The following is a 72,089-nucleotide window of genomic DNA, read 5'->3' on the forward strand; positions in this document are numbered from 1 at the left end:
CTGAGAAGATGTAGGTTGAAATGTCAGAGGATGGCAGTTTACTGAAGTATTTTGTAATTTTTTGAGGCGAAGAATTACTTTAATAGCACTAACTTTGTCTGTTGTCTAGTCTGTGATATTATCTAGCATGACAATTTTTTTTTCTTTGCTTAAAAACTAGGAGTAGGCCACCACTTAATGAAAAATTTAAAGCATAAAAGCATAAAAAGGTAAATTTCTTAGCTAGTACCTGGCTTGTATTAGTTTATAGTCTAGATACCATTTAATTCTTTCAATTCCTGGAAGTTACTAATACTTTCTTACTTGCTCTTTTCATACAGAAATAAGGCTTAAACAATTGTGTTTGCATGGTACTTCTTAGTTGGTGGCTGAGAGAAAAACAGTTTGAGAAATTAGAAGAGCTCTTGGATTATGGGTGTTTTAGTTAGGGTTTTTTTAAAATTTGATTTGCATTTTCCTCCACTACTCTCCTTCAAAAATAGTGAGTTGGCAAGTGTATCTGCCTCTGTCAGTCAGGCTGTTTAATCCTCTTAATAAGCCTTAGACTTCATGTTTACAGTCTAGCAGTGAGATCCACCATTGACCTGTATTTTTGTTAATACACATTACTTTTTAATGGAGTGGACTTTCCTGCTTCAGAGGAAGGATGGGAAAGATGGTAGTTTACAATGTCAAATTAAACTCAAGTTTCATTGTTGCACTGTAGCATCCTTTGGTCAAGTCACTTAAAACCACAGAGTGTATCTGTACTGGTAGAAGAAAAAGGGCTCAAGTTCTCAACTGATCTGTGATTATCTACAGTGCGCTTTAGCTCTTGCCTCAATTTTGGACTGGCTTTCTCTGAGACAAAGTTCCTCTGAATCTTAATTAACACTAAATGGTACAGATCTGGGCTGATCTGAGTAGGCCATAGGACCAAAGATTAGCTTGCAGTGCTCTCAGTATTGTAATACACGTTTTCCCATTCATTACAGCTTTAAAACAGAGGAAATGAGATTCAGCATTATACAGGAGTGGATTACTTCTGTAATAAATATTACAGGAGTAAATATTAAAACATATACAGATAAATATTAAAACATGCAGGACACTTAAAAGCCATAATAAGATCGTACACTGAAAATAATAGTGAAAAAGGATATTCCTTGGATAAGATTAAATTGCTATTTAAATGCTCTCTTTCAGAGAATATTCTTGTGTTGTGAGGGAGCAATTAGATAAGCTTATTTAATACCATCCATTCTTTTGTATTAATTGTAATCAATTATTAAGAAAGGATGAAATTCAGTTCTTTGGGCTGACTTTTAATTCTCACGTTTAGCTTGAAATCCACTGTGATGTCTTTCCTTCATTTCCAAGTGCTCTCCCAACCAAATGCGTTATTTGGAGGTGACTATGCTGCACATACACTGCAAACTTGGAATGTTTCAGACAATCAGAGCTCCTGAGCCAGCTTTTGTAGCTGTGCTGTGCATCAGTGCTCTGTGGACACTGATGGTGCTGACATCTCCGTTTCCTTACAGACCTTTTCTAGTGTTATTAAAGACTGAGCTTTAGCAAGAGCAGTGCTGTTGTCAGTATGAGAACTATACAGTGAAGAGTAAATGAATTAAATATTTAAGTTGAAATGTAGTTAGAATTTTACTTGATGTCACTTCTTGTTATATACTAACAATCACTAGCAAAAGGATTATTTGAAACCTGTAAAGTATCTTTGCATTAGCCTCACCCAGAAAAAAAAAACCAAATCAATAAACATGGGTCAAAGGGGACTTGTACTGCAGTTGTGCTCACACCAATGAATCATTTACTTCAAGCCTTGAGAAAGGACTTTATACAGGCTTGGGGATACAGGCACAAAAAATCTTAAACCAGTACATTTTGCTCAATAGAAAAGTAAATGGTGATGATAGATTGAACTTGTCTGTCCTTCTCACTCTTCTAAACATTTTCTGTGTTTTAAGAACCTACAATTCTCAAATCAGAGTCCTAAAATTCTCAAATCAGAGTCTTTACTGTTAAATTGGTTTTCATCTTTATACCCTAATTAAAAGGAAAAGTGGATTTTTCAATAGTAAATACAAGTGTTGACACAAAGTGATGTGGTTTGGCTGTCACCCGGTTTTTCTGCTGTAAGGATCCAGCTATATTCACAACCTTGTAAAGAGTTCTTTTCAATTGCTTTTACTCTAATTGTTTGCTGTTGTGCCAGTCAGGAGCATACTTTTAACTTCTAAAGGTGATGTCCTTGGTGGTTAGTAAATACACACTTAGGCCAGTGTTGTTCTTTAGCTTAAAGATGCTGAGCCTCTTGGCAACAAGTGACTGCAGTCAATCAGCAAACTCTCCTCTAGCCCAAAATTTGCTACATGATGGGCAGTGAACCTGGTGGCTTGAGCCACTACTGACCCACTTGCCTAGGCTGCCTTCTCAAGCACCTTTGTTATATTCTGAGCTATGTATCTGTTGTTGTACTGAAACCACACATCTTGACTTGAATGTGAAATTGGATTCTGTAGCATCATAAAAACAGATGCCTCCCAGATTACATGGCACTTCTGTTGTGTGACTGCAGATGCATGTTACCTAAATGCTCTCTGCATTTTCATTATAGAGTGTGGGAGTATAACACAGTATTCTTTACCTCTTTAAAATCTTTTCATGACCTGCACTTCATAAGTTTCTTTGTTTTTGTTGGAGTAGAGGAAGGATATTTTCCAGATTATTTTTTTTTAGTTTGTTGATAGTCTAAAACAAGAAGAGACATTAAGTAAACTTAAATGTAGGTACTATTTCAGGATTTTATTACAGGTTTGGATTTAATTTCTTTTTTCTTTCCAAATAATTATTATTACTGATCTCCTTTCTTCTTTTCACCCATTATATTTTTAGAGACTAATCCAATCTCTTAGCCTTTATTGTATTGCCTTGGTAAGCCAAACCTACACCTTTCTAGGGAAGAGTGATTGATTCATCAGAGAAAAAGCCTGCCCACCTCTTCCTCTTCTGGCACAGCTTCCTTGGATGTCGCTCAGTGTGAATTCTCACCAAAGCTCTGTACCGTGGTATTAATGCTTCTGCCCATGTAATGGATGTATTTTCAGTTTTCCACTTTTGTATTTTACTTACCCCCATGTTTTCTGTGGCTTAATATCATTGTGATTGACACGTCTCCTTTCTTTCATCTCCCTTACTGCAGAGAATCATGGTTTTGCTTGAAAATATCTGCTCTTTAATTTTATAAAGTATCCCATTTTTGTTTGATCGTTTTTCTCTTCTAGTATAATTGCCTGCATTTCCTCTCAAGGCTGCCAGCAAAAAACCCAAACCAAATCCAAATTCATTGGAATTATTTGTATTTCCTGTGTTTGGCCAAGACTGACAATCTGTGTACAGTTAAAACAATGAGTTAACACATTTTAGAATTCAAACAAGCCTACTGGATTCTTTTCCACACTTCAGTTGAAATACATCAGGCGTTTTGAGAAATACATTCTGAAACAGACTTAGAACCTGCAAATTTTTGTACATGTTGGTACTTCCAATTTTTGTCACTAGGGGTGCAAGGATTGTAAAACACCAATTGCCTTTTCTCACTCTATAAACACTGTAAAGGAAATAAGCAATTCCATGTTTTTATTTTGTAAAGCACAGCTTTAACTGTTCAAAGTATATCACAGATTTGTTTGTTGATGTTAGTTGATCAAGATCTAAAACTCTGTTGAGTGCTTTCTCTTAAATTATTCAAATGGAAATGTACTGTTTGTAAGTTCAGCCTTTATTTAAATACACAAAATGGTAACTGAATTTTTTAAAACCTTAGAGATGTTTTGGGGAAAGTTAGATTTTTTAAAATTTATTTGTTTATTCCTCTTGTTTGCTACTGATCTTGAAGATGAGAAATTTAGTATCAGGCATGTCCATGTTCTTCTGATGTTTAATTATTAAGAAATAAATATCTGTGATGTAACTAGTTTTGATAGTTATAGATTCCTTGCTGTCTTGGAATCATGTCAGCTGAATCTGAATGTTATTAGGAGATAACATATCAGACACTGTTCCAAGCAACTAGATAGATTTCTGCTAATACAGGCAGTAGGGTCATCATTAAGATGACATTTTATTCTAAGGTAAACATTGTTTGGCTTTCTCTCTGTATATTCTTATTGATTTTTATTCCAATTTGCAGTAATGGAACAACTGCCAGATCCGGTTATGCAAGAAGATACAAATATTAAAGCCATTAATGAAGAGTACAGGAAAGCCTTTATTTTTATCAATAAAGGACTGAATACAGATGAACTGGGTCAGAAGGAAGAGGCAAGAAGTTACTATAAGCAAGGGCTAGACCACTTGCTCCGGGGAGTTAGCATCCCATCAGAGGGTCCTGCGTGTGTAGGGTCCCAGTGGGAGTCTGCCAGGCAAATGCAACAGAAGATGAGAGAGACCCTGCAAAATGTTCGTGCTCGACTCGGCAGTCTAGAGCAAAACACCCCACCAGTACAAGCATCTCCTGCTATGATGGATACCCCTCCTGGGGTGCCCAAGTTGTACCCCTCCATTCCTTCCAAAGAAAAGCCAGAAAGACCCCCTTCCCCTAATTCTCTGTTTGTTCCACGTCAGTTGCCTGCAGCAGACGGAAGCGTTGCAGCTGTGAGTCAGGGGCAAATTCCAGCTATGAGTCCATCATCTGCAAAACCTCTTTGTCTGCCAAATGAAGCACCTCCTGCCTATACTCCTCAGGCTACCAATGGCCATTTTACTGTGTCCTATGGCACAGACTCTGGGGAGTTTTCTTCTGTCAGTGAGGACTACTACAACAACAAATGTACTCAGCCACCTCCCCTGGAAAACCTGGGAGTGGATGCAGATGAGCTGATCTTGATTCCCCAAGGAGTACAGATATTTTTTGTGACTCCTGATGGGCAGGTTAGTGCTCCTTCATATCCTGGATATCTGCGCATTGTCAAGTTCTTGGATACAGATAGTGAAGCTGCTCGGAATCGTCCACCGGCGTTTCTTCAGGTAACAGGAAAATAATTTTCTCCTTTAATTAAAATTTTGAGAACTGTCATAAATCTCTAACAGGCAATCCTCTTAGGTTCTTGCTCTTGTGAGCCTCAAAATCTGTGTGATAAAACGAAGGATGTTACAGGTGTTGCAGAAATGGTTTTGCAGGTACAGGTGTTGCAGATACACACTTCTACAACTCTTTCTGTGAAAAGCACCTCTGTGTCTTCCACACCAGAAGTGCTCACTGTTCTGGTGAATTCTAGTGTGTAAAGGACTTGACTTAACATGTCTTTCCATTTCATAAAATTGACTTATTTTGTCATGTATAGAAGACATTTTGATTCACCTGTTGTAACAAATCAGGATAAAATGGGGTTAGGTGCTACCTGCTTCGTTGTCAATTAGTGATAAGCTATTGCAGTTACAACTGATAATTTGAAATTTAAGGGTCCATGTTAATCAAGACTCAGAACTACAGATAAAAAAGACACATCATTTTTACTTTTTTAGTCCTTACTTTCTACATGTGGGCATGTTCTGTAATGAACATAATATTTTTGGTCTGGATTCTGGCTTTGGATCTTCTTGTTACAGCTAAAATTGGCTGGTTTTGGGGTCTGCTGGATCCTGATTTGGAGTCTGTGGGTTCAGCTCCACTTGTGTTAGGTGTCTTCAATAATAGGCCAGTGACAGCCATGCATTTCTATTTGTCCTGTCATATAAACCTGTCCCTGAGATCTCCAGAGTGGTCCAGGCACTGTGAATCCTGACTTGTTCGGCAGTTCTTTTCTTTTAGACCTCAAGATGAGACTTCAGTTAAGAGAGTACCAGCCTGAATTCTAGTCCTGTGAAAATTAATATTTTCTCTATATTAGACTGTCAGAACTAATCAAGAATGATAGTTCCAGAATCACATGGGGATTGTTTTTCTTTTTTCTTTTTTTCAAGATGGCATAAGGCTTTTTATTTTTCATCGTAGAATCATAAAACAGTTTGAGTTGGAAAGGACTATAAAGATAATTTAATTCCACCCCCACTGTCATCAGCAGGGAACCTTTCACTAGAAGGTTCCACTAGAAACTTCATGGAAAATCAAGTTTATGGCATGTTTCAGTATGTTCTGCCTATCTTTCTTTTTAAAATCATCCTTTGATTCTATGTACTTTTTTTTCCTAGGTTTGTGACTGGTTGTATCCTCTGATGTGTACCCAGTCTCCTGTTCTGTGCTGCAATACTGGGGTCTACATGTTCCCCGACACGATGTCCCAGATACCAGGGTCCTACGTGGGAGTAGTGCTGTCTTCAGAACTTCCAGCAGCTGACAGAGAGCTGTTTGAGGATCTGTTAAAACAGATGTCTGACCTACGAATCCAGGTAAATTTCTGGGCAGTCTGTTATAAGCGAATAAGGAAAGGTATAAATCATCAATATATCCTCACATTTACATTTAGTTGTGTAAAATGATAGATTTTTGTCTTGATGGTAAGCTCATCTGTAAGAAATAGATAAAGTAGCCATGATAAAGCAGTGTTGTAATGAAACTGTAGGTCCTATGAGATGAGACAACAGAAATTTTAAAATACTAAATTGTAAGCACAGAGTGGAGTTCGAGACCATTTTTTATATTTTCTCTATTTTTCTGAAAGAGAACATAGGACCCAAAATGAAATTACGTGTTCAGGAGAAAGCATGCTTTTCCTTATGTGTACATGCACATAACTCTTGGCATAGTTTTGATGATGGCATTCTTGGAATATAGCGCCCAAACGTGTTTACAGTTCAAAAATGTTAAGCCATTTCAGAGAAGATCTGTGAAAATAGTATGTACCTCAGAAATCTGCCTTCCAGTGGGATCTCAAAGTAGATAAATCTGGTGCCTTATTGCAGTAAGATGTTGACAGGTAGAGAAAAAAAAAATACCCATAGTCTAAAAAATGTGCAATAAAATTCAGTGATTTGTAATAAAGTGGAAAATGTTACTGTAAGAGCCCTGGAGCATAATTTCAGGAAGAGTGGTGATCAATAACTACTTAAAAGATTATAGCATGATTAAATCTTTTCATGCAAGAATTTTCTTGATTCACCAAAAGCTGAATTCATTGATGATGAAAGACCAGTTTGGAGCATCCCATGAGGGTGGAGTTCTGTTAGGGTGTAAATCCTGGTGAGTTCAGCAGGGAATTTCACTAGCACAGGAGGCCACTAACTTTTCTTAAAAGAGGAAAGTACTACAGAATTATGTGATATTCACTCACTGGATAAAATTCTGTCATTTTTCCTGCGTAGAAGTAGTTCAAATTGGATATCTTATTAGTTCTATATTTTCTTAAAACTTTGTGGTTTTGTTAATGTTCCTTGATGCGATGTCACAGGTGCCAGGATCCCATGAGAGAGTAGGGTTACCTTCAGAGCTCCCAGCAACTATAAGAGCACATTTTGAAGATAAGTTTAAACAGAGATCTGGCCACAAAGTCCAGGTAAATCCCAGGACATTCCAAAATATTATACTAAAAAAAAAAAAAAAAAAGTCACAGAAATGCATGTTAGAATTGCTGATTTGATTGACAGCATCTGTGTATGCTGTGTCCTGTGGTTATTTTTTTGTTGGATGGCTTTTTTGTGTTGTTTTTGTTGTTTAGTTTCTTGTCAAACACCAATTCTGTTACTGTAGCTTGCCACATTTCAAATCAGCATATTTCTGAAGTCTTAAAAATTGTGATATAGCACAAGTATTCCAAAGCCTAGTCTGATGGCCATTTAATATGTCTGTTTTACATAGTAATTGTGAGGATCTAATTGACAACTATATTTAATATAATTGCAATACTGAGTCCCCTGTCCTGTTAGAGAATCCATTTTTGCTCCTTAGGGTAGATCTTAGAAGTCTTGTTGACTGGTTTTCTTTATAGTGTCCCAGCCTGTGGCATAACTAAATTACATCTGGAACGTAGTTTGGGTTTTTTAATAGTTTTTTTTTTGTTTTTACCTATAGCTGTTCATTGAGGCTGCTGCTCAGCCCTCAGAGTGTTATGGTCACATGCTGAAGATATTTCTTGAACCCCGAGATTTCACATTGCTCTCAAGCAGGAAATGATGATGTAGTACATGTTGGTGATACATTGTTAACCTTCTGGGTAGCAACCTCCTAAGGTTTCATCTACTCTTTCCTGTTAATGTTGGTTTTACTACATGTCCTGGTTTAGGGCAAATTTGGTAGAGAATCTCCAAAGGGGAGCCCCTCCAGTAAGCAAACCCACACGGCCCCTCCCCCCAACCGGTTTGGGAAGAATTCCTCAGAGAGAAGTGGAAAGAACCTGTTTATTTAACAGGCACAGCCCCTCCAGCACACAGAATGAACAATACCGGATGACACCACTCTGAAAAAGATGACAAATTCAGAAAGTCTCTCTTGGGGGTGGTCGCTCTGTTCTCAGTCCCTCTGGCACAGGGGTAGCTGCTGCAGGCCACAAGGTGCAAACTCTCAGTGTTCCCAGGTCCCAGTTTGGAGCAGGTTCAAGTTGGTCAAAAAAAAAGGAAAGAAGAAACAGTCCAGGAAGAAATTTGGACTGTTTAGCTAAACTAGCTAATGAGCAGAAGCAAAAGCAAGCAGAAGCAAAGCAGAAGCAAGAGCGAGAGAGCAAAGCAAGAAGCAAAAGCAAAAAAGCCAAAGCAGCACCATGTACTGCCCTGTCTCTGTGTCCCGCCAGCCATGGGGGAGTAGCTGATAAGAAAACCTAAACAAAACTTTCACTCTTCAGAGCCAGTCTTAAAGGCACAGAACATAATATCCAGCATAAACAGAACACATGAATGGGGATCATAACACCACTCTAGGACACTACAACATTCAGCATGTGCAATACCGTGCTTTTATATCCAGTAAATATTTCACTGGGATTTAAGAATTACCTGTAATAGCAAATACTGTTCTGTATTGTGTATTCTGAGCCTGTGGGTTTAATCTATAAATGCTCTCATTTACACTCTTCTAGACTAAACAAAAATGTTTTTTCTTTCTGTCATTAACTAGCAGTGCTTTCAATCTTTGAAATGCTTGAGGGGCTTATTTACTTTTACATTGGAAAAGTTCTCTTAACAAAAACTTAAACATATTACATTTTTTTGGGGGTTTCTGTAGTTAAAGTTTAATTATATCTTGTCTGTGAACTGTGTAAAGTGATGTTACACATTTTAGAAGTGTTAAGCAGCCTGTGGTAGTGGTTGCTGTGTTTTAATGATTAACATCTACTCCAGAAACAGTAGAGTTTGACATGAAGTAACAAAGAACCTGGCCACCCAGCCTTAAATAGGGGTCAGTACTGTGCACAGTTTGATGTTTTCCTTGGCTGTGCCAGTCTGAAAAAGCAGCAACAGCACACAGCATGAATAATCTCCTTTATTTTTGAATTTGGGAGGAGAGAATGAGGAACAAAACAACCTCAACAGCTGCATTCCTTTAGTGTAGCTGGATTCTCTAAACAAAGACTGCAGTTCCCATGCTGAATAACAAAAGAGTTGACTTCTGTCTGAGAAGATAAAAATGAGAGATGGGCAGTCTCTTATCTGTTTTGCTGGTGAACTAGTAGTGTAAATTTTCCCTGCTTAGTTATTTGGCCATATGGCTGCATTGGCAAGCAAACCTTTTCATTGTAGCTGGATGAAAAAAGTGTACAAAAAAGCTGACCTGATAAGCTTTTTTGGATGTCTAGAATTTTTGTGGAAAATGTAATTGAGCGTTAAATTTAGCTTGAGTTTCTGTACACTTACCCAAGGCATGCACAACTTTAGTATTATTTGACAGTGGATGTGTATGATCTAAACCAGAAATACTGAGGATATGTTGCAAAGTAGATGCTCAGATGTTTGCTTTCACTTGCCAGCCTTCTGAAGCCTCTAGTGATGCAGTTCACTTGCCTCAGACTGTACATATCCAGCCACAACCTGAAGAAGCAGAAGATCAGAAAGAGTTACCAGAATGGAGTGAGAAAGTTGCCCATGGAATCTTGTCAGGTACAGCTGTAATAAGGGGACTTGTGTTAAACAGAAACTAATGTTAGTGACATTTAAATAGTATTTTCACCTAAATGCATGGGTGCTGATAGAAGCGGAGTGATCAGAAGTAGTTGTTCACTATCCCAGTGTTGATCCTCTAAAGGATGCCTTGATGACCCTTATAAAAAGCATGCAGAATATAAATCCATTGCCAACAGTTTGTTCATTGCAGATGAGTTTGCCTTCTCGTTTGACTCTATTAGAATATCAACTGCTGGGACTCAAACCACTGTGACAGAACAATTTTACCCCTGTATGAACATATATTACAGCAGGCATCTGTTGTGATTTCTGCAGATAAACATGTGGGTTTTTTCCTCTGAGAACCTTTGGAATATACTGATGACCAACAGGTGATTGTACGTGAATCTGCAAGGAGGGCTAGAGGGTTGGGTTTGTATGTTTTCCTGAGTGCTAATAGCATTGAGATGTGCAGTTCTATCAATTCTAACTCAGCTGGTGCTTGCATATCTATGAAAAGACTGAGTATCTGAATTAGGCTGACGTTTGGATGTGGGCTGGCTGTATTAAATAAAATGAATGTAAAAAGTGGTGGTATAGGTGCAGAAATTACTGCAAGACTTCTGTGCTGTCCCATTCAGGGGAGAATATAATTGCAGACTCCAATCAGGAATGTTTCTAAACATTACTGTTTTGCAGAGGCAGAGGAGGGATAGATGAAGCAATTACAGTCCATAATATTGTACATACTAAGAAAAACAATTTTTGCCTTGAAGGTGCATCTTGGGTAAGCTGGGGCCTAATGAAAGGAGCAGAATACACGGGTAAAGCTATTCACAAAGGAGCTTCTAAACTGCGAGAGCACATTCAACCAGAAGAAAAGCCTGTGGAAGTCAACCCAACTGTAGCAAAGGGACTTCACGTAGCAAAACAGGCTACTGGAGGAGCTGTGAAAGTCAGCCAATTCTTAGGTAAAAATTTCCATTTCATAGAATATAATATTTTTGCCTTAAATAATACAAACTTTGTAAAATGCAAGCTGGTTTCTCTAGCCAGTAAACTAGAGGAGTTACTGACTTGATAAAATTCAGAGATCAGTAGTTTGTGCCTCGTTACCACCTGCAAGAGACATGCTTTAAGGCTACTATATATTACTTGGCCTTGAGACATCCTTTTCTTTCCTAAAAGAATAGTCTGTATAGTCTTAAGTTTGACATGCTTTTGAAAGTTTTAGACAGTTAATTCAAAATGTTGTATCTTTTTTTTTTTTTAAAGTTGATGACCATGTTTTTAAAACCTCTACTCTTACTGGTTACTAACATAAGTAACAAGAGAATGCGTGTGTGAATATTTTTAAACATGCACACCTGAAACAAGTCTATCTGACTATATATAAATATCAAAATAGAAATGGCCTGGTATTCAGAGATGCTTGGAAACCCTAACAACTCACAGTAACTTAATTTTGTTATTTATTTGGATATAATGTTTATATTTACTGTCTAGTGACTCATCCAAGTTTAAAAGTAAATGGTGCTGATCTTATAAAACTACTTTGAAGAGTTGGAATGCTTGTAAGAAAGACTTCTACAGAAGACAAGTCAGGAAAGCAACACCTTATTCTCTATCTACAAATTAGAGATAACAAAGCAGTTTGTTGAAATCTGAGTGTGAGATGTGTATATGTGTCTTTTAAGGCACTTTTTATTCACAAGCCAATGTTACTTGTTTCTTAGGATTTGCAGCTATGTAGAACCTGAAAAATAAAGTTGCTTTGTATCAGTCGGGCACTTACATGTGGATTAAAGTCTGTCTTTCATATAAGCATATTTAAATAGAAACATCACTTAAGACTTCAGTGAAACTTCCTGTTAATCATGATTAAAGATTTTTAAAGAAGGATGTTCTATGTTCTCACTAAATAACCTGCATGCTATTGTTTTATGGTAGTTGAAGGGGTGTGTTCTATAGCGAGTTGTGTTGGAAAGGAGCTGGCTCCACACGTGAAGAAACATGGCAGCAAATTAGTTCCAGAATCCCTAAAGAAAGATAAAGATGGCAAATCTACTTTTGATGGTGCTCTGGTTGTAGCAGCAAGTGGAGTTCAAGGTAATAAAAATTCCTTACACTTTTTAAAATTACATATTTTTAATGGTATGAACTCAAATAAGCTGATTGTTTCTACAGGGTTTTCAACAGTGTGGCAAGGTTTAGAAAGTGCAGCGAAGTGCATTGCTAAAAGTGTTTCAACTGAGACTGTAAAAACGGTCAAACACAAGTAAGTTGTGTTTTTATTGTTTTCATTTTCTATAGCACACTGTTATTGTCTCTGAATACTGGCAAAAAAAGCTTATGAAAGTGCAGGGAAGCTAACTGAAATGCCTCCTTTGCTGTAATTATGTAGCACATGATAAGGTGGTAAGCGCACAGTTATGAGGATCTCTTGTATGCAAAAATCTGAAACGAGTAAATTATTGTAGGAAGTATTTTTTTAGTTCTTTATAGAAGTATTACAGCTTCAGACTGTCTTACAAACAATGTGCAGATTCATATCTTTGCTCTATTATATAATATCATTATGAAAAAATTACTGGTTTAAACCTCTGAGCTCTAATCCTGAATTTATGCAAACTTAGCTAAATTTGTGAAAAATTAAAGAACCTTGTCTGTCAGCAGGTTTGGCTAAAGCAAGGCAGTACAAAAATTAAGAAAATTTTGTAAGGAAATCTAAGGCATGTATAGCAATAATAGAACAGCCTCACTTGCAGAATAAAGATGTTCTTAGAAGAAGATAGTGGGGGAAGAGGACAATAACATTTGGGATTAAGATGATATTAAGTTGACGGAAAGATGAAAGCTGTATGCATGTGGAGAATAATGGAATATATTGAAATAACTGAAACATGAAATGCACCCCTCACAAAAAGGGCAGTAGATTTAATAGAAAGTGAAGAGTAAGCAGAAGCAAGCAGTTTAAATGGAATTGGTGATAAGTGTAGCAAAAGAGATATTTAAAAGGATTGCTGAAAGTGCATACAGGCTACAAGCCAATGGTAACAAGATAAACATCAGCATACAGTATTAAGCAGATTGGCATTTGGGATTGTATTGTGATGCATTTCAAATAGGAGGCTAAATAGCAAAGTTCTAGTCAGTTGTGGTTTATTGCTGATTTTTTTTTTTTTGCAGTAGGAGTGACAGGAGAAATTGTACTGGTACTCATTTCACATAAATTCACATTAATGTTTTTGTTTTAGATACAAATATAGGAAATATGGAGATCAGCAGACAACAGACACTAAGAGTGAAAAACAATAAGTAACTACCTGTTGTAGCTAACTGCAATATGATTGAAAATAGTTGATATGGAATCTTTAAAATCTATCCTTATAATTATACTAAAATTTTACATAATCTCCCTTCTGTAAGTTATTTTTTATTTCAATGACAGAGATGTCTGCTGCTCAAAATACCTGTGAAGGAGCTGAATTCCACTTAATGGAAACAAAGCTAAAGGAGCACCATCAGTGTCTCTAAATTAAAAAAAAAAATTAAAATTTAGCTGCAGTACCCTTGTGGATGGAATTTTAAAGAGATGCTCATCATATGCATGTTGATTAGAATGGGTGGGAAAATGTAGCTTCAGAAGTAATGTGTCTGCCAAAGTTCCATGCTACTACCTTTTTAAAACTATTTAAATAAATGCAGTGTATATATCTGCACAATTTTTTAAAAAAGAGTTAAAAATTATGCACTTCAGGCAGGCAAACTAAAAAATCAGTTATCAGACATTAGGAAGTTGTTACTTTTACTGTACTGGATAAGCTACAATTGTACTTTAAATGAGGTTACTTATTTTACTGATGCTGTACTGGCTTATGATGTTCCTGACATGAAAATAATCAAATTGACAAGTTAATCAAACTGACAGATACATCTGCTGTGAGATTAATTCTCTGACCTGCAAATGCAATGTTGATGATTCAAGGCTGTTGCTCTATCAGAGAATTAAAGGCAAAACAAAAAACCCACGAATTCTTTTTATTCGGTCTCATTGTTAGTTCCAACCACATGCTCTGGCTGCTCTACTGATATATTATAGATTTCTTGGATTCTTTGAAATTCTTTGCTTCTCTCTATTTTGAGGTCCTCAAAGAACCTCTTGTCATAACGAGCACAGGGAAAAAGTAACTCTGCTGACTGCTGGGATTCTGATGCTGCCAGGAATACTTCCCTTTGCCCTGGTTTGTCTGACTTCAGTGCTCTCTGGAGAAATGTCTGGCTATCCAGAACAGTTGGAGTTACTCTTGTCCTCCTTCATTGTGCTCTCTGTGCACAACTGAGTCCTTAGTGTGAGACTGCCAATTTGCCCACTAAAGCACAAAGAAGCTGGACTCACAGCCCATGGGATAGACCAAAGGTTTTTATCGCTTCATAATTTTCATTGTGTCCTCAAGACAGTTTTGTTTACCCTTTTGGAGTTCTGTATGATGCAGCATTCCAGGTGGGGGTCTCAGAAGAGAAGAGAGGGGCAGAATCGCCTGCTGGCCATGCTGCTTTGGATGCAGCCCGGGATACAGTTGGCTTTCTATATAGAGAGTGTAGGATTTTTACCTGAGAACTAAGGTGAAAAAGATCCTTTAGTGATTGCACAAAACTTTTCTCCCCTCCCTTCTTATCATTCTATAAATAGGTTTTTAGTCCTCAAAATTAGAGGGAAAAAAGGGAGAAAGACTGGAAGTGTTCTTGAAGAAAAAGAGAAGGAGCATATTGGTATTTTCAAAGAGCAATTGATCTGATAGAGGAGCAGCCTTTATTCAAATGGCTTCATAAATTCTAATTTTATTCTTTAGACATTTGGGCACTGTGCTTATTATTTTTTCTTGGTAATGCCTGCATTTTGCCTTTCAGAAGAATTCCAGTGAAGATTAAAATAGTAAGTATACAAATCTACAAAACTGCTCTCTTTCCTTAGGTATGGAGAGGATGCTGGTGATGCTACAGACAACGCTATGAATTCTGCAATCAATGTTGGTGTTACAGCATTTAACATTGAAAATATTGGTATCAAATCTGTTGTAAAGAGAACTGCAAAGGAAACCGGCCATGCTGTGCTAGATGAATATAAAGTATTGGATAATGAGAAGAAGGGTAAAAAATGAAAGCAATTAAGTACTTCTCAGAGCCTTACATTAGAGATTAAACTTCCTATTTAGAAGTAACTACACTGCTCATCTGACATGGAACATAAGTCACACTGTACTTTTCAAGCAACTGTTACTTAATTTAACAGGAAAATGTAAAAGTAGGAAGAGCATTTGAAAGAGGAAAAATGAAAGTTGTCACCTCCTTGTTCAGTACAGAACAAGGGGTTTAAACAACTGGATCAGGGCTTTAGGCAACTGGAAGTTTGCAGTTCATATACTTGCATCTTTAAGCACTTTTTCAAAATAATATATGGAATAATAGATTAATATAGAAATAATATTGTGAATATTTTTGTAACACTTTATATTTATAAAGAGGGTGGTGATACAGAAAGAGTAGGATGGCTAATTCTGGAATAAGTAAAATTACCAGTTTTGGCTTTATTACTATCCTTAAGAATTAGTTTTACTAATGAAGCCTTGTCTTATTTAATATGCACTACTAATATAAGCATTGTGTTTCATTGTTTCATAGAGAATTTCTCTTTTCACCTACAAAAAAGCTGATCTTACCCAAAGTTCATACTAGGAGAAATGAAAGACGAACCTCAGGTAATTAGGTAGTCATTCCCTTTCAAACTTTTTTTTCCTCATCCAGCATATAAGTAAACCAAAGATACCAAGTATTTTTTCTAAAAGGGGGTATTTACAGTTCTAGAAAAACACATTTTCCAGTTCACTTCATAGGGAATATACAAAGATTCTTTGAAATTCAGGTTTTTATGTAGAGAGAATAAGTATGGTTTTGCATAAATTAAAGTAATTTTCTGTGAAAATATTAGAGGGCACTGGGAAATTCTATGCATTCTGTACTTTTCAGCTGATCCAGAAAGATTTAGATAGTATATCATGACCTCATAATGGAAGACTCCTAATGTTTGAACAAATAGTTCTAATGGTCATCATCATTATTCCATTAAATTGATAGTTGCACAAGGGTGTGAAGTGTTGAAAAAGACAATGAAGACAAACCCTTTAAATTAAGAGTTGTATAGAATAGACACTTCTGTGTAGATTTGTCATCCCATTTGTACCACAGTATAAAATAACTCAAGATGTTAAATCCTTGAGATGCTTTGACACTGCTACTTATTTAACACTTTACTATTGAGTTTTAAAGCTACTTCACATTTTAATATTGGCTGGACCTACAACAGGCAGAATGCCAACAGCTTACAACTTATCTCCATTTCATGTAGATGGAGAAAATAACTATAAATTGTTGTTGGCAAGTGATATTTGTAGTAGATTGAAAAAATACAGTAACAACTACAGTCTGTTAGAATGGTAATAGGTGCATATTTTGTGGTGGCTACTGCAGGTGTGTGCTTAAAGTGAGAAATGTGAAAGAAAGGATCTAACCACTTGAAGTGTAACTTTGATTTATGCAAATAAAGATAAAATCTGTGCTTGACCTTTTTATGATATGAAGCTACTATATGGATCCATAAGTGGAAGAACTAGGACTTCTTCAGAAGTAATAAAATAGCAGTATTGGGGTGTATATATAGTATAAACAAGCTCATCAACTAGAGCTTAAATATTTCAAACTAATAAGTTCCATCCAAAGTACACTGCAACAATTTCTGTTACTATAGTCTGCCACTTGCCAGCTTGTGTAACCAGGTAAAGATTGCTGAAGACTTAACTAGCAAAAGCATTTTTTGTTGCTATGAGTTGTATTTACAGTAGGGATATAGGTATTTGTATCTTCTTTCTCCCTTGCATTTCAAGGTTTTGCATATAGCTCATACCGTTCAGTTTCATCTATAAACCATCAAAGCAAAAAGTTGCATTAAAACAACAGTTAAGATCAAGGTGTTACAGTCTTCAAGAGACCACATTGGAGTACATTGAGGAAAAACAACATTTAAATGCCATCAGTATCAGGTAGTGGTGTCCGGCTTAACCTGCTGTTGTTCTCTTCATGTGTATGTCTTTCAAAATGGATTAAAACTATTTTTTGAATGATGCCTACCCCTTTTTACAGTTTGTAATGTGATATATCCATGATCTTCCCTTTGACGTTGTTCCAAAGTTTAGTTAATTTTTCCAGCTGATAGTATGATGCTTGAACTTACCTCTCTTCACCTGCCACTTCTTAGGCCCAGGGCAGCAACTCCATAGGCTTCTCCTCCATTCTTCCACCATACACAACAGCCTTCTCACATTTACTGCCTTATCTCAGCTCTCCCTTTTATATATTAAGTTCCCAAAGCCTCCTGTCTTAGGTTGGCTTTCTATTCATAGCTTGGTTTTGTTTCTTTGAACATCTTTTGACACATGGAAGTCCTAGAAATTTTACTAAGCCATGTAGTGTATTAGCTACTATGTGATTTCCTAAGGCATTCTTACTTCCAAATTTATTCAAATGCTTTTCTGCTACAATACTGGTCTCAAACCTTGTCTTGAGAGGATTACTTTCAATGATCCCTAAGCCATTCTTATCTATGGCCATCTCTGGAATTTTCATCATTGTGTAGATATAAACCATGGTTCTTATCTCAAATATAAACCCCTGTATTTGAATGGATTCTTCTAGATTCCAAGGGTTGATTGGTTTGTTTAATGGTGGTTTAAAACCAACTTGGAGTAGCCTATTTTTAATGTTCCCTGAATAAATCCATAATCCTTTAAAAAGAATTGGTAAACCTACCTTCCACTACAAAAAAACATGCTGACCAGCTTTGGATAGAATGATGAGGGTTGGGATGGAGCCCCTGGTCTGTAATCCACCTCCTGCTCAAAACAGGTCCAGCCTGGAGCACAGTACTCTGGCCCCAATTCTGTTCATGTTGTGATTATCTCCAAGGATGGAGACTTCACAGCCCTTCTGGGCAACTTTTACCCAACGTGACTCTGCTCAATATTTCCCCTTTATACTGAGCCAAACATTTTTAAATGCAGGTGCATTCTATTGCGTACCCTTCTGCTGGAATCCTTGCCCTAAATCCTGGCCAGAAACGGGCAGCACGCGTCCAGCAGTCCTGGGGGTGGCTAGCAGCAGCAGCGAGCGGCAGCTCCGGCGTGGAGACGGGCTCAGCAAACTAGCCACCTGAGGTCACGACCTCCCGTGTCAAGGCGGTCGGCTTCATGCCTCAACCCTCGGACGAGGGAATAAAGAAGGCCGCCAACGAAGCCAGCGAGTGGATAGAAAGAAGGCAGCAAACAACCTCAGCGGAAAAGCGTTGGTTTATTGACCAACAAGGAAGTGAGCAAACCGGGGAATGGCTGAGAAAGTTTGCCAACGAGAATAAGGTGCAACAGGCTTAAATACAGATTGGGAAGACCCAGGCTAGACAGAAGAGATTGGACACACAGGGAGAGAGGCAGAGCATGGGACCAATGGGGCATGTAGGGAGGAGGGACAAAGGTGTGGCCGGGGCTCAGGGACCAACCACGACCCAGCCAGAGAAGAACCCTCTGGAACATGGGCCGGGTTGGGGGGTGACAGACACTTGTAGAGAGAGGTGGGCATATACGATAGACAAGGGAACTAGAATGCAGATTGGATGACATGGGGAGAGAGAGAGAGCGAGTGACAGGGGGCAGCTTACTCAACCATGGGAGGGACTGGCAAGGAACAAACCAACTTTGAAATAGTATAAAGGGGAGGGGAGTGGAACAAACCATCAAACAGTACATGAAACAAAACCCGTACAATAATTGAAAACCAAAGAAAAACGCATGCACTGCAACACCCTTCCATCGTGCACACTGGAGCAAACTTTGGCTTCGCCATCTTATTTAGACTTTCCAATTACATAGCTAATTACAGCATTAAGCTCTCCTTATGCCTTCTCTTCTCCAGCCTGAACAAAGGCAAGTTCCTGACCTAATGCAGCCTGTGGGACTTGTTTGGGAGTCAAAAGCTAAGCACTTCAGCATGTGTTGAACAGACTGGAAGAACCGTCTCCCTCAGGCTCCTGGCCATGCCCTTGCTATGGCAGCCCAGGAGCCCTTCAGTCTTGTTTGCTCTAAGCTGTTGGCGGCTCATGGCAGCTTCTTCACCAGGAAGGCTGTGTCTTCTACAACATTGCATTATAGACACTACTCCAGCCTTATTGATCCGTGGGCTTTACCCATGCCAGATACTGCGGTTTGTACTTGATTTTTGTTGAATTTCATTGGGTTTCTCCAGGCTGTACACCTACCCATGAATGGTCACCCTTTTCCTCCTGCATACTAACTGCTCCTCCCAACTCATCACCAAATTTGCTGGGCTGGTGCTCAGTCTTCCAGGTTGTCAATCAGGAATTAAGGGTATTGGCTCAGGTACTGATCCCAGAATCAAGCAGTCATACTGCTGATCTCTACACTTCAAGCCTGATGGCTCAGACAATTTTCCAGAAGCCTTATGAACCAGTTATCCAATCTAGAACGCACCAATTCAGCTATAAAAGTACTGTGGGAGACTACATGGAAGTCTTTGGTAAAGTCAAAATATACAACATCCACAGGTTTCCCCTTGCCCACACAGCCATTCATCATACCTTAGTTACTGGTGCTACAGAAATAACTTCTTTGTAGAAATTAATTTATGCTTTCAGCAACTGGGCTACCTTGCTTTTAGGTAACTCTAGGTGTTTCATGCCTTTGCATCTCATAAATACGCATTTAAGTATAAAACTCTGTTTTCAGAACACATTATGTTGTGACCAAGTTTTCTAGCTGTTCTTACTAAAATTTTTGAACTCAACCTATTAAAAGCCTTAAAACAATGATAATGCCTTTAGCAGTATCCATATACCTAATTTTAACCAATTCATTTGGAATAAAGAAATGGAGGAAAATTCTTTAGTGTTGCAAGTGTTATTATGTTACTGCTGTGGTTCTTAGAAATATTGATGGTTTGAAGTTTTACACACTATCTTGGTTTAGGGCAAATTTGGGAGAAAACCTCCAAAGGGATTCCTCTAGAAAGCAGATTCGAGCAGCCCCTCCCCCAACTGGTTTAGGAAAAGGTTTCTGGAAAAATCCTGTTTATTTAACAGGTAAAGCATTCACCAGCACAAAAAATTAACAATATTAAATAATAAAACCTCTTGTTGCTCCAAAGAGATGACAAACTCAGAAAGTCCCCTTCGTGGGCTGTAGGTTGGTTCACTCAGTTTATTATCAGTCTCTAGTGCTGGAAATGCTGCAGTCCAGGCCTGGACCGGTGGGCCACAGGGGCAAGTTCCCAGTGCTTTTAGTCCAGAGCAGGTTCAAACTTCAAAAAGAAAAACCACAGTCCAGGAACTTCTCTGCCTGAACTAGCTAAAAACTAACTAAAAGCCAAAGGAACGCTCTCTCCTGCCATCTGTCCGTGCTGCAGACAACACAGTCCAGGAGAAGGATGTGGGGGAGCAAATGCCATCCCTGATAACAAGCTCCACGCTTCTTCTCTCCCCCCCTTCACTCTTGGAACCAGTCTTTAAAGATGCAAAACTTATATCTGGGCTAAACAGATGAATGGGGATAAAATTCAGCATTATAAAGTCTCTCCAGAACACACACTCACACAAGACCTCAGTCCACAAGACACTTCTCTCACTTCAGTTCCCAAAGCTCGGGTGAAGCACCCAGTTAGACCTGCTGTGCTGTGCCAACCTGGCCAGTGTGGTCTGGGCTCATCCTTATGTGCACAGTGACCTGGTTCCTGAGAGTTTACCTGGTTAGAATACCTAGTAATCCCTGGGTGAGGGTGGAACCTGAAAGTATCTTGGAGAGGAGGTCAAATTAAAGTCTCCTGGGGTAGAAAGAGTATGCTGAGGGCGGGGACACAGCCCTCAGTTCCCCTGTGCCCTCTGTTCTCAGACTTCGGATTCCAGGCCTCTTCCTGGCTTTCTGAATGTGCCCACCCATTGAGAACAATTCATCAGGCTGGTTACATTAATCTTGAAGCAGTTGTTGACAAAAACTTGTAACAACAAAAATGGTTACTGATTAAAACCTTTGCTGTTAATATTCAGTACAGTCGGTGAGTTATGAATGCTAACCTAGGTCCAAGTCATTACTTAAATTACTGGTTTGTTATGAAATGTGTTTTCAATATGAATCTTAAAGAGGCAGCATTCAGTAATACATGAAAGCAAAATGAGCAGCTAAATTTAAATGCAGTTACAGTGCAGCACTTTTCTAAATTTGTTTCTTGATTAAATTATATCAGAAAATTCTGAATTCAACCCACACCAAAGATGGTAATTCACTGATTAGCTGATAGCATCAGTTATAACTTGAGACTCAAAAATCATCTCCTGTTCAAGAGGAGGAGTCTCATATATCAGACAAGTGAAATTAAAATTACTTTTTTTTCTTAGAATTAATCTTCCCACTCTCCATCCTACCATTGTACTCCCATTCATTAGGTCCTGCTGGATTAGTGCCCTGCTGTTGCAGTATCGGTGAGGCATTAGATTGGGTAATTCCAATGTGACACACTACCACTTTAGGATTACAATTCACAACATTTCAGGACTGGTTTATGCTATGTTAAAGTAATGGTAATACATAGCTCATGTTTTAAACTTTTAAATCAGTGCCTCTGTTACCCAGCAAGTGGTAGGGCTATGGCATTTGGCTTGCTACTCATGCAACAGAATTACTTGAAGTGAGAAAAACATACCCTTTCTCATAATATATCAGTAAAGGAAAATTAAAGTTCACCCCCTTCCTGGGAAAGTGAACATATAGTTCCTTTAGTGAGCATTAAGTCTTGTGAAATGGTGAGTTGATCTACGAGTGCACTAATTGCTCCCAGTTTCACCCTGTCCCTTGCATCGTCTGGTGCTTTCCTGTGCAGCTGGTAAGGCACTTCAGATCACCAACCAGCAGAAACTGTGGACATTAAACATTTTCCCTTATGTAAGTTTACAATGTTTCAGAAGCTGTACTGGCTCACTGTAGAGTTGCACAACTGTCAAAAGCTGGCACTGAAGCAGCCAGAGAAGGTGACAGGAAGAACCTGACAGAGTGATACCACTCTTACAGCAAATAATCTGATTAACACATCCCATAAAGATCTACCTTGAGAAACCCATGAACTGATCTGAAATTCCTTGTTTGAAAAATGCAACATCAAACATTTTTAAGCATCGAGACCATGTAAGATAATGAAAGTATTTTCCAATATATATTGACTAACCATTGATTTGATCAGTGATGATGATTAAGGCAGATTATTCTGAACTCTCCTGTCTCAAGTTAGGGTTTTACACACTGATTTGTGAATAGCACAGATCACAATTATCGAGCGTGCTAAAAGATGGGCTGGTCACGCCATAGGCCAGGTTCCACCACACTGTGCCTGCCTTCACATGTGGGTCACAGCGTCTACTTAAAATCGTGCTACTTCCCATCCAGAAAAAGTATTTTTTAAAACCTGCACACATTTGTGTTTCCCTAGGTCATGAAAAGCTCAGCACACAGTTCAACCTACACGGTCAAAACTCTAAACTGGGCCAAAGCTGTATCCTGTTTCCCCCATCCGTTTCTGGTGCTGCCGAGCCACATGCTGAGCATTTCGCTAGACAAGAGGACAGAACAACCCGTCAAACGCGGGCCGTCACAGCAGCGGCGGGCGAGCGCTGCTGCAAACGCGGGCGGACGGGACGGGGCGCCGCCCGTCGGGGCCGGGGCAGGTGCCGGCGGTAGCGCCCGACCCCGTCTCCCCTCTCGGCTTTTTCTGGGCAGCGGGAGAGCCGCGGGGACTGCGGAGTAAAAGGTGCCCGAGCCGGGGCTGGGGTGGCCTCAGCGCGCCGCTCCCTCGGGCTCCGCCGGCCGCTCGCAGCCGTCACCCCGCGCAACGCCGGCCATGCGGGGGATGCGAGCGGGACGGGCGCCGGAGCTGGCGGCAATGGGGGAAGGCGGCGGCCGGCGGGCGGCAGAGCCGGAGCGCTTGGCGCTGGAGCTGGGGCGGGAGAGGCGGAAGCAGTGAGTCCGGCGGGGGACGCGGCGAGGCCGGGCACGGCGGCGGCTCCGGGAACGATCCCGTAGCACCGCCCGCGGGGCGCTCCCGCCGCCTCCCTGCGGCAAAATGGCGGCTGGCTCCGCGTCGAGGGGAGCGGGCTGGGCCCACGGTGTACCCGGAGCCCCTCAGCGCGACCCGGCTGTGGGGGGAGCGCCGCTGGCTCTGCTGGGCGCCAGGAAGGGCTGGCCCGAGGAATGCCAGTGGCACCGGGAGCCCGAAGAAGTGGGATAAAACATGTCAGGCGAAAAGGAAGATTCGGCTGGCTGGCATGGTTAACTGCAGCAGGTAGCTCAGCACCACACAGCCGCTCCCTCCCTCTCCTCCCATTGGGTGGGATGAGGGAGAGAGGGAAGGAGCGGTGAAAGAGAGAAAATTCGCGGGTTGAGACGAAGGCAGTTTAATAACTAAAAAGTAACAACAAGAACAAAAAGGAAACAAACCCAAGAAAAGCAATTGATGCAAAAACCTCCCGGTGGTCACTACCAGTGGGACATTGCCTTTCCCGAGGCAAAGCAGCCCCAGCAAGTCCCAACACCTTAGTTTTTATTTCTGAATGTGGCATGATTTAGTATGGGATATTGCTTTGGTCAGTGGGATCAGCTGTCCCGGCCATGTCCCCTCCCAACACCTTGCGCACCTCCAGCCCTCTCACTCATGGAGTGAGGGGCAGAAAAGGCCTTGACCCAGTGTAAACAATGCTCGATGGTAACCAAAACATCACTGTGCTGTAAGCACAGTTTTCATCACAAATCTGAAACATAGTCTCATACCACCTACTATGGAGTGAATTATATGTGTCCAAGGCAAGCACAGTAGACTGGGCTAGGAAGCCACTTTGGGGGAAAAACAGAGAAGACTTTTACATGGGTGCATGCCTCACTGGGGGAAGACAAATAAAATGGAGAATGAGGTGTCTTTATGGACCCTTCTTTCTACAATGTTGAGTACAAGTGGAAAGCTGGATTTCACTTGTCTCTAGGGTTGGTAAATATCTCTGAGACCTCTAAGTAATGTACAGCATTTCTGCATGTAGATTATAGGGATGAGGATGTGTTTTAGCAGTCAGTCCCCTTGCTAAAGCAGCAATTGTTTCAGTGCTGTGATAATTGTTGATGCTCATGCCTGGTGGGATTGGTTTTTTCCCCAGTTTGCTTAGGAAGCTACCCATTTTTCCCTGTGTTGAACAACATGATTGCCTTTTGAGTGTTAATAAATGGAAACAGGAAATGTCAGAAGCTCCTGTGCTGCCTTAATTCAGACCCTTGATATTTACATTTACATACCTTTTTCAAGCATTCTATTCATACTGATTTTTTGCCTGAACAATGTTTCTTTCAGTGTCTGAGCTGCAGACCTCTTCAAACTAGTCCTGCAGTTGTGCACTTTATAAAACATTCATTCATAAATGGAAAAGGAAAACCCAGGACTAACAGATTCAAAATGGCACTTTATGTATTCAAAATGGCACAAAAAGTAGCTTAGACATGCTTGCACCAATGTGTAAGCAAATGACCTTTAATAAATCTCCTGACTTAGTAGTGCCTCAGGGTAGGTAGATCAGTTATCCTCTGCATGCACCAGTTCTTTTATCTGACACATGGTATTAATGATGATCAGGTAAAAAGTTGAGTTGTGGTGACTTACGTATGGATAAAAGCAAAATATATGTTTAATAAAAATCTTTATGGTGATGGCAGTAAAAAACTTTCAGCTCTAAGTGAAACTATTTTCTTTGTGTGCAAATCAACAGTATTATTATTGTCTGATTCCCAGGAGCTATTTATTCAGCTTAATTGCCAATGACCAGGCTTGTTAGATATCTCCATCTAAACCAGTGGCATGTGTAGTCAATGAATACAGAAAAGCTTTTTGGAGGTGTGGTTCATCTGACCTACTTTGCCTGGCTGTTCTAGCATGAGATGACTCACACCCTAGGAGGTGCCAGTTTTTCTCCCTTGGGTAGAAAGTAAGCTGAGGATGAGTGGCTTGCAGGTAGATGTCTGCATTCCTTCACTGCCATCTCACCCTTGTCTTCTTTTTACTGGCATATCTGATTGTTGTGCCAGTTAGGCAGTTTGCTAACAGCCCACCTACCACTCTCATTTAGCAGTCATGAAGAGATTTCTGCTTCACAGAGTAAATTGAATCATCCATGTCCATAAGGGGTCTGTTCCTAATGTACCTACTGATTCTCGATGATTGTGGATGTGTAGTACTGGGAAATCTTTCAAATTTTTTTCTGACTGTAATGAAAGTCAGCTCAAATCTGACTCTGTATTGTTGTGATCAAGCTTCAGTGCACGTTTTGATTGGGAAATGTCATGGCAAATGTTTCTGGGAGAGAGAGAGAGAGAGAAGGCATATAATACTGCAGTGCACTTCTTATTAGACAAAGAGGTTTTAAAGACATATATTTATGCATGTCAGCTACTTAGTAATGTTGATAGAATTGTATGTTACTTCAGCTTGTGAGATTTCATTTCCTGTGGCTTTCCTTGCCAGGAAAGCTGCAGCATTTTCCCAGCACATTGCTGCCTGCAAGTGTCAGGAGTCCGGAGCTTTCAATACTGAGTGTGCTCTTCCGTGTGGTGCCCCTGCACTGTGCAATATTGTTTCTGCTCTGTTTGTAGATTCTGAAGGCATCTGTGCATTTTATCTTCTACAGGACTCAGTAAAGATCTGCCATGTTATAGAGCTGATGCCCTAGAGCTGATGACTTGCCCATAGCTTCTCCTGATTTTTCTCCTGAGTTTTTCTCTTGACTATAGAAAATTGCTTCAGGCAGCCTTTTGCCTGATACATGTTCCAGATATCCAGACCTGGGTAGCAAAACGTGAAGGAAAATGGTTTTCATCCTAAGTGGCTGCCATTGTCAAGTAAAATAACACCTGTAGACAGCCTTAAAAAGAAATTTAGCATTTTTTTCTCTTTTGTAGTTTCAATCAGAGCCTTCTTATCTGAACTGCATATTTTTTCCTCATTTTCTTTGTAAGAGCTTTTTTGTTATGCTTAGTATGCAAGGATGTGGTTAGGTTCTCATGATAACTTAAATGTGAGGTTTCAGGATTTACAGGCGTTCTTCTGTGATGACTGTAAATTGTCCATTGACATGGAGAAGATTTATAGGCATTGAATAGACTATTTATGTCTATGTGGGTTTGCAGGTAAAAAGTGCAATGCAGTCCCTCTAAGCAAAGACCAAGTCTCTGGGCAGGTAGCCAGCTATGCACAGCTGCATTAAATTCACACTAACAGATACATGCCATGACCTTCACTTCTTGTCACAATTAGAAATAACTCCAGAAATGCAAAATTAACATTAAACCCCAGCAATACTTACCAAGCCACTCAAAGTGATTTATTTCTATGTCCCTTCTCTGTCTGGGCAGGGATTGCATTTTACTGAATACACACCGCCTAAAATAGAGTGGTTTCACCCTGGGTGCATTCTGGGTGCTACTAGACTATTAAATGTTGAATAACAATTATATTTAAAAAAAAAAAACAAAAAACTGGTTTCTGTTGCCACATGGAAAAAAGACTTTCTGTCAGTTTAGCAATTGCAGTGTGACACCTGATAATTTTACACTTTCGTACATATATTCATCAGAGCAAAATATAATTGGAATTTGGCTTCTAGTTTTGTTAATGGTGCAGAAAGGATAATAAAATCTAATGAAAGAAATTTTGTATCTAGTCTTGGAATGGTAACAGAAATTGAAAACTGGAAACACTGGATTTAAAGAGCTTATTCTTCCTGTGTTTTCCCTCTGCATCTGAGCACTTAGTTAAGATTTCTTTGAAAACAAAAACAATTTCATTTTGATACAGCTCAGCTCTGGTTACAGCTCTGACTGTTTCTAATTTTCAGTATTATTGCCTTTAAAAAATGACTCCCATTTTAGCACTCACTGTCATCATAATTTCTTCTTCTCCAAGCTCTGGGAAGTTGATAGAAATTTGCTTTGCAGAAACCTTATCTATTTGTGTTGAAATGATAGCAGCAATGTAGTAAGATTTTGTCTTCTTCCTAGCCATCTGCCTCTTTTATTTGGAGTGGGAGAAAACAGGCAGCAGCAGTCAGATTTCCTTTGGTTTTCCTGCATCTAAAGCTTTTTGAGTCATGCTTCAAGGCTATCTTTGGCTGGGTTTCACCTTATCATTTTTGTCTCTAGCAAGTTACCAGTTATTTTTTTGCCAATGTGCCCCCTGTCTTAATTTGGTGTTGGTAAAGATAAAAGGAGCAATGGAGCAAGGAGGGCTTGGAAGCACCACCTCCCCCCTGCCATTCAAGATGTCTGTACTACTGTTCTCCAGTGTGTCTCTTTCACTGAAAACAAACTTGGCTTACCTTAAATTACTCTTCTTTATATTTCTTTGCAATTTCAGCTCTTCAGCCCTCCTTATTCCAAGCTTACCTATTCAACTCCCTATGAGCAGTTGGTTTGCTTCTGCAGCTTGCAGTTGAAATCTTTTGTTTCAAGCTATGAAAGAGAAGTGATTGTGAGCACAAAGAGTGCAAAACCAACTGAATGTGAGCACAAGGAGTGCAAGAGGTGATGCAATTTCTCAGTAATCAATCTCTATCATCAGAGATTTGATTTCTCAGAGATTAGATAATTATTTATTGAAGAGTGTTTTTCATGGATGTGTCCAGAAAATGAATATCTGTGTTGACAATGGAAGCTGTCCTTTAAACACCCCCCCACCCAAAATACTACAGCCTAATAATTTTCTCTCATTTAATGGCTAAGGTTTCAAAGACATCAGTCATCATATTGGCATTGTAAAACATTTCCCAAAGGGCCTTCTTTGTAGAGTTTGTGTTCTCAGTTCTTTTGGAATATCTTAATTTGGGCACTGAATAATTGAGGTACCCCAGAACCATTGACTGTTTTTTTGAAATGTTGGCCTTCCAAACCTGGCTTTAAAGGACAAAACCACAAACTGCCTCTGCACTTTTGTGCATTGTAGTTTTTTGCTTGCATCTGTCCTGCTGTGGTCTGGCTTCCTGAGACCTCACAGGCAGGAGCATTTCTCCATAGACATCCCCCAGGCTGTTAGCATGAATATGGTCAATAAATTATCAGTAATGTCCTCTTGATTTGATCAAGATCATTGTAAGACACTGAACTACCATCTGGCCACTTTGAAGGGTGAGAGTTGCCCAGCACCTTGTCTGAAGCATGCCAGGTGGGTTGTGCTCGTGTCAAAGTCCCCTGCTACCTTCTGCTTCTGATCATACCTTCCAAGGCAGAAAGAGCCTGGTTTTCATCATACCTTTCAGCTTTCTGGCTGATCAGTATACAGGATGGGCAAAAATATATTTTCCTAAAAAATGGTGGCTTGAGGTCCTGTATTTTTTTAATACTCATCTTACTTTAATTACTCACTTTCTTTTCTGATACTCATAAAACATCATTTGTTTTGATTGGATTTAATATGGGTGCAATTTAGGAAATGACTATTAATCATTGAGCAGTAAGTCAAAATGAAGAACTAATTCAGAATTTCAGATAGCACATCTCTCAGGCGAATTCTTGTTTTAAAAAACATACTCACTGGGCATCTTCTTTTAGATGAAAATCTAGTCAGTGTCCCCTCTACATTTTTTTTTAATTCTGATGGATGGCTAGAAAATATTATATTTTAGGAAATATCTATCTTGGGTTTTTGTGGAAGTAGTTTTATTTGCAAAGTAGAAATGCTTCATTGTTTTAAAGGCACTGTAGTAACCACTGTAATAACCATTTTTCAATACATTTAAGAATGGACAAGATAATGTAACTACATAGAAATGACCAATAGATCTGAATCTTCTGAATCAATCTTCTGAAAATATATTTGATCTATTTTTTCTAATTTCAATAATAGGACTAGTACAAGAGCTATTTATTGGCTTGTGTAGCAATTTATTGACTTCTTTTAATACCACAGGCAGATGCTTGAAAGCTCAATATTTGAACTGAGAAACACGGTAGCAGAACTGGAAAAAAGTCTTAACAGTATTGAAAATGAAGGTAAGTGAATTACAACAATCTTTCTAATCGATTAGGAAACAAAGATAAATAATTATTATAGGAAGGACCTACAGGGGCTCAAATTTTTATTTAGAAATTTAAATTTTTGCTTTTCAAACATGATTATTATAACTGTGGTGCTTCAGAGGTGAAATTAAGAAATACTATGTGTGGCCATGCTAGCTTTTTTTTGTTAATTATTAATGAAACTATGAATAATATAAATTCACAGAGTTGATTAATATTCTGACCATAGTAAGCCTAGTGAAAATTTCCCTTGATTTATATTTTCAAACTCTTTTATGTGCAAAGATGCTTATTATGAGGATTACTAAGTGAAGACTTTCTCAGTCTCCAGTTAGCTAAAAGGAACAGATTTAAAAATGTTTTTGCTTAAAATGACATGAACTAATCTGGAAATATAATAATTCTGTATTTGTTCTTTAAGATAATGAATGGAAAACCAGATATGAGACACAAGTAGAATGGAACAAGCAGTTGGAAAGGCAAATTAATATTCTTCGAGATAAGGTGAAGCTTATTCGTGGAAATCCAGCAGGTAGAAAGGGATATTTGTAACTTTTTCAGTAGAATTAGTGATGATTGGAGATGTTGAAATTGTATCAACAGGTCACAATTTTCTGCTTATTTGTAGATAAACTGTCCCTTGTTCGCACCTTTGATAAAATGCCTGTGGTAAGTACTGTGACATTTAGTTGGCTTAACAACAAATCACAGTCTAGTTGGAAAACTCATATAGTCTTTGTTTTTTCATGACAAAAAATATCAGCAGTCTGGTCTAGAAGAAAAAACAATCAGTTCTGCTTATGTTTTTATTGTTTCATATATGCAATTGCTTATAAAATATTGAGTAAAATCCTTATGTAGGAAGTACATAAAACCTGAATGCTGGGAAGAGTTACGTAGTGAAATTTATCCCTGAGTGAAGGTTTTATAATTGAATCTGCAGTAAGGCTTGTGAGATGGAATAGTTGGACTAGATCTGTGAATAAATGGGAAAACATTAAACCTCATGGAATCATTTAGTCTTTGACCACTCTCACAGTAAAAGATGTCTTCAGTTGTGACCAAGTGGAGTTCCAGCTATTTCAGTCTTGTCCTATCACTGGGCACTGTTGAGAAGAGCCTGGTTGTTTCTTCTTCATTCCTTCCCATCACAAATTTATACACATCAATACGAACACCTGGGTCTTCTCGTCCTCAGGCTGAACAGTTGCAGATCTCTCAACCTTTCCTCATCTGTCAGGTGCTCTGGTCTCTTAATTATCTTCATAGCCCCGTGTTGGACTTGCTCCAAGAAGTCCATATCATTCTTGTGCTGAAGAGTCAAGAACTGGATCCAGCACTGCCCCTACATCTCACAAGTGCTAAGAATAAGGGTTGGATTACCTCCCTTGACCTGCTGGCAACATCTTCCTAATGCAGCCCAGGCAGCCACAGGCCACCCTTGCAGCAAGAGTGCATTGATTTCTTGGGGTCACCAGAACCCCAAAGACATCGTCTCCCAGGCTGCTTCCCAGCCAGTCAGCTCCAGCATATACTGGTGCCTAGGATTATTTCTTCCTCAGGGGCAGGACAGCATTTACACTCCACATGATTCCTCTCTCTCTGCTTCTGTAGCTTCTTGAGGCTCCTCTGCATGGCAACACAATCCTCTGTTGTATCAGTCAATAATCCCAGTTTTGTATCAACTGTGATAACCTAGGTGAATAGTTGGAGTAACATTTTGCATAATATAGTCACAGGAAGACTCTTCATTTTACAGTAAGTTTTTGCATCACTGAAGGAAGTATCTGTTTTCATTTCTTAAATTTTATTCCTTAATGCAGTCATACTTCATGTCCTTTATTTCAACACAGCATAAAATATTTTTTCTACAATCTTGAGGAGATATTGCCAAGGAAAAAACACAGCAAATATTATGGTGATTTTGTCTTCTAAGGTAGTAAATGAAGTAAAAAAATCATTGTAGATTCAGAACTGCTTTTCCCATAGCCTGTCATCTGCTGAAATATTTGACAACTTTTCAGCCTCTTACCCACTTTTAGAAGTAGGGAAGGTAGATAAAGATGTGATAATGCCTTGTGACATGTGATAATGGACATTATGAAGCAGGGCTGTTGTGATTTTTATTCCTGTTGCTTATACTTACAGAAGTGTTACCATCTGACTTTTTTGGTACTTCAGAATCTGAAGATTGTTGGGAGTTTAGTGACCCTAGAGGAGGCTACATGCTCTGTTAGTGGGAAGGATAATTATCTGCTGTAAAGAGAGTGTGAATAATTAACTGCTTTTTCTGATCTGATTAGTGACTTTCAGCCAACATTTTTGCCAGTTTTAGTGCTGTCCTAGAGACCACAGTGCTTTGTAGGTAGGCAAGATTTTTTTCTTTAGCAGCCAATTAAAAAGAGAACAAAATCTTCCCCATCCCACTTTCCTGTTTCACTGAGTTCATCTGATAACACAGCTGGGATTATGTTCAAAGAAAAGTCTTGAAGACAGAACATTGATCTAGAAAATTTACAGCAGAGTCTGCTTTGGGCAATATTATTCCTGTCAGCCTGTAAAGCACAGACGGGCGTGCATAGTTACAGTATCACAACTATTTATTTCAGTCCAATTGCCAGTACTCGCCTAACCAATCCAATCCTTGCCAGGCACTCCAGGAGGCATTACCAGAGGGATAATCTCCTTTCCCACCAGCCCAGTACATTTCTAATCCCTGCTATGCACTGCATTGCCTGCTTACCAATGACCCGTGGTTCTCAGAGGTTTGATTCCTGTTCCCATAAAGGGAAGAATGCCAGCCCAACTGAAAGGTTCATCCTGCCAGGAGTCCAGAAGAGAGCTTGAGGAATCCTAGGCTCAGTGAAGCCTGGGAAAGTCTGGAGCCCATGTGCTAGGCCATGCAGTTTCAAGTCCTTACTTAATTCTTCCACCTTAGAGTTAATAAATCCTCCTGTTTGCTAATCAGAAAGGGAAGTGCTTTAAGGATTTAATGAAATGTTTCATTTCTTTTCTTGTTTTGATTTTGGGAGATGGAAAGAGCAGAAGAATATTAAAGTATTTTGTGGGTTTTGCTGTCTTTTGTTTTGGTTTTAGTTTTTTTTTAACTGAAGTCATTAGAAAAGTGTTTATTTACAGATACTCTTGGAGATATTCTTGGAGAATGAAGAGCTGCTTTGCTTTTTATATATATAATTTTAGAAGATAAAACATTGTAAAAATACACAGATAATTTTTTGTGGTGTTCAAGCATTTAGGTTTGTTAAAGTTTTCTTGGGGTTTTTGAGGGTTGTTCAGTAGATTAGGGGAGAATATTTAGCTTCTTCACAGATGAGAATAAAAAGCAGATGTGAGTGGTAGAAAAACAAAGAGTTTTCAGCCAGTCATCAATATACATTTGCTCAAAGTAAAAATGCTGAGGGTGGGCATATAAAGCATGGCGTATGTGTCTGTAAAATCAAAAGTACACTGTGATATTCAGCTTTCAACTTGCAGTTGCATATGAATAGGAAATATATTCCTATATGAAAATATACTTCCTAAGTGTATTGCATAGGAAAGATTTCTTCACTGAAAGGCTTGTCAAGCACAGGAACAGGCTGCCAGGGGAAGTGGTTGAGTCACCATCTCTGCAGGTATTTAAAAGACAAGTATTGTGGTGCTTGGCAACATGGATTAGTGGTAGACTTGGCACTGCTGGTTCATGGTTGGACTTGAGGATCTCAAAAAAGTTGATTCTGTGATTGTGTGAACTCTATGGAAAGACTGAAAAGTGTTTCTTTCAGAAAGGTGATACAATTCCTGCAATGTGGCAACAGCAGACAGTAGATTTTCAGTAGATTTTGTTTTGAGCACCGTATTTAGAAAATGAAATGTTTTTTCCAAGTATTTATAACCTGCCTTCCCAAGAAACTTAGAATTATAATTAGGGTTATTAGAAGGACCTCTAACAATTCTTAATTTATTAAACAATTTCAGCTGTATTTAACAGAGGAGTTATCTCAAAGATGCTAAAGAGATTTAGCTCACTACAGCTAGTTATTTAAGGTCCTACTATAGTGAATAGAGGAAGAAAAACATGTCTATAGAGTAATTCAACCTCTTTAGATATAAGTAGTGTAAAGTATTTTCTTAATATCAAGCATTACAGGCAAAAAAAATAAATATATATATATTAGTCATCAGGGACCTTGCAGTCAGCGAGCTATAAAAACCTGAATGAAAGAGTAGAATACAAATGCAAATTCTGGAGTGATGAACAAGGAAGTACAGAGGATTTTCTGTGTTGAAAAATTGCAGTAATTGTTGCAGATGGCTTGCACTATTTTTGCTTTAGAATTAGAATTGAACTGAAGGATAATTTCTTTCTATTAAAAACACCCCTACACCATTTATATATACAGTTATTATTCTGAAGTCCTTATACTGATATGAGATAATCCTTTTTTTTTGATTCAGAAAAATTATATAGATGTCATGTAGCAATAAATGCAGAACCAATACCTTGAACACAGAAATTCTTACTGCCAGGGTCTGGAAATTAATTTTTGCATACTGAGGGCAGATTAAAAATAAAAGTGACAAGCATAAGGGAGTTCCAACAGTGAAAAGTGTTTAGTCAGTAATTTCCTTTATATCCCAATGAAAAGTACAAATGTCATATAGTATTTCAGAAATAATTACAGAAGGAATGCATTCTCTCTAAAGTGTAACAAGATGTGAATTTTACTTGTGTCTTTTAAACATGCTGCTTTCATTTGTTTGCATTTTTTCATAAAATGAGTTTTGGTAAAATACATGTTCTCTGCTAAGCATAATTTCCCATATAGCAGAAAGAAAACTATTCCTTTCTCTCACACCATTTCTGCAGGAACGAATCCCTAGATAGCAGCTTTAGTATGCAAATACTGAAAAGCACACTGTGAAATCAGTTCAGAAGAGCACACTCTTGATAGCATTGCCTTAGCAACGCTCTAGTTAAGATTAGCCCAGGAACCAGGGCTTCTGGGATAAATCACCATTTTTTCATAATGTCCAGCACCACAGAGGAAAAAATTCTGACATTAAGGGCCAGATACTTGCTATGCAAAGCTGCCTTTCTATAAGGACAGTGACCACAGAGCTGATAACCTCACACAACCACCTCAGAGTTTTTGCTGTCAGTTTTAAACTATAAGCAGAATGTGTGGCAGTGTGACTCTGGAGACATACGTGATTGCAATATGACAGGAAGGGAATCTTGGGTTTGTGGAAACATGCAGTGAAGACTGTATTTCAGTAGGCGTTGATAACTGCCTATAGGGAACATCAGCACTTATAATGTCATAGGAAATGTTGACAATTCTCCTAGCAAGTGACTCTTAAATGAACCTTTTTGCTCTTCCTGGGTTAAGCCATGAGTAGCTCTATGGAAAGAAGAAATCTGGTATCCTAGCTTTTCATGAAACTTGAAAGTATTTTGGAGAAAGTTCTGTCTCTGGTCTGGCTGCCCTAAGCTGTTATCCTGACTCCTCACAGACTTTCCCTTCATACGCCTTTCATTTGACCTTCAAATACCTCCAAGAGGCCTTTTTTCTTTTCCTTATCAAGCTGGCATTAGTTGTTCCTCCTGGTGGCCTTGCTCAAACCAGGAGATTGTTTTACTCAAATCACTTTGTGGTGTGCCCAGAGGCAGAATACACTTTGTGTTTCAAAGAGAACAATCAGAGAAAAATCTTGGAGTCAAGTGACATTCCTATTTGTCTGTTCTCAAAAATTCCTTAGTTCCTTGTTCTATCAATCTGAACCACAGCTCTGGAGGTCTCCGTTTTAACTTCCCCTGCCCAAGTCAGCGCATAACCCCTGTGAGCATTGTGCAGAGACCACTGAGATAAGGATTTAGGGAGTGAGCATCCCACCCCTTAGCACTAGTACAGCACACTAAAGCAATGCCGCTCTGGGTCTGGTTTGGAATCTAAGGATGGTCCTGACCACAAGGGGGCACTTGGCATTTAGGCAAGTGCAGGGAGCCTTTCCCCGCCTGCGCTGGCGCTTTTACAGGATCCAAGTGCATGTTGCGTGGAGAAATACGCTATGCTAAATAATTTTGAGGTATAATTTTTTATACGATGTATGACTCGTGAACTTATTGATACCAATCTAAAATCCATTTCCATTTCAGTAAAACTAAAGATGTATTATTTGGTTTTGCTACTAATGAGTTTGAAATGATATGTTAAAGGCTTCTTGTGTTGCTTTTTTTTTAAGCCAAACTGTCAGATATATTGCTTTTGTTCTAAATCATGGAGAAAAATTAAAGAGGAAGCAAATTGCCATAAGGATCATTAGTCTGCATGAGTAGGGCTCTGATGAAAACAAGTTTGAGCTGCTTGAAGATGCCATGGATTTTCCACCTTGTCTGTTGTGAAATGATTGTTAGAAATTGTCACCTCTGTTGCCACTGAGAGCAGGGCAAGGAAAAATCCAGAATGAGAGCAACTTGTGTGGGTGGCTTTAAAATTCACTTGCAGTATCTTTCCATATAATTTCATTCTCTTGCAATATTAAGCCAAATGTGTAACTTCAGTCAAGTGAAAAGAAAATAGTGGGAAAAACTGGAGAATTGGTGTTCCCTTTGTAAAACTCTGGACTTGGTAATTTCCAGACAAAAGATTAATGTGTCTTTGCTCTGAGAGTGAGTCATGCTAAGCACCACAAAATTCTGTTATATAGAGGAAGTATTCATTTAAAATCTCACTGTGTCTTTTAGTTTTTTACCAGCTTGCTCAGAGTGATTTGACATGGATGATGTATTGAAAACTAAGGATCTTAAATTCAGGTTAAATGCCTTAGTCAGCTTATGTCTTCTTTTCAGGCATACAATGTCCCACTATTCAAAGTTTAGTAGAAGAACCTGTAATGAATCTATCTTAAAAAAAAAAGATCAGGATTCAGTTAAACTACTTCTAAAAAGCATTTCCAGAACTTATCATACTGGTTCATCCTGGAGTTTTCTAGACAATTTTTCATTCTGGGGGAAATCTGCACAGTTCAGAAGCTCCTTCTGATTCTCTTGAGCTCTCACTGGTCCTTTCGTTTTCAGTCTTTTTCATGATATAAGAACTCTGCTACAAGTCGGTGTTACTGTGTGCCTTAAGTTCTCTTTTCTGTGAACCTTTTTGTAGTTTTACAGTATGAAGTACTAAGCTGATTATACAACCATGATCATAGAGAATTGCATCTGTTTTGGTGAGGTTTCCTTCTGCATGCTTCCCACAGAATTCAGGAAGGCAAATCCAGCTCTGAATTATTTGGCTGAGTTGATATGCTGTTGTTTCTCACTTCTTGATTTGTGTTGATGTACAGCAGCTAAAACCTGCAGATAAACAAGGACTATGCTAGTTCCCCAATAATTGCCTTGAAAGTAGGAGTGGGAGATAACTTACAATCAGTCCTGGCTAAAAGCAGACCTCTAGAACCCCTATGTTTTGTCCTTTAAAGTTTCTTAGTGTCTGGTTTTGAAATTGCATTCTATAGTATTTGGGGACTTGGAGAGGTCTTTTAGTTGAGTAGGAACATCTGTGTCATGAGATTTCCACAAGAACATCAGTACTGCCATACTGAGCTCTGTGTCATCAATTAGATTCATGGATGCAGGAATAGAAGTTCTCAGGCTGGGTTAGCTGAGTAAATTTAATAGGTATTAGCTGTGAGAAAGGCAGCTAGATTGGGATTCAAACAGATTGCATATTAGAGATGGAAAACCAATAGGAAATCGGTAAGAAAAATCCAAGAACTGTGCCTGAAATCCTGCCTTTGCTTCAGAAATAGACATGACCTTTCAGCCTTTTTCACTTTTTCCATCTATGTCCATGCAAATATTTGTATTTCTGACTCATTGACAGCCTGGCTTCAAAAATTGTGTCAGCACTAGTTAAGTATGATGGTGGCAAGGGCATTTTCAGGCTATGAGATATGAGAATTCAAGCTCTTGGGGAAACAGAGAACTGAAATGTAACTCAACTACTTTATTTCTGGGTTAAATTTTAGGCTGTTAGATAGAAGAGGCTTTCTTTCCCAGGTAATATGTGTAGAACATCCTTCCCAGGTTGTATCCTGTTAGAGGGATGACCACTGGAAAGCTTTGTTTTGATACTCCATGAAGGCTTTCAGCAGCAAACCAGGCAGCTCGATTCATCTTGGTCATATGGGCAATCACAACAGCAACAGCTCAGATGCCTCCCTGTTATTTGACAAAAGCAGATGTGAAGAATGTAAGACATTGCATAGACTGCTTTATTAGCACTAAGATGTTAAATTCTGCCGGAAGTGCAATTGCAGCTCCAGTACTACTTTGATTTTGGGCTTCACTTCCCAATCTGTAAATTTTGAGTATTTTATAGCTTTCTTATTTCACAAGAGATTTGTAATCATGGGTTTATTACAATTTATGAGGTAGATTTATTACAGTTTATGAGGTAACTGTGTACTGTTAGTCACATTATCAACCTATTTCCGTCTGCTTGCTCATCAAAAGCAGTGTAATGCACAGTTTGTTTGCTTGCATTTGGATAACATCCTTGCTCCAGAGCTGAATGAATGCCCAGGCATCTGCAGTGGACCAGCTGCATTGGCAGCAAAAAATAGACAGTGCTTCTGAAAGGACTAATGAAAAAAGATCTAAAAGTAGTTTACTTTGTAAGTGAAAGAACTCAAAGAAATTAGATGAGTACCATCACTGAGGAGATACCAAATTGCTCTATTGTAAGTAACAGCTGCAACACCAAGTCTTGTCTTATATAACAATGATGGACAATCTAGTAAAGAAATAAATAGTGTGTTGTGGAATTACATAAGAACAAATCTGGAGAGCAGCATGAACTTTTGTATTTACTGTATTTGAGCTTACTGTGGTGATACAAAATATGTAGTAGGTGGTACAAAAGATTTTGTACAAAATATTCTGTCATGTGGTTATAATCTTTAACATGCACTAAGGTCAAGAAGAAAAAAAAAATAGTTTCCTAGTTCAACAGTGCTGAGATCTTCTCTGTCTTGTTCAATTCTGTAGAGACACTGATGTTTGAAATGAAATAGCACATGACCCTAGTGGAATTAAGCCAAATCGTCTCTTTAATCTGCAGCTTACTTTTTCTCCTTCAATTGGCCAACATTGCCTGAATTGACTGTAGGAGCCTTCTGTATTTGGACAAAGATTTTATCTGCATCCAAGGCACTTCTGCTTTAATTAGGAAAAAAACCTGCAACTACTCCTCAATTCTTTTCATGTCTCCAGTATGCCTGTTGTAACAGATTAAAGTTAATAATGGTTGAATCAGGGGCAAAATACTCCTCAAAGATACAACTCTTCTGTATGTCTTTTTTTTTTCTTTTGAACAATGGGAGGGGTTATTCTCTCTTGCAACGTTTTAAAAGTACTGTGCCTTTCACTGTGCTCCTGCAAAATCTTGATTTTAATAGAAACTATCCCTAGGGAAATCTTCGGGAAACCCAGAATTTTTAAAATGAAAAATAAGATTTGGAGCCAAAAAGTAACATGTTATGCAGAAAATTATGCAAAAGAATAAAAGTTGCAATATTCTGTAGATGCTAGAAAAGACTCGAGACTTAAAACAGGCAGATGTAATTTTTTACCAACGGCAAGCATTCATAAACTCTCTGAGAAATAAACCATATATGGATACTGGCCTTCTGGATCTGAGACTAGCATGATAAAAAGAGAAAAATTTAAAAATTCCCATGGAAAAAGAAGGGAAAAATATTTGGAGAATTGTTATCTTGTTTCAGTGTTTACCAGGAAAATCTGGTAAACAAAGGCCTAGCAAAGTATTAAGATCATGGGAAGAAATAAATTATTATTAAGGGAATGGTCAAGTAATCAGTATAGGAAGGAAAGGATTAATCTATTTTGACTAAGGAGGTGCTTGTGTTAGAAATAAAAAAAAAAAGTCTAAACCAGATACTTATTTTACACAGGGGGCCTGAGCAAACAAATGGAAGAACCTGACTGTCCAGGAATGTAATAGCATTGATAGCAGAACTGTGAAGGGATAACAAGCATTTAAAGGTACACACTTGCCAGGAAAGAACAAAACAGAGATAGATGTGGTATGTAGCAGACGTGAGAGACTTTGACAATAATGTTGTTGATTCTTTCTTCATCAGCTTTTGGATTAATTAATCTTGAAGATGGATTGGAAAACAAAGTTTAGTCACAATAGTACTGGGAAATAATATTGAAATGTACATTGAACAATATGACTCTCTTAAATATTAGGACATTAATATTTTTCTTTTATGGTAATAAAAAAATACTTTACTTTTCTGTATGTAGCTGTCTACCTCTTCACTAGGTCTTTTAATTCCTACTAGAGGCAGTTACAGGTCTTATTAATACAGTCAGCTAAGTAAAGAGGTTTGCATCTAGATTTATTTGGTTGGCATCTTCAGTGGAATAATTGTGTAAGCAAAGAGTCTTGAAGATGTTTCAGTGCACAGTAGCCCATTACTGCCCCAGGAGGACATGTCTTGTGTAACCCATGTGTCATATCTGCCACATGTGAATGTCTTGGACTCTCTAGAACAATTCAGATGGAACTGGGCTGAGCTCTTTAGCTGCTTAGCTGAATGAACCACTGCACATCATTGATTGTCTTCATTCTGACTCTTAGTAGGAGTTCAGTTCACATTTGCACACTCAAATGTAGATATCCTCACCTCAGACTGAATCCATCCAGTCAAATATACATATAAATATAATAGATGGATGGATGAATTTGAATGTAATATTATTAGACTACTGACAGAAATTATACTGTATGTGAGACTTGTAAATAAAAACTAAAAAGAAGTGCTAATAATGATGAGGCACAAAACTCAATGGATGATTAACACATTTTATCAGAAAATAATAGATAAAAGGGACACAATGCTATTTTAGATTTTTAAGATCTACCAGAACATTGCAGAAAAGCCAGTCAAAAAACCTGTCAGATCAAGTGATCATGAATTCATTCACTTTAAACTAAACGTGTACATATTGCTTAAGTTTTAAGTAAAGGCAGAAACACTAAAATGCAGGAGAGGAAAAAATAGGTAATGTCAGCAAGTGCTTGGAAGAAGAAATGACAATAACCAAATCCTAAGGAAAACTCAAAGAGCTGGATATGCTTAAAATGAGGGAAATGGGTAATCCATGTCTCAGAATTCTGAAAGAACTGGCTTGTCACATCACTGATATGATAGCAAGTGGTTCTAATAAACGTGCACATTGTGTGCCCTGGAGAAAAGCACTTTTTTCAGTTTAAAGAGAGGAATAGCTGTTGTAAAATGAAATTGAAGTATGGATTTATTAAAAGAGGCTCATGGTGGGAAAACCTGTTGACATTCTGTGATAAAACAATATATTTGTTGTCACAATAAATACAGTAATCTTGTTCACTGTGACCTCTGATAAAGATATCATGTCGCATGGGAAGTGACTGATTAATTTGGAGAAAATGAAAATGAATAAATTTGTTAGAGGAGTAAAGAGCTGGCAAATGGAACATGAGAGCAGTGATTAGTGAAGGAGTCTGCTGGGAGAGTACAAGCAGAGGTCTTGCAGGACCAGGTTTAAGATGAACCTTAATATTTAATGCATGACCTTGATACACACAGTAGAATTAGATTGTGATATCTCTCTCCTGAAACCAATTATATAATATAATTGGGATCTGGATGTGGTTTAGAAAAAGAAAGACAGTGAAGACTAGATTATTAAAAATGTGAGTAAAATTTAATAGTGTAGACCAAAGGATTTAGAAAAGAGTAAAGAAATTATGTTATGAATTGAGAACTGATACAACTGCAGAGGAGCATCTGGGTATTCTAGCTGATGCCTTGTTGACTGTGAGCCATTATTGTGCAGCTGTGCAAAAGGAAAATGCAATCCTAAAATTTATATAGGTAAAGAAGTATCACTGATTGTTCAAGGCAGTGAGATGGCTTTTGGAGCACTGCATAATGTAGGCCAGTTCTGTTCTCTAGCCATAAGAAGGTTGAGCTCCAGCCTGGTGCACAAAGGGATTACTAGGATGAAAGGACAGCCTGGTGTGTGAAAGATAATTTCTGCAAGTTCAGCTTAATCATCCTCATAAAATGAATGTGTAAAAAAGATGCTCATGTCTTCAGTCTATTCATGCTGGGGAGAAACAGCGGGGAGGAAGAAGAACAGTTATTCAAAACACATTTAAGTACAAGAACAAACAGGTGTAAACCAACCTTGAATAATAGTAGAATAATGGAATAGTTTCGGTTGGAAGGGACCTTAAAGACCTGTTAATTCCAACCCCTATGCCATGGTCAGGGACACCTTACACCGGATTGTCTTGCTCAGAGACCCATCCAATCCTGAAGACCTCCAGGGATGGGGCATACTTCTCTGGGCAAACTGTACTTGTGCCTCACCACCTTCACAGTAAAAAATGTCATCCTAATAGGTAATCTAAACACGTTCTCTTGCAGTTTAAAGCCATTACGCCTTGTCCTGTCACTACGTACCTTCATAAAAAGTCCCTCTCTGGCTCTCTTGTAGGCCCTCTTCAGGTACTGGAAGGTGCTGTAAGGTCTCCCCAGAGCCTTCTCTTGTCCAGGCTGAACAACCCCAAATATGTCAGCCTGTCTTCAGAGGAGAGGTGCTCCAGCCCTGTGATTTTTGTGGTCCTTCTTTGGTCCTTCTCTGCTGCAACAGGTCCAGATCCTTATCTTGGGAACCCCAGAGTTGGATGGAGTACTCCAGGTGGGGTCTCAAGAGAGCAGAGCAGAGGATGGAAATCACTTCCCTCAGCTTGTTCACCACACTTGCAATACAGCCCAGGAAACTGTTGGCTTTCTGGACTGCAAGCCACATTGCCAGATCATGCCAAGATTTTCATCTACCAACATCCCAAGTCCTCCTTCTAAAGACCACTCTCAATCCATTCTCTGGAAAGGATGCACATTCTCCCTAGACTTCCTATTATCACTAACATACCTATAGAAGCTTTACTTGTTGCCCTTGACATCCCTGGCTGTGTTTAATTCTGTCAGGGCTGTAGCTTTCCTAAACTGATCCCTGACTGTTCAAACAATCCCTGTATTCCTCCCAGATTACCAGTCTACATTTCTAGGCTTCCTCTAGGCACTCTAGGCTTTCTCTGGGCTTCCTCTAGGCTTCCTTTGTGTGTTTGAATTTGTTCAGGAGCTACTTGTTCATCCACACAGGCCTCCTGGTATGTTTGCCCAAATTCCTCTTTATTGCAATGCAGTGTTCCTGAATTTGGAGGAAGAAACTCACGTAATTATGTCTCTGCTGGATGGAATGGATCAAATTATGAATGGGATTATGAAAAGCAATTCCCTGTGTTAGTAGTAGAAGAGGACCTCCTTGGGTCCTCCCCAAGTGTGGGTGTGTGTTTTAATCCCATTGCATAACAAGCAAAGATTTGGCCAGTGCCAGTAACCAAAAATGGACTCTACTGGTGTTACTCATTCCTATTGTAGACAATGTAGATGGCTGCATACCTAAGACAGTCTCCCCACAGAGTATTACTTTCTAGACAAATTGGTATGAGTTACCTTTGATGTCCCATGTGGTTCTTCAACCAGCCCAGCAGCTCTCTCAGAAAGTAGTTTGAAAGTGGATGTCCTGGTAAGATGTGAAAGCTTCTTCCTACTAAAAAAGAGCCATCAGAGGGAATTTTGCTTAGAGCAAAGGAGCAATTCTGGCTGGTTACCACAAGGTGAATTTGCTTAAGATGCCAAGGAGCAGCAGTGTGGAATATGCACCTGTGTCATTTTAACACAGTGGAAATGTGTAATGCATAGCTGGTAATTGTAGCGTATGGTTAATTGCTTTTGCCTCTGCAGTGTGCCAGCTAGAACCATGAAAACAAAAAATGCATGGGAACCAAAGAGAATGACAAACATCATAATGCTTGAAGAATAAGGACTATGGTGATGCCATCTTTATAGAGAATGGAAATAGATGTAAAACACTGTTTTATTTACCATAATCACAGGGTTCCTTAAAGGACGTTCTTAAACAGCTAGAAGAAGAGAAGAAAATTCTCCAGAACCAGCTAAAGGACTATGAACTTAGATTGGAACAAGAAGCAAAGGTTTGTAATCACTCTGTCCCTCTAGACTGTAAAAACTGTTACGTTGTGTGGCAAACAGATTGTGTGTGGAACACACAATAGAATAGTTCCAAAAAAATGTGTCACTGAAAAAGGCTCTGCTGTATATCTGAATCTTCTGTATGATCAGATTTTAAAATTTATTCTTAATAATGAGCCTGTATCTCATTTTAACTGTAGGCTTACCACAAAGTTAATGATGAGCGGCGCTTGTACCTCTCAGAGATGTTACAGGTAAGAAATATATGTGACTCAGTAACTTTTAATGCTCTCTTAATATAAAAACAGTATCTGTAATGCCATTAGGTCAGGTTGTTTTATTACTTCATTTGTATACCAAATACCTTACAAAAGCTGATTTTCAAAAAATTTAAGAGCCATAAATTGAAAGCTTATCCAGTTTATTTATTTTAAATACTTTTTTTGCTTTTGTATCAATTGGAGTTTCAGTGTTCCCTAGCATAGTAAAGTGCCCATAACTGAGAAAACTGAAGCAATTTCCTGATGCTTGGCCATCCATTAGTCACAAGACTGCTGTGCAGTTGAACAGAGCAGAAGCGAATTGTCAGCAGTAGGGACAGCCACCTTAAGTAGTAATTTCTCCTTTTCATATGTCTCCTTTTTTCTTTTAAAGATAAATTATTCATCCAGTTCAGAATTAAATACAGCATATATTTCCGTTAACTTTATAAAGCAGGGATAAAACACCTTGCTTTGGTGAAATCCCAGGTTAAATTTTATTGATGCAAATTATGTGATACATGAAATTTAATACTACAAACTGGAGAAACCTGTAAAGAAACCTGTAAAGATTTATAGTTCTAGAAAAGCTCTAAATTCCTAAATAATGTAAAAGTAATAGCTTAGTGTGATATTCAAGAATTGCTGCCACTGAGTCCCTTTCGTAGCTAACTGGGGTGAAAGCCTGTAATTAGCATGTGTTTGCACAGTAGGCAACTGATTCCCTTACATGGTTCATTGCTACTTTGGGAAATCTAAAAGAATTGCTTAAATGAACTTTCCAGCATGAAACCAAGAAAAAGCCTGGGAAATGCTCGTGATAACTGTTAATATTTTTACATTAGCAGTGAAACTGAGAACTTCTGGAGGAAGAAAGGAAATAAAAGCAGATTTTATTACTGAACATGCTAGCAAGAGGAGTGCCTATGTTCAGCTCCCTATAAAAACACTTAAATATGCATAAGACACCATTTGAAGTGAGGTATATACACTGGCATGTTGCTTAGTGAGGCACTGGGATATAGGATTTTGCCATCAACACTCGAGGTAGTTAGTACATTATATTTTCAGCAGTTAATTATTTACTCTCATGATTTCAGTATCATATGAGAGCAAAATAGTCATCCTCAGATTAATATTCCTATCTTTAGTTCTCTAAATATCAAATAGCCATTCTAAAGTAGTTGTAGAGGAATCTTCTGTAATCCATGAAGAAAGAATCATGTGCAACGTATCACATCTGTTTTAGGACAAGATGAAATTATTTTCCCTGGGGACTTTTCTGTCCTTCCTCCTGAGCTCTAAGCAGAGTGTGAGTAGTTTAGATTAAACATCTGCATTGTACATTGCTGATCTGAGCAGGGCAGTCACCCCCACGTCCCAGCTGCTGTGTACAGTTTCGAGCACCTCAATCTAAGAAGGGCATCCAATTATGAGAGTGTGTTCCAGGGAGGGTGAACTGTGTGGTCTGGCCCCAAGGGCAAGATTTATGAGAAGCCGCTGAGGTCACTTGGTTGGTTAAGCTGGGATGAGAGAAGGCTGAGGGGTGAACACGTTGCTGAGCAGTGACCTCACCCCACAGTACACCTTCCTCCAGGGGGCAGAGAAGCGGAAGGTGCTGATCTCCTCTCCTTGGTGATCAATGATAGCACATGAGGAGAGGGAATGAAGTTGCACCAGGGAAAGTGCAGGCTGAATGTTAGGAAAAGGGTCTTTGTTGAAAGGGTGGTCAATCATTGGATCATGGTCCCCAATCATGGGAATTGGTCATAGCACTAAGGCTTCAAGGAGCAACTGGATGACACTCTTTAATTTTAGGTAGTCCTGTGAGGAGCAGGAAGTTGGAATTGATGATCTTTATGAGTCCCTTCCAACTTGAGATACTCTATTATTCTGTGGTTTACTGTTGATTTCAAAAGGATCAGTGGTTTATCTGTTCCCTTCAGGTCTTTTTCTGCCATGACTTTGATTGGACTTTTATATTATTTTAAAATCTTCATATGTTAAAATCTGTATATGTTAAAATCTGCCTTCTCTTTAAACAGTTCACTTTAACAATAGAGGCAGAAATAGATGTACATTCAGTACAGACTCTTTCAACTGTACTAAAATATCTATGTTCTAGAGTAATATTGCACAGTAATATTGGCTGCTGTTGAGTTAGAAAGATTTACCCATGGGCTAACAATATCCTTACCTTGCACAGTAAATATCCCACAAGGTATTGCTGTCCTGTGACAACAGTGTATCCTAGTGACACCCTCTTATTTACAGAGAATAGATAGAGTTCTTTTAAGCCTTTGTTTTATCTCATTATGTTTGTAATTTTTTTTATAGCTGATGGTAAGAAAAAAAAAATCATAGAAGTTTTTACTGGTAGGTATTAGAAAATACCAGCTGGTGAAAAACCAGCAGGTTTTTCCTGCTTTGTTTTGGATCCCTCCAGAAGCCTGCTGCAGAAGCAGAAGACAAAGATGTTTCTGAGAAGCCACTTCTTTTATCTTCCTTTTTATTACTGAGTGCTTTTCTGTTGTTTTTTTAAAAATTTTATTTACAGAATATATTTATTTATCTTCTGAGCGCTTTTGATGTTTGTTGTATCTGGCCTGTAAGGATGCAGTCAGTTTTAAATGATAGTTTTAAAATAAATAAAAAATTTCACGATCTTGAGAGCTCATGCTAGGGGCAATGGTTTCTGGTGTATTCTTGTTTGCTTTTTTTGTTTTGTTTTCAGTCTGGCAAAGCATTGGTTTAGGATTTGGAGTCAACAGATCTTAAAGGCACTGGTGGTGTTCAGAAATCAGTTTGAGAGCCAAGCAAAGAAGAGCTAGAGTGGTTCTTTATAAAGGCCATTCTTTCAGGCCAGATTTTTGCCACAAACTGTTGCTAGCAGAATGGCATCTGACTTGTGACTGTGGTTTCTTTGCAGAAAAGGCTCAAGGTTATAGATTGCTACAGCTGGAAAACTGCTTGTACAACAATGGCTAATTTTAGTTGGGATAGGCCTGGAGTAAACTGTACCAGCAAAAACTGTGCTATGGATAATAATCATATATAGCGGCACTCTATAGTCATATAAATTACAAAAACAGTGAAGGCAACCTTGGCATTGCTCTTGCCTCATGTGTCACAGAATCACATCTGCTCAGATATGATAATATGATAAATTATACTAGCCATCATCTTTAATACTGGAGTTCCTCAATTACAAAAAATTCTTGCCTTCAATAAAGTAAATCCGTGCAAATCCCATTTACTTCTGTAACTGTGATTGGGGTTAAGATTTAACTTATTTTGTAAAAATTTGGCTATTACAGACCTCAGCTAGACCTAAAATTTTTGAAAGGAAAAAACCAGATGCTCTGACTGACAAGGGAGAAAAACAGATACTGAGGTAAATTTCCTTTATATTCCTGTTTAGTGGTTGGTTATTTTTTGCTAAGTACTGTTTTGCTAAGTACTGTAAGTGCAACTTTCAGTTCATGATAAATATCACAGCATAAGCCCACTGACAAAGTATTACTCAACATAATTTTTATAGTGCTTTTCATCAGTTTTATTTATTGCAAATGTTGAAAATAGATATGTTTGAATCATTGTTTAACAGACTTCTGTTTAGTTACATGGTTTAGAAATATAAATTTGAAAAAAGTCCACCTGCTCTGAGATACATAGAAATAAAATTAATTTCTGATTGCAATACTTGTGGATAAGCTTGAAATTTGAGGAGATTTATTTTTTAACTGAATTGAATATGTTAAGAATATAAACTGTGAAGATTATAAGGAGTATATATGAAAAATGTGTTGGATCCAGTCACCTGCCTACAGTGGCCATAAACAGATGCTTACAAAAGTGTGGGAGCAAGCCGATATAATACTTAATTTTGAAACTCTCCCAAATAATTTATATTTGGAAACTTCCTAAGATAGTATGGTTTCTATGTATTTAGTGTCTTACAGTGAATACTCTTCCACAAACCCACTTACCTACATTATTAAAATGAGCATACACAATACATATTGGAATAATCTAAAAATATAATGAGTAAATTATAAACATGATATTGTGTAGACCTATTTGCTTACCAGCCTTTTCCTTTCATTCTGTGTAAGCACAGAATCATAGGATTTCATAAATTGGAATAGTGAATCTTCATGTTCCAGGAGAGTATATTAATAATATGAATTAATGCAGTACAATATGAATTCAGTTCTATAACTGAAGTTTCTCAATACATAAAAAACACTGTGTGGGTTTGAAATGCCCCATATGCTACTGTATCACTTTTGACCCCAGTGATATTTAGCATGGTTCCTATGGAGAAGGTCAGAAAGTTAGAACCAGGAGGATTCACTGCCTCTGCAGTGAGATTAAATACCATCAGCCAGATATGGAGGTTTGCTGAGGGTTAGCACTGATCTGTGATTGTGGTGGGTTTTTTTACAATCTATTTTAGTAGATCATTACTTACCCTGCCATTATATGACAGTGTGTTTCTGTAATTTCCTTTATATCAAACAAAAGAAAATAAAGTATAAAAGAAAATAAAGTGTCCTGTAACTGCTGGTCTCAGAAGATGTGTGGTATAACAAAATATCCTGTTTCAATCCATTTTCCCTAAGTGGACATTTTTTTACTTTTAAATGTTCTTTAAACACATGAAGATAATTTTTCATCCTTATAAATTGTCCTTAGTATATAAGAACCTCGTTTTCAGATGATTGACTGTTATAGCCAGTGACTTAGAACTTTCAGGACAAACTTCAATGTTTGCGGGCAACATGGATGTAAGAGTGGGGATTTGGCATAGTTTGTGTTTAAGAAAATACTAGACTATAAGTATGCACCTCATGAACATCACAAGGTAACTACAGCCATTGTTATATTATTCCTTTTAAATTATGTTTTGATTTATAGCCTGGGGGTTTTAGTTCAAGCTGATGTTAATGAGAAATAATTTCATTAAAATAAGAGAAGACATGCATGTTCTTGAGAGTAATTTGAACATTTTCTGTCTAGAGTTCTTATCTCACCTTCGCTGCCATTTTACAAAATACCTGCATTGGAATTCAAACCATACTAAGAAACTGATTAATGCTTGTTTTAACTATAGGAACAGGTACAGAAAGCCCAACCTGTTTATTAAATGAACACTGAAAACATTTTTGTGTAGTAGTTGTGAACAGTAATATGGATTCTTTGCTTTTTTTTTTTTTTTGCTAAGGTTGGGATTAAATGTGTGAGATGGTATAGAGATCAGTGCCTGTCAGCACAGAAAGTCAAAAATTCTCAGAACCGGAGTTCCAACAACTAATTGTTGATGCATTCAGTTTCCTGGCCACCCAAAACAGAAGCAAGTTCAGCAGAGGTCCTTTTTGAGGTTATTACAGGACAAGAAGATAGGCTAGCTGACAGCTGGGAAGAACATGGGTGTCTTGATTGCTCATATCTGATGCAATTTGAGCAGCCAATTTATTGTCATTCTGACCCCTGCTGTTACACTGAGACTTATGGTGGGGTTTATTAGTTCAGTTTCAACACTGCACTGCTGCAGTTACCTGGCTTCTAAGTCTGTAAGTCTAGCTGGTTTTGAGTGGAAGAGGTTTTGCTGCCTGCAGAATTCCACACAGGCATTTTCTGCTTTGTTCAGCTGTACAGTGATCTACAGTTTAATCAATTGATTTTGAGTAATCAACTGATTTGAATTTGAATAATTGATTATCACGCACACTGGGGTCTTGGATTGTGATCTTCCAACTCTGAGTAGAAGTACTTCTATGTCTGTATGGGCACAGTTCTCCCTCTAAGACCAAGACTGCTTGTAAGAGCTGGAACAAAGGAAGTGTCGCTCCCAAGAAGACTAGTGAGCCCTAGGTTTGACTTTGTTGCCTCTTTCCACACAAGTCTGAAACTTGCACCTATATCATCATTGTAGCTTCTATCACATATCTGGGTATCATGATAAATATAACAGTGTGATGTTGTGATACATTTTCCTTCAAAATGCCTTTGCTTGAGAAGGACACTGAAACTCTGTATATTGTTGTTAGAGTATGTAAAGTGCTGTCTTCCCTCTGCAGTAATGAACAAGAAGGGAAGCAAAGGGACATTGCATAGGAGCAGAAAGACAGCCTTCTTGGTCAGGAGAATGACTCTTCCAGCTTGAGGAAGCACCATTTTTTCCCTGGAGATTTCTTTATATTCCCACAGATTTCTTAGATGATCAAGATTAAGCTCTAGCTGGTTTCATGTAGATGATGTATGTATCCATGATGAGTACCATTTCAAAATCTGCTGGCAGCATCTCCTGCAGGCATTTCTGGTGATCATGGGTTCAAGAGCCTGGCTTTCCAGAGTGGAATACCTGCAGAGAGCTGTAACTACATCTACAGGAAGTGTTTTCCCCTTTCTGTGGGAATTCTTTAACTGATGAAAATGTCTCTGTAGCCAGTTATCACTATCCTAGTGCCAATATTTAGTATTCTGTTCATGTTCTCCAAGTGACATCACTTAGGTAACAAGAATCATGAGCAGAATAATTAGATTCTCTGCTAACCTGCGAACCTAGAAATATACTTGTTTTTTCCTTTCTCAGGTTTATTAATTCACAGTAGTAATCAGATATGCAAATATAGAAAGCATGCACATTTTTAGCCATTAAAACATACAGGCAATGTGACATTTGCTGACTAACTTCACCCATTTTATTTCAGAGGAAGACACAGTGTTCCAGGAAATCTGAAGATGGTTAATCCTCAAAAATGATCAATTAAAAAGACTGTAGGAGTGAACCAGCTTCCACAGCTAAAGCACTGATTTAATATTAATGCCAAGAACTTCCAGTCACTTTTAAAAAAAATTAATTTTACTGAAAGTTTCTATATTGAAAATGAAAGTATTTGTGTCTTATTGCAATGTCAGACCCCAATGTCTTCTTGGCTGCCTTAGTCTAAGTGTTCCTCTGCCTAATGGAATTGCTCTTCTAGTTGTCTCTTTGTACTGGTCACCTCTGACCTTTTCCATTCTGCTTCACATCAGTGATTCTGAGGCTGTTGGAAAACTTGGAGAATATTTAATGTCTTATACACCGTGTAGATCCTTGAACTATGCAGCCATGGAAAACAGAGAAGCCTCTAGCATTTCTGACCTCTCAATCCAAGAAGAAGATTGATGTAACCTGAAGTGTTGTCTAAATATAACTTTTTTAAAAAGCTGGCTTGCTATAGATCCCGTGTTGACTACCACTTTCTGTCTGCATGGTTTAGAAACACAGCACCATTTCCAGCTGCTTTAAGTTCTAGTAATGGATAGAAATGACAGAAAAATTGGGCACTTTTTATTAAGTAATCTTCAGAGCCTATCTTGTGGAATGTTGCTTCTTTTAAACGCTATATATGTTCTATACAGAAACACATATCCTGATATTGGTATGTTGCTCTTCGAAATTTGAATTCTCAGATGAACCCTTGTATCCAGAGTCTTGGGGTCATAAAAATCTCTGTCTTCTTCAGTGACATTGATCCTTGTACTTTTTGGATCCAAAATAGTGCCAGTCCTAAAAGCCATCTCTTCAGTGAAAGTAAAACTACTTTGTCTCTTCATTCTTAAGCGTGCAATTATCGTTGCAGTTTTATTACCTACATTTTAGTCATTAAATTCGGCAAAAGTTTTTCAAGTGGCAACGGGAAAAATGTTTTGGTAATGAAGCTTCAGTCCTCTGGGTTACATCTTAAAAGCTCTTGGCAGAGCAAATGTGGTTGCTTGACTGCCCTTTGTTATTTTAAGAGCATTCCTAACTCTTTGCAATAAGGTTTTTTCCCTCTTTAAGAGCAGTACTAATAGTTCCTTATTACTGGCAGCATTAAAGTGACACTGTAATTAATTCATAGTAAACGACAAACCAATGGTGTCATTCTGAAATGCAGAGAGCAAAGACCTGCAGCATGGTACAGCATATTCAGTATGGAAATCCCTGGGTTTTTTTCTCTTACATAGTTTGAAATTCATTACAGATATTTGTCATGTTACCATGATGCACATGGTATCGTTCTTTCATAAGCAGGTTGGTCTGCCTGGCCGGTTTTTTCCTCACAGCATAGCACAGCTGGTTAGGTTAGCACTCTTGTTTGTGTTTTTCACATGAAAAATTTCCAAATGTTCGTTGTGCTGGCGGTTGTCACTGTGGTGAAGGAGAGGGGAAAAATCACCATAATGGCTCTATTGGCATAAAAGATAAGGGACATCTGCAGTAGTAAAGAAGATCCAGTTCTTGGTTCATGCAGCAAGCATTTCCTACTGCTGTCTCTTAATCAAATGTTAGTGCACTCAAGTCTGGTCTGTGTAGCACCTCAGAATAACTGGAAAAACTGCACAAATATGACAGAACATTTTTTCACAGCAGGAGACTCGGATGCTTCCCTCAAGGATATTCCTCACTGAGGACTTGAAAAGAGACTTTTTTTGAAGCCTTAAAAGAGACATTTATTGGTACAGGAATGACCTGGGAGAAGAGCAGACTATGTCCTATTTAGTCCCTGTTTCACCTTGCCAAGAACAATTTTATTTGATTTGGGATTCGAAATGCAGTAGTATGATAATTAGTTGCTAAAATGTGCTGTTTGACCATTCTAATTGTATGTCCAGCTGTAATCTTTGTTAGGCAAAATGGTTATAGTTCAACACTCATACTCTTAATTACTTGGCATTTCCTTTTCTTCCTGGTTTTCTGAAAATAAGGACAAACCTGATAACTAAATTTGACTACTCCAATTTCTTTGCAACAGCAAAAAGAGAGTTGTTGGTTTCAAAAGTGTAGGTCTCTTTGGATCAAAATAAAACTTTTACACTTGTAGCTTTCCCAAAACACATAGGAATTTTTTGTTTGATTTGATGGGGTTGGATGAATGAGTGTTTTGAAATTCCTGGATTTATCTTGTGTGGGCTTTTCTTACTGTTTTGTTGTCCTGTGAAATGCATTTTTTTAACATTTGCAAAAATGAACAGTTACATGGCTTTATGTAATATCTTCAATATGATTATTTCAGCACATTTAGGATTAATTAATCCTTCAAATACTTCATAGTGTGCAGTATTATTTTAGGCCTAGAAGACAGAATCAGGTTCATTTAAAGTAGATATGGAAGTGTAGTGATGTCTGGTTTTCCCCTGATTTCACAACAGGGTGATCTTTTGTAATGCTGCCAACTATTCCAAGATAAAGTCGGCCTCCTCTTAAGTCTCCGTGCATCATACATGACACTGAAGGAATCTGAAACCAAAAATGGGAAACTGGATTGCTGACAGTTGTGGTCAGTGATTGAATGGAGCTAAACATCAGAGGAAGACAGGATCAGAGGTGAGGGTTTGAGTCTGGCCAAACTTCTTCCTAAAGTGTAGAATGTATTTGATACTCCAGATATACTGATTGTAGTGTGTAAGTGGCTTTAATTGATGGACTGGGAAATTTGATATCCTAACTCGGCACTTGAGAGTATGCTGCCTTTACATGGTTACTCATGTAATTCCATTAATTTCAGATGAGTCATGATTTTGAGGTAACTAAGACATTTTAAGTATTTATTTACCCCATAGTGTTTCTGGAAAATATAAATTTAAAATCTCAAATGCTGGTAAGCACACATTTCTTATTTCCAAAAAAAACCCCTTTCTTTTTTTGTTTTAGAGTCTCATGATTAAATATGATATTGAGTCGTGATATCTGTTTTTAATTAATCAGTTTAGCAGCAGTGTACTCTTCTATGATGGAATAAAATTAAAATGTTTATTGGACAGGCATTGACTGTGTGGCTGATTATTATGTAATTATGCAGCATAACCACAGGCTGCAGAGAACTGGGGTGATAGGCTTCCTCATGTTCAGGATATCATTAATAATAAGCACGATATTTTGTTGCTTAAATACTTTGTTTAATGGGTTCTCTGTATTTAAACTGACTAGGTGGTACAGCTGACAGTTTCCCTGATTCCTATGATATTCTATCTCTACTGGCAAAGCTGAAGTGCATCATTTAGGCTTAATACATTTCCAGTAGAGGAGGATGCTGTGCAGGCCTTTTTACAAATGTGATGCAGACACAGTAGCAAGCAAATAAATAAATTAATAAATCAGCAAGTCAATCTCTATGTTATTAAGCTTCTACTGGTTTTGCCAGACTGGTCTCAAACATGACATGTACTTTGAACTAACTCTAGTTGGAAGCAGATATAATGTACATGGACTAAAATTATAGCTAATTGCCACAGTTTTATAATTTTACACACAGGTGTCACACTAATGGCAGACAGCTCTAGATTGGATAATGAGGCTTTTCAAAGGTGGCAGTACCTTATTTACTTGGCAGATAAGTTTAACCCTCTCTTCCAAAAATACAAACATTGGATTTAATACCTTATAGGTTACATCTTAGAATCCAATTTTCCTGCACTTCACTAATCTTTGCTCTAAAGTACCAAATGAGAACAATGTAGAGATCAAATGAGTTTCTCACTCTACAGGAATAGCATGCAGGTGGGGCCAGGCTTTGCCTGTGGTTCTGGGAGCAGCTCAAGGCACCACCCCACAGAAAGGGCTCTCACTGGCTCCATTTCTGGGCTGGTGAAGTTCCTATGCTCTGGTTCACATGTAACTTCTCACCCCTATCTTTGTTGCCTGGGAGAAGATTAATTCTGCTTCAGGATCCCATCTGTAATTTGGGGAGAACAGTATGTTTCTGGTGCTGAGAAGTAACACAAAGATACATACACTGGTGAAGGGAAGCCAGCTGGTAAAACCACAATGAATCTAAGTAAGCCTGACCTAAATCAAATGGGTTTTCTTTTGTCTTTACGATGAAGATGGATAATATTGGTGCTCTGTTGGTGCAGAAACAGCTGTGGCTGCTGCATCTTATTGTAGAGATTTACCAGTAAAGACTGATGTCAGGGTATTTCCTGATGAATGCAACCCAGTGTGACTCAGCAGTGACACCAGTAGCTTTGCATGTCTTGTCACAGGGAAAAATGTCAGCTCTGTAAAGAGAAGGACCCCATGTGAGGTCCAGGACTGGCCTCACTCCCACACCATCCTGCAGCAGGCGCTTCCCCCTGCATTTGTCTGATCCCTCCACACAACAAGTGTCCTGTGTGGAATCTGCTCAGGAATGGTGTGGTGTAACACAGCGATGCAGACTGGGGACCAGAAAAATTTGGCACAGCTGAAGGGTTATTTTGGGGGAAGCATGAAGCAACAAGGCTGTGCACTCCTGACTTGTCCTGTGCTGATTAGGAACAGGATACTGAGAAATCTTTTAAAAAGATGAAAAGAAGGAAAAGTAGCCTGGGAATAATGTGTCCCAGTTCGTAGCTTAAAAGCCATACACCTAAATCTGAGCTAATCACTCTATACTCAATGGGTAGTCAATGGGGAAAAAAACAAAACCAAAACAGACACCCTCAGAGTGCAGGTCCTCTCATTCTTATAGAGATGCTTAAAATGGATCAGATGACACATCAACTGGATCTCTTTCCCCTGACTGGAAAGAGAATATAGGATGCCAAATTCAGAATAACCTGTCCAGCATGTAGAAAGATAAGCTGAACCCTGTTCTTGTAATTTTTTTTTTATTTTTCTTGCTCCAGCTAGGGACAGTGACACCCAAGATCAGTAGAGGGTCTCAGCCAAGAAGTGATACTAAGCTGCAATTTGACTCTCCTTTGGGCTGATCTTTTTGTCTCACAGCAGCCCAGCACTCAACAAAGGACCTGTTCTTTAGGCATTGAATTTACAAGGCCCAGAGATCTATTCTCATGTTGCATCAGTACTTACAAGGACAAATTACCTTTCTTTTTTATCTTGCCTTTGAGTACATTTGGCAACCTCCATGTTCTTTTGAAATCAAACCAACAAGCTGCTATATTATGCTAAAAAGCCCTCCTAAAGCCTGTAGACCTCCAATATACAGGTGGGAAAATGCAGCCCATAGATCAATTTGCTACAGACTTTAGGAGAAAATTTGATGCAATTGTGATAGGAATCAGTAACCCAGAGATCAATCCTTTTTTGTGTGTTCCTATCTCTTAAAAAGCTGAGTGAAGAATTTACTGATGACATGTCAAATTATTGCCTGGGCAAATGTGTTCTTGGAGGATTAAAATAGTTTGCACTTCCTGCCAGGCCTGCAATGGCTGACAGCATAATTTCATTAGTATAATACATTTCTACGGCAATAATAATTTGTCCAAATACACTTAAAATGTTTGGATGAAATAATCTACCTTGCCTGAGGCTGCCATCAGAAAGCCCTTATCAGGCCAGACCTTCAGTCTCATCAACACCTGTGCAGGAGGCTGCTCCTATGCCATGGCTCAGAGAGGTGTGAGAGCCCCATATCCTTCACTGGCTGGAAAGGAGAGGAATGGAGAACCATTTCATTCTGAATTTTTTACTCCAGACATCTGGAGCAAAGCACCAATCCTGGAAACATACTATGTTGCGCTGTGCTCATTGCTGCCTTGGCTAATATTGTATCAGTATCTCCAGTGGCTGGAGTTTCTGGGTGTACCCACAGACATGCTGAACTGGAAAAGTAATAGGAATTCCTCGCAATCCAAATCAACAAAAGGCTTGAAGGAGATAGAAGAAATCTCTTTCCAGCCTGATCAAAATTAGAAAACAAAAAACAATATTATAAAACCACACTCAGTTCCTTGGCTCTGCGTTGATACTTCAGTCATCCTGGGTTGGGCCTGACTCTGGTTCCCTGATCCCCAGCTCCACTTGCAGGCAGGTGTCCTGCCCCAGCCTTGGCTGTCCCTGTCCCCAGGGAGATCCCCCTGGTGCTCTGTCCCCAGTTTGTACTGCTCCTGGTGGGGGCAGTGAGATGGTCCCTGCCCTGCCCTGCTTGCCCAGGGATCCCCTGCAGCTCCCAGCTTCCAGGGGTCACTGGCTGCCACCCATCCTGTCAGATTTGCACTCTTTGGTGGTGCTGACATAAATAACAATTCGCTGACTGCAGGAGTGATTTACTTTAAGCACTTTAGCACCTGCTGTTGCTCATTACAGGATTATCATGCCCCAGATTGTTCCCGGCAGCCCAGGGTTTACAGTGTTAGCACATGGCACGTGTGTAAGAGTTACCTTACAGGGGTGGTGGGTTCATGCACTTGCTCTGTCCTCTCCATGACCCTACTTCATGCTAAGATCTCTCATGTAACTGGAAGCCACAGGTTTTAGGCATGTGACAATCAGAAAAAAATTCACAATTAACTCAACCTGAGGGCTTTTAATGGTAGATACCAGCATCTGACGGTATCTCATGGTTCAGGATAACAGCACATTCTCCACCCTTGGCTCATTTTGTCACTACGTGGATATCATTGCCATTAGCCTTTCCTGAGAAGGATAAGAAGGATACAAAGATGGAGCTTGTACTAAAGGCTCTGCAGACATCTGGCATTTCACACTGTTCTCCTGGGCTGGCATTCAGTGGGGGAAGTTATAATAGTTTTTAGGGCACGTATTCCAAAACTCTTGGCAAAAATAGCTGTCTCACTCTTCCTGGTAATCTCCCCTGCCTACTTAATTGCTTAAATTGCTGGTTCTTCTGTTTTCTGATGTCTGCAGTGCATCCTTTCTCACTGTAGCATTTCACAGGGCTGCAGACTTAGAGATTCAACTTGTTTTATTAAAGTTGTTCACCTGCAGCCTGAGCCATAGAAGAGTTCCATTATTATTTTCTGGCTTGGTAACCATCTGTTTCCTAGTGCCAGCACCAGCCACAGAGGTGCCTGCTATGTCCTCTCTGAACTGTCTGTCCTCTCTCCTCTCACCATCAAAACTTTCACTGGAAGTTACTTTAATTGTTCTGCTTAGGATGGCTGTATGGACAACCACCACTTAGGAGCAGTGCCCTTGGCATTTCCAAGTAGGAAAGATGTAACAGTCTGTGCCCAAAGATACAGAAAATGGGGGAAAGAACATGCTAACACTACAGAGAGCAAAGCACCCTGCAGCTTTCTCAGCCAGTGCTCTGATGAGGTGCAACAACAAAATAACCCCACTGGCTTACAAAAAATCCCCAACCCAAAATGACCCCCCTAAAATCTAAATAACAGGTTTATGTAGTGAAAGACAGAACCGGTCTATACAAGTTTTGAGTTGTTTTGAGGAAAAGTTCAGCATGACTATAAAAACACTGTAGAATCAAAATTCATATAAACTTCAAGTTTAAATAAGCATTGGTGCAAAGCGGGGAAGAGAAGGAAGGTTACCCTATAAAAGCCTTTGAAAGGTTTACTTAAGAAATACCTTTGAGGAACTCTTTTAAATCAAAAATGGTGCTTAGAGGCAAGGAATATACTTCTGATACAGAACAAAAGGCATTCGCTCAGGCCCTATTCTCTTTACTTGAAAAGATAAAGTTTAATATATTTAATGGACTGGTAATATTCTTATATAAAGAAAAAAAAGAGATATTCTAAAGTAAACCTGCATGCTTTTGGTATTCTTTTGAGTCATGGAGTGTAAGCATAGCTGAGGTACTTGCCCCATATAACATTGTGAAGATGGCCTAAGAGCATCTAGTAGAATTCTGGACCCCAAAAAAATGGTCCAGATAACATAGAATATGTTTTATGCTAAGAGCCAGATTTTCAAAGGACTTTGTAGAGTAGATTCAAAGAGGGCCTGAATTATATAGGACTAACATGTTATTTTCCAGAACAGGAATGTACTGCTGACACTCTATGGGTTGCATGGGAAAAGTTAAAAATTGTAGTACTCAGATGGGAAAAGTCAAAATTTGCAGTACTCAGATGCTGAATGGGGGGAAGCATAAGCCAGCCAGCCAGTAGTCCAGGATGACAAACAGGAATGGTGGAGAGCTCCTGTCAACTGCTTTATCTTATCCAACCTAGGTGGGGAGGGCTTCCATTTCAGTTATTGGCCACTTCACGATGAAATGCAACTTAACCAGAAAATTCTTCACTGTGCTCCATTTCAGAACTCTCAAATGTCCTTGGAATAGTTTAGCCTTTAGGGGGTTTCTTGTTACTGGAGTCTTTTACAGAGCAGAAATGAAGGCATCGCTGATGTCATTGCGTGTACATTGCATCACACATGCTTTTCACAGTCATTCAGAATTCTCTGATGTTTGGCAAACAGAAAACACTCTGCTGAAATGGTTAAATAAAATAGGCTAGTAGTTGCCTTTTTTTCAAATACTATTTCACATTTTGAAATGTATGTATATAAAAACACTGAGAGTAATCTTAATCAAGGGAAAGAAAAAGGTTTCCTTATTAAGGAATGCTGAAGAGATTTTGTGTGACCTTTTCACCCACTCAAATCAACATTTCGATTACGCACATCTCCGTGAGTGATGCTCTTACCAGTTTAGTTATTTCACTTTGTTGTTGCCCAAGAATCATTATTTTAAATATAACGGGTCAGTCTCCCTCTTCTATTTCTTCACTGACCTTAAAAATAACTGATATTTAAGAGCCTGAAGTTGTGATTTTGACAATTTTAACAAAGCAGTGATATCAAAAGTCTTTTGTCTATGAGTTGATTAGTCAGGCTGGTGACTCTTGACAAGTTCAGGCTTCTTCAGTGAGAGTAGGAATACCAGAAGATTTTCTGTCCACGAGTGACACTGTTATCAAATAAGCATTTTCTATTTGTATACATCTTGTCCTGCATTTTTAAACCAAGGCTGTGCAGGAAGCATTAAAGGTGGCAATATCTAAAGTTATTTTGTGGCATCTGACTCTTAGCTGGGTAGTGGAAACACAAACCAGATAAATGCAAATAGTTTTCAAGGAAAATTTCTTGGTTTTTCCGCTTGATTTATCTGCTTGATTTTTGGTAGAAAAGTTAGGAAATTGAAGTCGGTCTAGACAACATGTGCATGCAGCTTTTCTGGAATAAAGACACTATTTAATATCAGGGAAAGAAATAAATTAAAAAAAAAAGAAAATATACTACTAGATGTTGATGATTATTTTTCTAAAATATGGTTTTTTATTTTCAGAATGGACACATCAGTGGAAAGTACTTTGTACCAAAGGTTTTCAATGACTTTTAATGACTCATATTTATCAGCCTTGTTTTGTCATTGATTTTTCAGGTAGAAGACCCCATTTCAGCTGCTGGAAGCAGTGGTTTTGGCATGGAGAAATCCAGGTATTGCTTTCTGGGATTAACTATTGCCATCACTATTACCAGTGGAATCATGCTTGGTAGGGAGTGAATGTACAGCCTGTCTGCCCACTTGGATGAGATGTGCTTTCCATGGGAAAACTTGAAGCTAGTGTATGAAAAACCACAAAAACTGCAATACCTGTGGTTTTATTCTCAGGTGACAGTTATCTAACTGGAAGAGAATTTTCTTGGGTTCATAAAAGGAGGGGTTTCATTCTTGTTACTGTATTGTACCTTTAACTATTGGATACCTTCTTCAGGCTGGTGGGTAGAAATTGCAGGCAAGCTGTACAGCTCCGTGGATGACATCCTGTTCATCTGGGCTCGGCTCTTGGGAAAACATTTTTAAAAGGAGAAGTGGTTGAGCTAAGAATAGATGATTACTTCTGAATTTGCTTTCCAAGGGCCATTAAGTAATCAAATGAGCTCCTGTGATTGGGAGGAAAGCTCAGTAAACCGACATAGTGCTGGGTCAGCATGTGTACTAGTGAGCACACAGGAGGGAGCTTTGCATGGCTGAGTGGAAAGTTCCCACTGATAGCCATGACCTGTTCTCTTCAGGATAAAGGATTTCATTAGGTGAATATTGAACAGCCCTTACTTTGGTCTACACCACCTCCCAAGGTCACCCTGCAGGTGGTGACCCAGTCTAGGTGTCTGTAATTCAAATGTGAGACCATAAGACAGCCCAGTATATGGAGGTAGTTACCTTTAAGGCGTCATTTTATTTAGACAGTTCTGAATATGGAATGATGTTATAATTAGGACACTCGGCTGGGCTGTAGGAGATGATGATGATACAGTGACTCAATTTCTCACTTGTCTGTGGGATAACAACTGTTTCCTGTGGGCGTTGTAAGCACTATAATTCTGTCATGTTATAGAGGTGTTTCCAGCTCAACGTGACAAGCATTGCCGGTTAAATCCTGCAAGAGTCCTCTAACTCAGAAAAATGGAACAAGAAAATTTAATGAATGGTGGAAATTGTGCATGCTTATATTTTTCATACACCAAAAAAATGGGATTATTTTGGTTTATTGGCTGGCCACCCAGATAGATGTAATACCCAGGTTTCTGCAGTGCCTAGTTTCCTGCAGGCTGCTCAGACCATGGACTGCTTCTGCAGCATAGCAGAGCCCTGATCCTGATTCTTTGTGACAGTCACTTCCACCAGTCTAGACCAAATGAGTGTGAGAAATCATGGCAAGTTAATAATGTTTTTCATCCTCTCTTCCTGAAGGCTAAATGTCTTCTCTGTAGGGACAAGGATCCTCCAAAGGGTGAAACAGAGCAGCCCTCATTTGCAGGCAAAAGGACAGCCACAAGTAGAAACACATAGTCTCTTCTGCAGAGAGCCATGGGCATTACTTTGAATTAATGGTTTCAAAATCTGTCATGTTCTGCTTCAGAAACTGATGGAGGAAAGGGCCCTTTTATCTTCCTTTCTTTACTGGCATAAGAACTGTACAAAATCTGCTATTTTGTCCTAGCTGAGATTGGTACAGAACATCCTTATGACTGAATCATTTCCAAACACCCTTGGGGTTAGAGATGTGAGCCTGAATGAAACTGTCAACTGTACTGGGAATATTTTCATTTCCCTCCTTATCTCTGATCCACTGCTCTGATCCACTTTCTCCATACCTTTTCAAGAAAAGAGATAGGGTATTTGGCTTAGATTTTGGATTTTGTCCAGGTAGATGTAGAGATGGAAACCCCTGCTTACTGCCAAAGTGAGAGATACACAAATAATACAGAGAACATTCTATGTTAAAACTGATTGGGAGCAAAGGGAAAATGGTAATAATAATAATATGTAAAGTGACTTCACTCTGTAAGTGTTTCTTCACTTGAATAACTTTTAAAGTGTGAGTTTATGAATTATAACTTAGCTGTAGCTGATTTCAGTTTGAATTCTTCAGGCTTCTCAATCTAAGCACAGAGATCCACCCACAAGAAACAGCTTGCAGACTCAGACCTTTAGCTGGAAGAGTTGGCTGACTTATGTCAATCAGCCTGCCAGTATATTCTCTCCCTACTCCCTTCCTAAAATAGCAGTATCTAGTTGAAAATTTGTTTTTGTGGGGGTAGGGAGGTGATAGGAATAATAAAATGAATTCATAAGCCTGGCTGTGCATCATCCTATGTATATTAGCCATTCACATGTGGTGCATGGCTCCAGAGTTCACAGTAATGCCATTCAAAGGGACTTTGACATTTAAAGGTCAAAGCACCTCATTCATTTGGAGAGAATAATCCAAAAAAATAAAAAAGAAAAAAATTAAAGTGAGCCTCAGAAAGAAAAATTAAGAGAACAATGGTGTGATAGCTTGCCATTTTGCTTGCAAGTGGTTTTGAAGATCAGTCAGTAGTTTCTCTTGCCATTCACTGTGAAGTATAAAAGGGGTATATAAAGACAAGCCTCTGGCGTAAAAATGGCTACAGTGCCTCTCTGCTAGAGATCAAATAGCCAAGGTGCTTTGAAAATCAGAGGAAATAACAAAAATTATGTGACAAAGTTCTGCTTGCTGCCTTCTGCTTCCTTCTTCAAAGAGCTGGAAACTGAACAAGCCTTGCCTCTGGTCTATACTTTCCTCCATTTCTTTGCTTCTTTTTTTATTTTTTTTCTTTGAATTTTTTTTAAATCAGAAAAAATATTTGGTCGGTTTAGGAAAATGTAGTTATTAAGGAAGAAGAACCAACTGAGTTTTAAAGGCCCTCTTATTCATCTTAAAAGTCACTGAGTCATGCTGGCAGAGGGCACACAGTGCTGCTATTTGCACAACCTGAGGGCAAGAAACATTTTTTAAGCTCTTGTTGTTACCACACTTTTATAATAGGCACAATCAGAGCAAAAACCTTCAGGAAAAAATGTAAACATTTTTATAAATTTGTTCTCTTGCATAAGAACTGAAAGGTGAAGCCAACTTTTCCCCCATTCCAAAGCAAAAATAGACCAGAACTACAAAAAGCAGATTAAATTCTCAGCTTTCCTTGAACTCCCTTTAAAACAGAATTGTGGTTTCACAGCTGGACACTCTCCATGTCTGTAAATCACTGTTTGTTGCCTACTTTTCCACACCATCCAGCTCACCTGAGAAGCTACCTTTGGTGGGTGCTATTGAAATGAGTCCTTAGGCTGGATTTTTAAAAGGTTGACATTTAGCTAGATGGGAAATAAATACCACATGACTGTAATGATAGCACACACTCTTTATCCCCCAGCTTTTGGGAGGATGAAAGCCTGTCTTCTTTCAAGGCATTTTCAAACTTCCAGTAATGTGTTAGCAGGAATTTACTGTTGGAAACAAAACACCATGACTGCCACTGCAGAGTTCCCTACAGAACTGCCACGCACATCAGCCTGGCTGGTTTGAAACTACCATGTGTTGGCAGGGAAAAGATGCAACATACTTAAATCACCTCCAACATGAAAGATTTCTAGAAAAAAATCCAAAAACAACACAGTGAAAGGTCTCCCACTATCAGATTATGATTTGTTACTGCCATACGGAGCGCTTAAAATGAAGGTTAAAGAATTTTCAAACTCATCATTTCTTTGGTTCTTCTTTTTACCAAGTTTCTGAATGCTGGTTTTACAATCTCATAATTTAATAATGAAAAGAGTAAAGAGCAAACACTACATATGAGTGTCTGTAAAGGACATAGAAGACTAAGCAATATATTTAAGTTGGCTTAACTGGAAAAATTTAACTGGATCATGCTGAAATGTCATAATGTACAATATCTATGAACACTAGTTTTCAAGGAATGCAACAGTTTTGCCTCTGAGCTCCTTCCTCCACTGTGGTACTAAACAAGGACACTTGTAGTGAAATGGGATTATTTTCCTTGGGAAGAACTTGAGCTGCTTTCTCTCTACCAGAAGAATCCAAGATGGTGAGTGTTGTTAATTCATTAAGCAACTACTACAACACAACTGGCTTTCAAGGAGAATATAAACTCTTCTGATTATTTTAACTAGAAAATAAATGAAGTTTTTAGTATTCCAACTATGATCAAATGAAGGTATTACTATAAAGTTATTACTTTGATCTGCTGAAGCAAATGAAGGCAGGGAAAATGATGTTTTAATAATTCTTCAAGTACTATCTGGTTATACAAAGTATATCCAAAATAGGATTTTTCAGACACTCAGAACTCATTCTAGATATTTTACGGTATTGTACACCCTGCCTAAAAATATTTCCCTGTGCCTAACTCGTTTTTCTTCCTATCATTACATTGCAAAAACACTTCAAAGCAATGAAAGGACTCATAAGAGGAATCTGATGCCTGGGTTTCCATCACCACCACCCTATGTCATGTCACAGAGGTATTCCTGACAGATGTGGGTCCTTCAGGATTTGTATCTCAATTATGCTTCTTCACTGCTGAGTGTCAATACACCAGGTCTATTCATCATGCACAAGAAGACAGTCTAAGAGAAAGAGTTGGGGTTGTTCAGCCTGGACAAGAAAAGGCTCTGGGGAGACCTTGTAGCAGCCTTCCAGGACTTAAAGGGCACCTGCAAGAGAGCAAGAGAGAGACTTTTCACAAGTGGATGTAGTGGTAGAAGAGAAGAGGTAATGGTTTGAAACTGTCAGAGAGTAGATTTAGGTATTAGGAGGAAATTTTTTACTGTGAGAGTGGTGAGACACTGCCACTGGTTGCACAGAGAAGCTGTGGGTGCCTCATCCCTGGAGATCTTCAAGCCCAGGTTGGATCAACTTGGGGCTTTGATCAACCTGGTCTAGAGAAGCTGTCCCTGCCCATGGCAGGGGCATTGGAACAAGATGTTTAAGATCCCTTCCAACTCAAACCATTCTAGGATTCTATGATTCCATGATGTTGGCAAGTGTATAACCTGTCCCTCGTCAAGGACATAATTTTTTCTTAATCTTCTAATAGCCTGGATCATTGTTCATCTGAGTGCTGTTTGTGTGGCTGTATGTGTGATCACAATGGCACCAAGTTTACGTAGATCTGTCCCAGATGCTGCCTGAGACCAAGTCCCTTGGCACCCTGCTGTGAGTTACCTGGAAGCATTCCCACAAACAGTTCTGACAGTTTTATATTTATGTTGTGCAATGCTTTGGGCTCCAGAAACCAGGGCCAGACTTCTGCCCCAGGATTATGTATCACCTTCTCTAATGAGCTGGAAAACACACCAGAAAACAGCGCTCAGAAACTCAGTGGAAACGACCACACAACAGCCACTGGGGAGAATTTTCACTCATCCCAGCTGCCAAGTGGGCTTTGTCCCAACAAGAGAGGCACAAAGACAGAAGCAAGCCACTAGAAACACCCTTGTCAAAGAAATGTTGATAGCTTGCACTGCTACTTTACGAGTCTCAAACCAGATTTAAGTGACCTTCAGGTTTCTATTCACAAACAAAATGGAATAATAAAATTTAAAGATGCTTTGAGCATGTGTTTGGCGTTCAATTGTCCTGAGGATCTTGCTGAAGACCTTAGCCGTATTGGTTTACAGGCAGTGTGTAAGTTTTTTTTTTAAGTGCCCATCTTCTCCTTCCTGTCAGGTCAGCCAGCCAGTCTGCAGCTGAGTTCCACGGAGATACAGAAAAAGAAGTAAAGCAGCTGCAGTTTAAAAGACCATAAATTACTCCTTTCTTTGATGGTGGGTGAGTGCAGGTTACACTAATTTTTCATGCCAGCATCCCACTTTCCTTAATGACTGTCTTAACTGCAGCCCTCACAACTGTCTTTCAGGCAGTTTTTAAAGCATGCAGAAGTATCAAGCAGAACCTTGTCATTTCTCCATATTTGCAAGTTGAGCTTTCATAAGACAGGTTTTCATGAGTGCATGCAGGAGGACACAGTTGTCAGGGATGACAAAATCTGGCTGGTCAGGACTATTTTTTTTTTAATGCTATTATATGAAAATATGTTTTTAGTATTACTTCAGTGAGATCCAGAAAGCTTAGAAAGACTTAGACAATCATTGAGGGGGATTTTGGTGCGGGTTTTTTTTTCCCCTCACAGTCAAGAAATTATCCAATTATAAGCCTATAGGAGTTATGATCCCTCCTTAAGTTGGGAAAATGTTCTTAAGATCCCCTCTCAACACCAAGAAAGCAAGAAAATTGCTCCTAGAAAATGATTCCATTTTTGAGGCAAGTGCATTCTCACTGACATTTCCCTCTCACCTTTGAGAAAACTCAGCTGAGTCCCTGAAATTAAGTCATAAATGTGTGTAAGGATGTGTGGAATGAAAAATTATATGGAAGGTAAATTACTCCTGGAAAGTAAAGGCCATATAGCTAACTGGAATGGAAAGGCAATTGTCCATTAAATTCAGCTCCCATCTATCCATCACAGCCCAGATGTCCTCAGTCAGGACAGGCACAGGAATGGACTCATTCAACTCAGTGGTTCTTAGAAGAAGGTGGGATGATGTTCTGTATGGGTTGGACCATTTCCACCAGAGTTCCTTCTTTGCTGTGGTATGCACAGGATGGACCACAGACATTTCTAGCCCAGTGTGTATAGTTTGTTTTAGATTACTTAAGAACAGGAAATCAGTAAAAGTGAAATAACAAACAAAACCTAATCAAAACATGCAGTCTTTGTCCTGAGGTTTGATTTAGGTACAAAAATGTAAGCATTAATAAAAGGTTACAAGATTATTTATTTTTGCTTGTTCTTGTCCTGCCAACAGTTCTTGTCATTTGAAAATGGCCCACAGTGTCTTTCAAGGACCTTCCTCATCCCTTTGTTCTCCTCAGGGAATTTATCTATCACTACCCTTTAAAGAGTATTTTATTTTCCCAGTTAGTGTTTGGAAGCACTGCAGAACAGTTGGAAATATGTATCTATATGTAGAGAGAGTTTATCAGGATAAAGCAAATTTTGATATTTCTGACATTAAATTCCTAACACATCATATAAATATGTTATGTTAAATGTCTGGTTATCTGAGCGGGGTAAAATGTGATTTATTTTTTTTATTCGGTTTAGATATGGCCAACAGAATTATAAGCAACATAAATATAAGCTGAGACCCAAATTAAAAAATGGCTACTATGTGCCTAATTTAATCTTAAGTGTAAATTACTATTCAGGAGCCTTTTTTTTCAGTTGAAGTTTATCTAATTTAAGGAACTCAGGACTTGCCTCTTCACATCTTTTAATATACTGAGTGAGAATCAAGTGTGTGGGTTTCCATCACCTTGATTACCCTCGCCATCAGCAGCAGAAACTGTACTGCAAGTAATAATGGCAATAATAAGATACTTCCCTTTATTTTTTATTCCAGGCAGAGCATTCCAGTCAGTTTCCAGAGAAGTATAAGTCTTGCCAATAAGAAGACTAAAGGCTGTTTAGACTACCATCATTTGTGATTCATGGAGAATCTAAAAGCAAAATATTTTACCAGTAATACCTGCATAATCATGATAAAGAAGCCAGTAACTTTTTTCCTAAAATGGTTGTAGCTGCCCATACCTACAAGCTGTAAATAAAGCTAAGTCTCACAAAGAAGAGATATCAGTCTCATAAGTAAGAATGTCTGCTTTCAGTATGAAAATGTTTGATCTAAGAAGCCTGAAGCTTGAAAAAAAAAATTGAGAGGAAAGATCAGCCTTACATTTCCTCCTAAAATGAAATCTTTACACTGCTGCTTTATCAAGTCAAAATGGTGGGTCTGAAGATGAACTAAAGTATTGTGTCTGAGTTACTGACCTTCTGTTTCTTGAAAATAATTCCATAATGAAGAGTTATTTGTTAGGATCACCAGTTGCATTCAGACATTGCTCAGTGGTTAGCAGAATGCAGCTTTGCAGGTTTGCAATGCTTCCAAGAACTGTAGAATCATAGAATGATGCAACTTTTTAGGCTGGATAAGATCTTTGTTAACATAGTACTGCCAAGACTGCCACTAAACCATGTCCCTCAGTGCCACATCCACATGTCTTTTAAATACCTGCAGGCATGGTGGCTCAACCACTTCCATGGGCAGCCTCTCCCTATGCTTGATAAGCTTTTCAGTGAAGAAATTTTTCCATCTGAAGAAAAATATTTTTAGTTGCTTTTATTTTTAACTTATTTTTTAATCTATAAAAAGTTCAGTTTGTTTAGGGTTGAATTTAGGTTGACTTATGGATTTTTAAGAACCTCAGAAACCTCAAAAACTAAAAAAAATTTTTAAATGTAAAACCAGCCAACCAACCAACCAACCAACCAACCAACCAACCAACCAACCAACCAACCAACCAAAAACCCAAAACAGAACATAAAAAACAAATTCAAACTTGAGCTTCTGGAATAGAAAACTTCCAGGCACCAACACAGCTGGGGAACAACAGCTGAAAGACAGATTTCCAGGAAGGATGTGGTGGCTTTAGTGGACAAGATGACCAAAAGCCAACAGTACACCTCTGTGCCAAAGAAGGCCACTTCTAACAGCTGTCCCATTTCTTTGATTAACTTCTGTTCTGGACTTGCTCTTCAAGTTCTTTAAATTGGGGTAGTACCATTTGATTGCAAACCCATGTGATTACGGTGAAGGCAGACTATCCAGGCTTTTTTCTTCCCTTTTCCTTTGAATGCTGAAGACTTTCACACACCAGTTACTTGTGTGAAGATTCTGACATTTCCATGAGCTGATCAGAATATGCATAAGAAGACTCAGAGGATTTTCTTCTCTTTACAAATTTTAAGTGACACAGTCACATTGGGGTGTTTTATTCTAGGAAACAGACAAGAGTACCTGAAGCAATAGTTTATTGCTCATATTCTGAATGTTGTTATAATTACTTTCTGTTTGAAAATAATCAGATGAATGCTTGCTGTTGTTAGGTGAAGCCAGTTGTTAATTATCTACATTTTCTTCTTTTTTCAGTTATTCTTCCTACATAATTAAAAATTCTTCCCCATCCAAAGGGAAGTCTGCATTCCAGCTGAGTCTGAGTCTCCTAGAGGGAAACTTTTTTCTCTTCTTGCTGGTTTTTAGTCATCCCCTGCTGATATCCTGTCGTCCAGTCAAAACAGAATGAATTTGCAAGAGGCTTTCAGCAGCAAAAAAGTCTTTGAAGCTTTACTGTAAAATAATACATGCAATGTACTGGAAAACAATTGAGCTCACAGTGCTGGAATATAAAATCTTAGTAACAACCACTAATCAGTACGACACACCAAGCCCAACATTAATTTGAAACAATTTCATGTAGTTCTTGGGGATTGTCAAAATGGGAAGTGGATGTAATAAAGACTCTAACAAAATTAACTTATAAAAGTGTATTGAGTGAAGCAAACAATCACATAGAAGTTTTCACTGACTGATAAACATGAGGTCAGATTTCATCTCACAGTGCTGAAAACCTTGTCTGTTTTGTCTGAGAATATTGTGACATGCCTAAGAGCAATCAGGCATGATGCCTAAGAACATCCAAAATTACTTGGTATCCAAATGAAGAATTAAAAAAAAACCTCAAACATTTCCTAATTAATTCAGCTCACTACATTGCCTGTGGACTGTCAGTGCTGATGTGAGGAATTGGCAGAGTCATGCACAGTTAGAGACAGATTCTTCTAGAAGCCACCAAAATGAAATCTGAAGATAGTCTACAAATAGAGTGTTGTCACTATGGAATCCTATGGGAATCATCATGTACATCAGAAGAGCACAGAAGACAATCTAGATTCTGTCTGGAATACAGGATGGAAGGCTAATCTGGGTATTATCTGTTTGAAAATCTGTTTAATTAAATTCATGAACCTGGTTGAATGGACACATTTTTCCTTTTTTTTTTTTTTAGTATATAAATAAGACTTCTCATACTTTTTTAAAAGATTTGTGTGAAGAAAATGAGATATAAAATCACTGTTGTGCTGAAATAATTATTAAAATATTTAGAGGTTTGTAATTTTGTGGCTAATTCAGACAATTAACCTGTTGCACTAAACATGAAATTTAAATTGTTGGAATTTGAAATGCACAAATGCTTTCCAAATATTAATAACATACACAGATATTTTTCTATGCCTGTTACACTGTGAACATGAATGTGCAGAGCTCAACATGTACAGGGTATTAGACAAAGCAATGGGCCAAATTCAGACTGGTGAAGCTCAGCCAGATTGTTGTGTATGATTCAGTAAGCTTTTACTGTGTAATAATTAAAATAAATCATGCAACCATGCTATGCTGCTCATTGTTTACAGATCTTCCTTTGCAAAGTTGAAATTGTTCTTTCCTCTATGAAGGTCCCATCATTACTGTTCAGAGTTACTGAGAACAGAGCTGATCTCTTGCTAAGGAGCACTGCACTGGAGGAACAGGAGAAATGCAGGGGTTCTGTTAATCTAAGGTACAGTCCTATCTGTTATCCAAGCCTGGTATCACTCACCTGACAAAGCAGTATCTTGAGCCATCTAATTTGCTCTGCCTTTTGCAATTCTGGATTAATCTGGAATACAGGTATTTTACTGGTGCCACACCTGGTCACAAGGCTGGATATTGAACACCATGTAACTCCTTATTACCCCATTTTGTTCCTGACCCATTCTTGATTTTGGGACTGAACCAAAAGCCTCTGAATATGTTGCATAGCCCAGTAAAGAATCTTCTTTTTTCCTATGGTGATCCAACATGAATAACGAACTTTTTAAATTATTTTCTAAGTTGTTCAAGAACAACTTCATTTATCTGAGATGTAATTGATAGAAAGCACAATTTTCAAACAGTGCTTAAGAGCATGGAGGTTCCCAAGGTGCTGTGGAAGACGTAATTATTTTTGCCATGAAACTGATTTCTGTTGATGTTGTTTTCTATAAATATTGCTTGATCCAATGGAACTTGTTTTAGAGCTCTACTGAAACAAATCAATTACCTCTTGAAACTTTTCCCAGTGTCATCTGGCTTTCTAACCCCATACATTTTAGTTTTGAAAAACAATAATTTTTTTATAGTGCTCTACTAATTTTTGATGATTTCTGGAATAACTATAGTAGAACTTGCCTTTATAAAACAAAGGCAATAAAATTATTTTTACTCTCTGATGAGGCCTTGTTCTGCTAAAAAAGTCAATTTTATAATTGAGAAGCTGTTTTATAAAGAGTTTCCATTAGGAAATAAATTTTAAGAAACTTTGAAATATGTGCCTTGAATTTGCTCTTCATTCACAAAACCTAATTTGTAAAAGATGTATTTTTAATAAGATCACAGTTATACAGGAAATATTAATATTTAAATTCTCTTGAGCCTGAAGAATTGTTGTTTAATTTAATTTTTTACATAATGGTGAAAGAGAGTATTGAAGAATACAGTGTTCCTGCACCTGTGTTATGCAGTTAAAGACATATTAATACATTTTATTTTGTAGTGTGCCTGGTAGATTGAAATCTGCTGTATTCTGCTGCAATCTGCTGCTCATTTTCTCACAGATAACAATGATTTTTTTAGTCAATTTTCTCCTCTCATTGAATATATGGAGGACAGCAATAAACTCATGCCAGAAACTTCCTATAAAGCTCTCTACTAAGGACTGAGGCACCTGAAGTTGACTGATATCCTTTCTTTTTGGCATACAGTGCTATCTGTGCATATTCATAACACCCTGCATCATTGCACATCCAGGAGCATCAGTCTTCATAGGTGAAACACTCCGCAGCACTCACCCCTAAAACCTACTGAGATCTAGAAACGTGGGACAACATCCATTTCACCCAGCTTTGCAGCCTGTTTTGATATTCCTTGTTCCCCATGTGTACTTTATGGGAAGCACAGGCCCATGTGAAATAGTTCTGATGCCTAGAGCACAAACAACTTTTTTAAACTTCCCTTTCCTATGACTGTTCTTCTTGGGTCTCCTACAGCTTTGACTTAAGGATGGATCTCCTAGTACCCAGCTCACACCTTTCTATACTCCTCATACCTACTTGTATGATTAATTAAATATTTTATTTCTCAAAACAGGAGATAAAAAACTGCCTTTCATAATTACAGAATTGCTGAAGCTGGTATCTGTAACCCATGTGCCATTTAAGTGGTTGATTCCATGACATGAGCACTGCTAAAGGAAAATTGCAAACAGTTGTAATTAATTTACAGCAAGGCACTGAGTTAGGTTTCTTTGAAATCGTATTTCTTGTTAAAAGTCAGCCTGAGCCTCTAATAAGACCAGATGGCAAAATAATTTGAAAATGCATTTATTTTTAATACTAGAGGGATACCATAACAGAGAGATTGTCAGACAAAAACCATTTTATATGGCAGCAGTTGAATGAGGAAAAGCAATA

General features: G+C 38.5%; 2 protein-coding genes across 4 annotated transcripts in view; both read left to right on the forward strand.

Moving 5' to 3' along the window:
- Positions 1 to 17,332, forward strand: part of SPART (spartin) — an 18,127-nt gene extending 795 nt beyond the window's left edge. Inside the window, exons 2-10 of one of the 3 annotated variants that reach the window (XR_004061104.1) lie at positions 4,190 to 5,025; positions 6,190 to 6,387; positions 7,386 to 7,490; positions 9,894 to 10,023; positions 10,803 to 10,997; positions 11,977 to 12,135; positions 12,214 to 12,304; positions 15,002 to 15,785; positions 16,968 to 17,332. Coding sequence is in view for 2 of the 3 variants with exons in the window: in XM_030956839.1 (XP_030812699.1) it covers positions 4,192 to 5,025; positions 6,190 to 6,387; positions 7,386 to 7,490; positions 9,894 to 10,023; positions 10,803 to 10,997; positions 11,977 to 12,135; positions 12,214 to 12,304; positions 15,002 to 15,188 (1,899 nt within the window). In the remaining variant the exon portion in view is untranslated. Of the gene's footprint in view, positions 1 to 4,189; positions 5,026 to 6,189; positions 6,388 to 7,385; positions 7,491 to 9,893; positions 10,024 to 10,802; positions 10,998 to 11,976; positions 12,136 to 12,213; positions 12,305 to 15,001 lie in introns of all 3 variants that reach the window. The other 2 variants (XM_030956839.1, XM_030956853.1) reach the window with 2 other exon arrangements.
- A 5,696-nt stretch (positions 17,333 to 23,028) lies between these two features.
- On the forward strand, positions 23,029 to 50,455 carry LOC115903010 (coiled-coil domain-containing protein 169-like). The gene is made up of 7 exons (XM_030947102.1): positions 23,029 to 23,147; positions 29,122 to 29,204; positions 29,653 to 29,763; positions 29,860 to 29,900; positions 43,271 to 43,369; positions 43,568 to 43,621; positions 50,344 to 50,455. Exons 1-7 carry the CDS (start codon positions 23,029 to 23,031, stop codon positions 50,380 to 50,382), a joined length of 546 nt encoding a protein of 181 aa, XP_030802962.1. The 3' UTR covers positions 50,383 to 50,455.
- The last annotated feature ends 21,634 nt before the right edge of the window (positions 50,456 to 72,089 follow it).

This window comes from Camarhynchus parvulus, chromosome 1 (genome assembly GCF_901933205.1).
Source record: "Camarhynchus parvulus chromosome 1, STF_HiC, whole genome shotgun sequence".
In the NCBI taxonomy this organism is placed as follows: Eukaryota; Metazoa; Chordata; class Aves; order Passeriformes; family Thraupidae; genus Camarhynchus; species Camarhynchus parvulus.

Excerpts from the sequence above, each read along its gene's own strand:
- LOC115903010 (XM_030947102.1), top strand. The coding sequence starts at position 23,029 with ATGCGGGGGATGCGAGCGGGACGGGCGCCGGAGCTGGCGGCAATGGGG. Across the intron at positions 43,370-43,567 it reads GATTGGAACAAGAAGCAAAG|GCTTACCACAAAGTTAATGA; the intron begins GTTTGTAATCAC and ends TTTTAACTGTAG. Across the intron at positions 43,622-50,343 it reads ACCTCTCAGAGATGTTACAG|AGGAAGACACAGTGTTCCAG; the intron begins GTAAGAAATATA and ends ATTTTATTTCAG.